General features: G+C 33.8%; 2 protein-coding genes and 1 long non-coding RNA gene across 3 annotated transcripts in view; 2 read left to right on the forward strand and 1 right to left on the reverse strand.

Annotated features, from left to right (window-relative positions):
- Positions 1-3,474: 3,474 nt before the first annotated feature.
- On the forward strand, positions 3,475-21,864 carry LOC133335014 (collagen alpha-1(XV) chain; the record flags this gene model as incomplete). The annotated part of the gene is made up of 3 exons (XM_061543310.1): positions 3,475-3,654; positions 18,705-18,932; positions 21,804-21,864. Coding segments are annotated over 3 exons (469 nt in total), but the record flags the coding sequence as incomplete, so codon positions are not given.
- LOC133335013 (uncharacterized) lies at positions 4,968-6,661 on the forward strand. Its single transcript, XR_009754508.1, has 2 exons — positions 4,968-5,048; positions 6,427-6,661. It is a non-coding gene; the product is annotated as an uncharacterized LOC133335013 (long non-coding RNA).
- Positions 21,865-69,598: 47,734 nt separating the features above from the next.
- Positions 69,599-72,089, reverse strand: part of LOC133335015 (GTP-binding protein Rhes) — a gene marked incomplete at its 5' end in the record, with an annotated part of 11,848 nt that continues 9,357 nt past the window's right edge. The window contains 2 exons of the mRNA XM_061543311.1: positions 69,599-69,995; positions 70,058-70,241. Of these exons, the coding sequence (XP_061399295.1) occupies positions 69,599-69,995; positions 70,058-70,241 (581 nt within the window). The remainder of the gene's footprint in view (positions 69,996-70,057; positions 70,242-72,089) is intronic.

Here is a 72,089-nt window from a genome sequence, read left to right on the forward strand (position 1 = left end):
TATCAAATCGATTTAGAATGGATAGTTTTACGATACTTTAAAGACGTGGGTAAATACTTGGGTAAATACCCGAGTTTTTACCCAAAAATTGGGTATAAACTCATTAACTGCCGAACCACTTGACATAGGCGGCCAAAATTTTGCACACATGTTTCTAATGACAAAGCAAATATAGAAATCCAACATGGGGACCCTGGGTCCAAGTTTTGATATAGCCCCCATATAACCGTATCTCCCGATTTAAGGTATTTTTTGCCTATTAGACACATTTTAAGGCCAATTGGCTGTAATTTGGCACAGAGTGTTCTTTTTGGGTACCCAATGTCCATGCAACATTTTATGTATGTAGGTCCACGTTTACTGGTAGCCCCCATACAAAGGTACCCCTATTTTGAGTATTTACCCAAAAATTGGGTATAAACTCATTAACTGCCGAACCACTTGACATAGGCGGCCAAAACTTTGCACACATGTTTCTAATGTCAAAGCAAATATAGAAATCCAACATGGGGACCCTGGGTCCAAGTTTTGATATAGCCCCCATATAACCGTATCTCCCGATTTAAGGTATTTTTTGCCTATTAGACACATTTTAAGGCCAAATTGGCTGTAATTTGGCACAGAGTGTTCTTTTTGGGTACCCAATGTCCATGCAACATTTTATGTATGTAGGTCCACGTTTACTGGTAGCCCCCATACAAAGGTACCCCTATTTTGAGTATTTACCCAAAAATTGGGTATAAACTCATTAACTGCCGAACCACTTGACATAGGCGGCCAAAATTTTGCACACATGTTTCTAATGACAAAGCAAATATAGAAATCCAACATGGGGTCCCTGGGTCCAAGTTTTGATATAGCCCCCATATAACCATATCTCCCGATTTTAGGACATTTTTATCTATTAGCCAATTTGATTGGCTGGAATTTGGCTTAGAGAAAATCGGTTCAGATTTATATATAGCTCCCATATAAATTTTCGTCCGATTAAAGTAAATGGTGCACCAAAGTCCCTATATATCTTTTGATTTGCACGAAATTTGGCACAGCGTACTTAATTAAGCCTAGAATGGTGTGTGCTAAGTTTCATAAAAATCGGTTCAGATTTATATATAGCTCCCATATAAATTTTCGTCCGATTTAAGGTAAATGGTGCACCAATGTCCCTAAATATCTTTCGATTTGCACGAAATTTGGCACAGAGTACTGAATTAAGCCTAGAATGATGTGTGCTAAGTTTCGTGAAAATCGGTTCAGATTTAGATATAACTCCCATATATATTTTCGTTCGATTTAAGGAAAATGGTATACCAAAGTCTCTGTATACCTTTAGATTTCCACGAAATTTGGTACAGCGTACGGAATAAAGTCTAGAATGATGTGTGTTAAGTTTCGTGAAAATCAAAAATGCGACGTCTGTTAACATTCATCTGTTGAATTTACCCAAAGTGGTGAAGGGTATCATATAGTCGGCCCCGTCCGACTTTACCACTTTCCTTACTGGTTGTTACATAGAAACGGCCGAAAATATATATATGGGAGCTATAACCAAACCTCAACCGATTTTAACAAAACTTTACACATTTCATTCTACATTGTAAGAAATTCTGTCTCAATTGGGTGAACTACTTGGGTGAATCGGTCAAGCCTAGCTATGGAAGCTATATCTAAACTCCACTTGGGCAAAAAAAAAACCAGTAAGGAAAGTTGTAAAGTCGGACGGGGCCGACTATATTATACCCTTCACCACTATGGGTATATTAAACAGGACTATTAGCATGAAATTAGATGAAATAAAATATGTGATATTTATCTAAATGTGAATCTACCTAGATCTACGATGTGCAAACTTTGATATAAATCTGACTAACATGAGGAGTTTGATGCCCAATTTACTTGAAATCGGGCGAAAATATATATGGTGCGTCAATTACTTAAAATCAATCTATAATAAAAGGGGCTACATCTATCTAAATCTGGACCGATTTTCACGAAACTTGGCAGACATCATTCTAGACCTAAATGATTAGGTTGTACCAAATTTCGTGCAAATCGAAAGATATATAGGGACTTTGGGGCACCATTTACATGAAATCGGACGAAACTATATATGGGAGATATATCTAAATCAGGGCCGATTTTCATGAAATTTGACAGACATCATTCAAGGCCCAATTAAATATGTTATGCCAAATTTCGTGCAAATCGAAGGATATATAACTATATATGGGAGCTATATCTAAATCTGGACTCGAAAGTTAGGACATCATTCTAGGCTCAATTCAGTACGTTATGCCAAATTTCGTGCAAATCGAAAGATATATAAGATATATAGGGACTATATATGGAGGAAACTTGGCAGACATCACTCTAGGCTTAATTCAGTACGTTATGCCAAATTTCGTGCAAATCAAAAGATATATATGGACTTTGGGGAACCATTTACACGAAATCGGACGAAACTATATTGTGGGGCTATATCTAAATCTAGACCGATTTTTACGAAACTTGGCAGACATCATTCTAGACCTAAATGATTAGGCTGTACCAAATTTCGTGCAAATCGAAAGATATATAGGTACCGTTTACATTAAATCGGTTAAATATATATATGGGAGCTATATCTAAATCTGAACCGATTTTCCCCAATTTCAATAGGGTTCGTCCTTGGGCCGAATAAGTGACCTATGCCAAATTTAATCCAATTCGGATCATAAATGCGACCTGTACTTTGTTTACAATTTAACATGGACAGACAGACGGACAGACGGACGGACGGACGGACATGCATAAATCGACTTAGAAAGTAATTCTATGTATATTCTCAAAAGGAACCATGGGTCTATCTCGATTATTTTTGCCTGTTACAAACATATGCACCAAGACATAATACCATGCACCACAGTGTGGTGAAGGGTATAACAAATGGGCTGAGCCAAATTTCAGCGAATATGTATAGAAATTGCGACCAATAAAGTGGACAGACAGGCATCGGACAAACTTTATTTAGTGCACAATATCAATATTAATCGATATTAGTAAATTTCATGAATATTTGAAATATGTTGCTCTGGCTCCGGATTATATCAGAATGTTAATGTTCAATGACAAAGAATACCTAATAAAATTATATTACCCATATTTCTTCTATCTATATTTTTTTTTGCAATTGTAGTTATGCAGTGATATAATGCGCAATTTAACATACAAACCCACACCATATTATTTCTATTCACACTTCGTTTTGTTTTTGGTTAAAAATATCTTATTATTTTTCAATTTGTAAAAAAATCATTTGTGTGGAAATTTATTTTTTCGCACAATAGATATCTTTTATTTTTAATTTTAGAATAACAATTATAATGCCTTCGAAATATGTGGCCACCATTCTTCTGAACTTTTATGCTAATTAAAAAATATTCTTTACGTTTTATTTTACTCACATTTTGTATGTATGTTTTGTTTCCATTTTAGGGTACAAAATCTGGATTCAATTGTACGTGTCGCAGACCGTGATCTGCCGGTTGTGAATACAAGAGGTGATGTCCTATTTAACTCGTGGAAGGGTATATTCAATGGTCAAGGTGGCTTCTTTTCACAAGCGCCACGTATCTACAGTTTCAGCGGCAAAAATGTTTTGACAGATCCTTTATGGTAAGTTGCAATGAAAATGTAAATTTTAAAGAAATATATATTTAATGGTTATTTATTTTTAATTAATATAATATGCACATTGCTAGGAGATATCACATTGAAAAATATAAAAAAAAAAACAAAACGTTGATTATACCTACACAAATTAAAAAAAAATCTACTGACAGGTTGGAGGAAAATGCAGGGGCCAATAGATTACTGAAGACCAACTCAATTCCATATTTTAAATATTAGCATTTATTTTTCATCATAAGAATTGTACATATACCGTTTGTGTTTTCTTAATGATTTTCGTGGGGATAATCTCGAACAATAACTTAACAGTCAGCTAATTATTATTTTTATTTATTTGTATTCTATTTGAATATTATGACTTTTGTTAAATGAAGACATTAAAAAAAACATTTTTTCACATTAACCAGTGCTCTGACAAAAAATATTGCCTAAATAGCCAAAGTCACAGAAATGCCAATTACAAACAAAACTCAACGAGCCTTAGCACAATGGAAAATACAACATTCGACAATTTGCATATGAAAATTTAATAACCATAACAACACTCTGCAGTATAACAAAAACTAAAAATAGCATGCATGTTCGTACATTACAAATGAAATGACATTAAAATGAAATACAAATCGAGGCAAGGAAGAACGAAGATGTGAGAATCTTCCAAACATTTGAATATGTCGAGACATTTAGACATTTAGTTGGTTGGTTGGTAGAGTCCTATCTAGGTAGAGACAGGACAGACACACGCAAATACGACACGACATGTATACCATAAACAAGTACACATATTCCATACGAATGATAGAATAACATAGATGTACATTCACACATCCTTACATACGTGTATGTGTGTATAAATATATGTGGAAATCCTCATGTGTTCGGGTAACTAGTTATGAACTAATTTACTTTTATTTTGTAATCATTACTAAATTTTGCATTGTTTTTATACCCTACACCAGCCGAGTGTTGTACGTAACAGGTTTTGAAGTAGTCGGTTCAGATTAATGAGCCTTTAATTAGTCATGTCCATCTGTCTGGTTGTTGAATTCACCATAGAGCTCATAATATTGAAGGTAGAGCTTTGAAAGTTTACACATGCATTACCACAACTCCTACGATGTTTGGAATAAAATATGGATACCCTCAATTCTATAGCTTTTGGTTACGGTTTTCAAACATAATTGGCCTTATTTATATACAGGCTGAGATAAAAAACAACTGCAACAAAGTCAAACACCCTAATGTTTACATTTTTTAAATTTTATTGAATGAAAGCAAAAACTTAATTCGATGAATCCGTCACACGCTGCCCGAATGTTGCTCTGCGGTATTTTCGCCCATTCGCGGCGAAGCGCTTGCTTGAGGTGATCGACACATTGGTATTTATACCCTTCACCACACTGTGGCACATGGTATTATGTCTTTGAGCATATGTTTGTAACAGGCAAAAGAAAACGAGATAGACACATGGTTTCTTTTGAGAATATGCATAGAATCACTTCTTAGTCGATTTATGCATGCATGACTGTCTGTCCATGTTAAATTGTAAACAAAGTACAGGTCGCATTTATGATCCGAATTGACTGAAATTTGGCCCAGGTCACTTATTTGGTCCAGGGACGAACCCTATTGAAATTGGGAAAAATCGGTTCAGATTTAGATATAGCTGCCATATATATTTTCGTCCGATTTAATGTATATGGTGTACCAAAGTCCCTATATATCTTTCGATTTGAACGAAATTTGGCACAGAATAATGAATAAGGTCTAGAATGATGTGTGTTAAGTGTCGTGAAAATCGGTTCAGATTTAGATATAGCTCCCATATATATTTTCGTCCGATTTAAGGTAAATGGTGTACCAAAGTCCCTATATATCTTTCGATTTGCACAAAATTTGGCACAGCATAATGAATTAGATCTAGAATGATGTGTGTTAAGTTTCCTGAATATCGGTTCAGATTTAGATATAGCTCCCATATGTAATATCGTCCCAACCTGCATCGATTTTATGGTAAATGGTGCATAAAAGTCTATACATATCTTTTGATTTGCACGAAATTTGGCACAGCGTAATGAATCAGGTCTAGAATGATGTGTGTTAAGTTTCCTGAAAATCGGTTCAGATTTAGATATAGCTTCCATATTTATTATCGTCCGATTTAAGGTAAATGGTGCACCAAGGTCCCTATATATCTTTCGATTTGCACAAAATTTGGCACAGAGTAATGAATTATGTCAAGAATGATGTGTGTTAAGTTTCCTGAAAATCGGTTCAGATTAGATATAGCTCCCATATATATTTTTGTCCGATTTTATGATAAATGGTGTACCAATGTCCCTGATATCCTTCGATTTTCACGAAATTTGGCATGGTGTACTGAATTGGGTCTAGAATGATGTGTGCTAAGTTTCGGAAAAATCGGTTCAGATTTAGATATAGCTTCCATATATATTTTTTATCCCAACCTGCATCGATTTTATCATAAATGGTGCACCAATGTCCCTATATATCTTTCGATTTGTACAATATTGGACATGGCGTGCTGAATTACGTCTAGAATGATGTTTTCTAAGTTGTGCACTAAAGACCCAAGGTTTGTCCGATTGTCACACAATTTTGTACAATGAACTGTAGTTAATATAAATTAATCTCTGGCAAGTCTCGTTGAAATCGGTTCAGTTTTAGTGAAGTGGTGAAGGGTATCATATAGTCGGCCCCGTCCGACTTTACTACTATCCTTACTGGTTTTTAGAGCCAACCTTGCTTTCCAAAATACTCCAGACACAATAGTCCAACGGATTGGTATTTGGAGATTTTGGTGGCCAATGTGCGTTGGAAATGAAGCGAAGAACTTTATTTTGTTAGTTCTTGGGTGGCGCGTGCTGAGTGCGATGGTGCTGAGTCCTGTTGGAATGTCCAAGGTCTGCGGCCAAAATGTTTGCGTTCCCAAGGCTTTAATACACCCTCCAGAATATTTTCCCTATAATATTCGGCATGGGCATCAGAATAGCCAGATGCCGATTAATACGAGCGGAGAGCGACCATCGGCTGTCGGCTGGCGGCCCACACCATTTCCATGGCCGACGCTTGAGTTCTGGTGGCGTACCATTTTTTTTTTTTTTTTGCTTAGAAACTGCTGGGCAACGAATGTTGTCTCATCGGAGAAAATCAAGGTCGGCAGTTCACCACTTTCGGCCAAGCGAAGCAACTCTTTACCTCTTTTGAGTCTATTTTCTTTCTGCGGCGGTGTAAGATCTTACACTTTTTGGAATTTCAATGGCTTTACCCCGAGCTCATGTTTCAATATTTGCCGAAAGGAATATTTCGGGTTTCGATCTAGTCGCTTCTTTACCTTTCGAACCATTTCTGCTGATGTTGCTGTTTTCTTTCGTCCATTTCCTTGACGTCGGGCTACGCTACCAGTATCACTGTAACGAGCGATGGTATGAGACACAAAAGATTTATTCACATTTAAATGCTGGAGTGCTCTTACGATAACCACTTGTAGTTTTCTCGCCAAATAAAAAGAAATCACACTATATCACACTTGAATTCCATTACGAATAATATTTTCTGGAAAATTCTCACCAAAATGCTTTTGTACGCTTGTAAATAATATAATGAACTGTAACTGGAATAAATTTAACAGCTGTCGGACGATTGGCTTAGAAATGACAGCAGTCTGAAGTTGGTTGCAGTTTTTTCATCTCACCCTGTAGATATAGCTCCCATATGTATTTTCGTCCTATTTCATGTAAATGGTGCATCTAAGTCCCTCTATATCTTTCGAATTACACGAAATTTGGCATAGCTTAAGAATTGACTCTAGAATGATTAGAACTAATTTTACTGAAAATCGGTTCAGATTTAGATTAGCTCCATATATAGCTTCGTCCGATTTTATGTAAATAGGGCACTTAATTCCCAATATATATTCGATTAAGATAAAGCCCCTACATTTGTTATCTATAGGAAATTGGGCGTAGCGTACTGAATTAAGTATGGAATGACATGTCTTAAGTTTAGTTGTTCGATTTCAACAACATCTCTGAGTCGGCCCAATTGACATGAAATTTTCAATTTTCCGATCTGAGTTTCCCTAAATATATACGACAAATATTTTTAAAAAAGATGTATGTTGTACGTGCTTTATATCGGTATATATCTGACTCTACCTTATAATAAAATCGTTGGAGTATACCCAAAGTGATGAAGGTTAAATATAGTCGGTCCCGTCCGACTTTTGATCTTTCCTTACCGTTTTTTTTTTTTTTTTTTTTTTTGTATTTTGGGTTCTCATTGTATAACACATGCTTGTACTTATAATTATTACGGTACCCCCAACATCACTGTACTAAAAATGATTGCACTACCCAATTATCAAAATGTATCTTTCTACTTATTAACATTCTATAGTAAATATGTACTAAGCGTCGTTTGCTAGTTATCGAACAAACGGGATGTTTATAATTTTTAACTTTTGAAATTTGTTTGTGTGTTCTCTACATTGCTCACATTAAAGAATTCTTGCGTGAACTATGGTGATTGTTGTTGTTGTATTTGTAGTGCAAGTTGGTGTGTTTCTCTACAATGCTCACTTTAAAGAATCCCTGTGTGAGCTATGTTTATTTTTGTTGTTGTATTTGTACAAGCTGATGACTTCTTGTCTTTTGCATTCAATTGCATTCAATTATGCAAATTCTTTCAAATGTTAAACCTGTATGTAGGTATTTATGTGTTGTCAGAAAAACGCATTTCATATAGTCTGAAGAGCTGTAAAATATCTATGTAAATATCTGCATAAATAAAAATAAATGCTAAAATATTTGTCTTTTGTTTATAAATGACTCACACCTTCAACAATACGTGTTCTAAACTGATCTACTTATCGGATTGTGGTTGCTCTTTTCCTTATACCACATGAACAGAAATATGTTGGGAACATAGCGGTTTGGTAACAATGGACTTCTTCGAATTCCTTGGTATTGTTTAATATTGTATCGATATCGTTTTAATATATCATGGATCGTTTTAATATTTGATCGATTTGAGATTTGTTAAGCTGTGATAGTAAATAGACCCACTGCGATACATATTATGCTTAATTGTTTCTAACAATACGCAAACATAATTATACCCTACACTACTATGTTCTCAGGGTATTATAGCTTTGTGCAGCCCCAAGAGTTTGTAACGCCGCGAAATATTGGTCCTAGACCCACCTTTATGTATACCGATAGTCATATCTCGACTAGATGAGTCGATCTAGACATGTGTGTCCGTCCGTCCGTTCATTATAATTTGTAAACACGATACAGGCCACAGTATTGGACCAATCATCACGAAATTTTGTATGTAGGTTGGGTTATGGCCAATGAAGACCCCTACTGTTTTTGGTGGAGATCGCTTTATATTTAGGGGATGAAATGGACCAAATACTAAATTTTTGTCGCTTTTTCTGGTCACTCCAGAGGCAGCAATTATAGCCCGAACATCGCGAAATTTTACATGGAGAAGGGGATCGGGCCAAAGAATAAGCATGCCCGTTTTGATAAAGATCGGTCAATATATAGCGGGTCAAATGGACCCTGACTTTTGTGTGAAAAATTACAAAATTTGTATTAAATAGCGTATATATTTACTCCTGAAGGACATAGACCCGAGAAGTTGATAATATATCCAAGAGGAGAGGTTGGCCTTTAAATTGATACCAATTATATTGTTGTATGTACTCGGATGGGGGAGTTACACGTACATATTCTCAGGTGCTTACGTATTCAGATATTATTTAGTAAACTCTTACCACACTGGAGTGCGAAAATATAGAGCTGATTGCTTTGATAGGTTCCATGAGGTTCCAGTTATGGTCAAGGACAACGCCTATAATTTTCGGCGATGATGAGATAATTATTTTGTGATGAAGTGGACCGAAAACTTAATTTTTTGTGTTTTTCGAGTCGATCTATAGTCCGCAATTAAAAGCCGAACATCACAACCAACCCACGGTGAAGGGAATCTGGGCAAGTAATTAGAATGGCTGTACTGAATATAAGTAATATTTGTTGACCTCTAGTCGATCAAGAGGGTGCAAATATCGCGAAATAGTGTCCCTGCTCAGAATATAGAACCAAAGAATGTTAGATTTTCGTCGAAGTTGTGTAGGGTATCATATGGTCGGCCCTGTCCTACTATACTGCTCCGCTCACTGGTTTTAATTAGGGTCTTGAAATAAACTGAAACAAATTTAATCGCAAACGGAATATAAATATAATACTTTATGTTTTTATACCCTTTACCACACTGTGGTACAGGGTTCTATGTCTTTGAGCATATGTGTGTAACAGGCAAAAGGAAACGAGATAGACCATGGTACCTTTTGAGAATATGCATAGAATCACTTTCTGAGTTGATTTATGCATGTCCGTCTGTCCATGGATTCTTGTGAACAAAGTACAGGTCTCATTTATTATCCGATTTGGATGCAATTTGGCCCAAGGACGAACTTTATTGAAATTAGCGATAATCGGTTCAGACTTAGATATACCTCTCATATATATTTTCGTCCGATTTTATGAAAATGGTGCACCAAACTCCCAATATTTGTCCGATTGTGACAAAAATGTGCCTACTGAATTATGTCCAGTTTGATATATGTTAAATTTTGTTGAGTTCAGCTCAGATTTAGATATAGCTCCCATATATATTTTCGCCCAGTGTTGTACAAAAGGTACAACAAAAAATGTGTGAAATCTTTGAATGTCAGAATTAAATGCAAAAGTAGTTAACGTACAAACTTTTTATGTCAACAGTTTTTCCGTTTCTCCATTTTATTCCTTTCACATTTTATGACCAGTAATAGTCATTGCCTTGTCCTTTGGAAAGCATGTGCTTCTAGACTGTGTGTTGGTTTCATAATAGACAATCCAAGAGTAATGTTGAGGTTCTTACCATAGGCATACGATTATATATATATATATAGGTGTATGTTCCCGAAAAGAAATAGTATGGGATTCTAGATATAAGATGGCTGCATTCAAATATAAAATTCGTATGTATGTGTGACAACATAATATGTATGAAAAGTCGAACAAACCCTTAACATATTTGCATGGGAAATAAAACAAAATGTTAACAACTACCTTCAAATTGTCGCTATACCAACATGCATTGATATGGAAAATTGTTGAAGTTTATTTGTGCACAAGTTTCTATTTCGAATAGATACAAAAACAAATTTAATATAACCACCATACGAACTTTTAGAGCGTTTTTAATTTTATTTTCTTTTATTTTTTGGGGTTTTATTGTCCATAGACTTACTATCAAAGCATGCTTTTTTATTTGTCCGGTTTTTTAAATCTCTTTTTACTTTTTGTTCTAACATTTTGTAGTACTTACCGTAGCCTCCTTCATTCCTTTTCGTTTCCCTTGTGCTGGATACAGGACAAGAGCACCATACAGTTCACGGTCATTTGTTAAATTAAATATTCGTTGTCCAACTAAATAGTGTTAGTGTCGTGAATTTTATTTAAATTCGTTTTTAATTTCTCTGGTAAATAATTTGCTAAGTACTTGTGCTATTGTTCGTGACGAATGCTTAGACCTTAGAGCTAACTTTTGAAAACTATGTTTTATTTATGAGAGCAGAAGACGAAAAAGTTGAAAAAAGTGTAAAAACGAAAGCACTGTTACCAATGACATTTTATACAATTTTTACATTCAGTTCAGAATTTGAGTATTTCAATTGAAATTCGAAAGTTTATTTTGTTTTAGAATTGAAATTTCTTTTAAAGGATTCCAACATAAAATTGTAATCCAAATTGCTTAAATTTCAATTTTGGATTGTGGTTTCAATCCCACTACACTGTAGCAAATTAGTTTTGTAAATATGTCAAAAATCTTCGATCAAAACTGGGCGGAAACTTTATATCGGACATTTCACAAACACATAGATTCGTTGGTGTACCATTTATATATATCCAACAAAATTTTGCTGATGTAAAACAAACTTGTAGCAGTTTTTGTTGACATGACAAACCTAAATTTTGCCCAATAGATGTGCATACGTAAATAGTCTCAGAAAATGTACATCCTTCCATTGCTTCCATCTGCATTCAAATTAACAAAGTCATAATTCCCTGGATCGAAATTTTTCAATACGGATTGTTTTTGTTTTTCTTTTCTCAATTGTTAATTGTTCTCCCATCTATCTGTCTATAATGAGGGTGTAGTTGTGCTCGGCCTATATGTGAATTTATTTCAATGAAATGGAAATTATTTGCATGTAATAATTCACTTGAATACCCAAAGGTGTGATAAATACACACACAAACACAAAGCTCCCTGTCAGACCAGTAGTAGATTCACACAATTTTGTCCCCATAAATCTTCTCAATCTATGAATAATGAAAATGTAACAAAACAAATACACAAAAGTAGTCATACATACATACATATATATTCGAATGAATGATGATGACAAGGTAAATCCCAGTCAAAAGAAGACAATAAATACTACTGTGCAGAAAATTAAAAATGAACGCATTTAAAATGTTTTTTTTCACATTTTTGGTTGTTTAAAATAGCTTATTGTTTTGAAAACTGTAAAAATTTCAAAAACAAATTAAATTGGGTTCATTGTATTAGAAATATAATAATAATTATTATTATACCCTACACAACTATGTTGTCGGGGTATTATAGCTTTTTGCAGCCCCAAGAGTTTGTAACGCCGCGAAATATTGGTCCTAGACCCACCTTTAAGTATACCGATCGTCATATCTCGACTAGCTGAGTCGATCTAGACATGTGTGTCCGTCCGTCCGTCCAATATAATTTGTAAGCACGATACAGGCCACAGTTATGGACCAATCTTCATGAAATTTTGCATATAGAAAGGGTTCAGCCCAATGAAGACCCCTATTGTTTTTGGTAAAGATCGGTTAATATTAAGGGGATGGAATGCACCAAATACTTAATTTTTGTCGGTTTTTCTGTTCGCTCTAGAGGCCGCAATTATGGCCCAAACATCTCGAATTTTTACATGGAGAAGGGGATTGAGCCAAAGAATAAGCATGCCTTTTTTGATAAAGATCGATCAATATTTTTCGGGTCAAATGGACCCTGACTTTTGTGTGAAAAATGACAAAATTTGTATTCTATGGCGTATATATTTGCCCCTGAAGGACCTAGATCCGAGAAGTTTATAGTATGTTCAAGAGGAGTGGTTGACCTTTAAATTGATACCAATTATATGGTCGTATGTACTCAGATGTGGGAGTTACACTTAAATATTCGCAGGTGCTTACGTATTCATATATTAGTTATTAACCCATTATTACACTAGAGGGCGAAAAGATAGCGCTGATCGCTTTGAAATTTTCCACGAGGTTCCAGTTATGGTCAAGGTCAACGCCTCTAATTTTCGGCGGTGATCAGAAAATAATTTTGGGATGAAGTGGGCCGAAAACTTAACTTTTTGTGTTGTTTTTAGTCGATATATAGGCCACAATTGAAAGACCAACATTACAACATAATCCAATAATAGTAATATTTGTTATTCGGGTAAGGTGGAAGTTGTGTGGGGTATCATATTTTAGGCTACGTCCGACTGCTCCGCTCACTGTCTTTTTTTTTTTTTTTTTTTTTTGATTTATAATAATCATTCAAATAATAATCATTATTTCTTTTAAAGCTCCATGTTAAATATTTCATAATTGGCAATTCAACGGACACAGTAAAATCTCTTAATTTAATGCTTATCTATATACATTGCGACATACATATATATCGGGATAATGGATTTTATGAATCGGATGAATATATTTTGGGTGCAATGGTGCAGAAACAATGTGAAATGAAAATTGTAGCCTAAAGCGTTGCGATGGTTACAACGTTCCGTAGAAGGATCTCCCCAGAAGTTACGGCTTGAGATTAGCATTCCTTATGCATCACTCTCACATTCCTTATGCATCACCTACTTCTTTTATGTTCTCTATCGATTTGTGATTAAGCCACTCATTTCAAGGTCTTCGTGTCAAAGTAAAACTAGAAGCCAACGAAATGGGGACTACGCCCCTTTTGTATCATATATTAAAAATTAAAAAATTGGCAATATTGCCCATATATTATCCGAATGAAACGAAATTTTGCATATTGTACTGTAATTTAAGTTATATATAGCGCCCATATATTCTTTCATCTTCGCAGCATATGAGCAATATTTTCATATATATTCTTCATATTAAATATCAAAACGTCAATGCTCATTAAATCTTCTTGTGATATACATATTCATGTTAATTACAAAAGTGTGTGTATATTTTAATATTGTTATGCATATATACATTATGGATAATTAAAAGTTAAGACAAAAAAAAATATTTTTACATGGAAAATCTTTGCCAACATCAACAGAACATGATTGTATTATATTCATTATGTCATTTAAATACATTGGAATTAACTCATATCTAACACTACAGCAACATACATAAATACATAGAACATGTACAAACATATTTGCCGGCTGTCGGTCCTGCATACATCTCCAACGAATGACCATTCATGTGAAGGAAATTGTTCTGATTCATCTAATAGTCCATCTCTCTCTAACGGTAGAATGGAGAAGAAATCATGAAAGTTGTTGCAATATTTCCACATACAAATGTTATAGTCAATAAATTACTAATGAGAACTATGACTTTTGAGCAGAGGAAAGTTAAAGCTAATTAACAAATCTACACATTGTATTATGTTCGGCAGTCTATTGCAAAGTCACATGAAGCACCACCGGGGGAAACAATGTTGTTAAAACTATGAATTTAAAACGAATGTAGATGGGTGTATATGTGTTCGAGTATTGAATAAATAATTTGTACGAGGTTTGTTGAAAAGTATGAGTCAATAATATTAGAATTTTTTTCATAAGGCTCCGCAAAAAAACCCTGCGACCTTAGTGTCACTATTTTCACTTTCTGAGTCGATTTATGCATATCCGCCCGTCTTTCTGTCCAAGTTAAATTGTAAACAAAGTACAGGTCGCATCTATTTGGCCCAAGGATAAACCCCATTGAAATTGGAAAAAATTGGTTCAGATTTAGATTTCCTATATACCTTTGGATTTGCACGAAATTTAGCATATCGTACTGAATAAAATCTATAATGATGTGGGTTAATCCTATATATATTCTATATATCTTTCGATTTGCACAAAATTTGGCGTAGCGTACTGAAATAAGTCTAGAATGATGTGTGTTAAGTTTTGTGAAAATTGTTTCACATTTAGATATAACTGAAAATTTATATATCGTCCGATTTTTGGTAAATAGTGCACAAAAGTCCCTATATATCCTTCGATTTGCAAGAAATTTGGCATACCGTACTGAATTGAGTCTAGAATGATGTGGGGCAAGTTTCTGAAAAATCGGTTCACATTTAGATATAACTCCCATATATATTTTCGTCCGATTTAAGGTAAATTGTGCACTAAAGACCTAAGTTTGCCCGATTGACAAACAATTTTGTACAATGTACCGATGTTGATATAAATTAATCTCTTCCAAATGTCGTTGAAATAGGTTCAGATTTATATATAGCTCCCACATATACATTCGTCCGATTTTAGGTAAATGCTGCACCAAACGCCTAATGTTCGTCCAATTCACAACGTATTAAATTGACACGAGAATGAAGTTATTGCGTTTGGTTGAAAGTGGTGCAGTTGCAAACATATCTACGATATATATTTCGAACGGGTGTTTGATATGAAATTGTGAGGATACCTATGTAGAATATCCCCAAGTGGTGAAAGGTATCAAATAGTCGGCCCAGCTCGGCTTTACTACTTTCCTTACTTTTTTTTATGATTTCTCAGACCCTTGGCCAAGTTTCTCTTCGATAGAAAAAAATTCTGGATTCTAGACTCAGTGTTTTTTTTTATAGAAAAATCAATGTTTTATATATATATATATATCACCGACGTAACCAGGAGGGCCAGGGGGCCCGGCTGGCTGATGTGCAAGATAACTCTCGAAGGGAGTAACCGATTTCCTTCAAACTTTGTACATCGTAAAATTTCTTCCAAACTTAAATCAAGCTACCCCACAAAATGGTCAACATTTTGATGAAAATTAATTTTATAATATAATGCGAACTGACTATCCGATTTCAACTAAACTCTGCAAACCTTTATATTTTATCGAATCCTGTATAATGTTGGAAGATGAGACTCATTAGTCCACTCATTCCAGTATCTCCCCTACATAGTGTCAATATTTCGAAAACTTGTAAATCTCATATGAAGCGAACGCAATAGCCAATTTCATCCAAGCTTTGCACAACACAATATTTTTACCAATCCTATCGGTCCTCTTCTTCTGGTACCTCTCACACAAAGTGTCAACATATTGAATATTCATAAATCTAATATAAAGCGAATGGAATGTCCGATTTGGTCCAAGCTGTGCACATCGTAATATTTCTTTCAAACTTAAATCTAGTTCGAATATGGGGAATATCGGTTCACTCCTTCTGGAACAGACCATCGGATTTGAACCAAACTTTGACACCCTAATATTTTAACTAAAGCTGTATAATGTTGCAAGATGGTCCACTCCTTCTAGCTCCTCCCCTACAAAGGGTGAATATTTTGAATGCTTTTAAATGTCATATGCTCATATCCATCAAGAACCGTGTGTATGCCTCCCCAATCTATTTTGGATAAAATTATTCATGTATCGCTATATTTTATGATGCATTTACTCAGGAATATGGCTTATAAATGTTTATATTTATATACAACATAAAGCGATTATACACGCGGAATTCTCATATTATGTATTTGCAGATGTTTCTATTTTCAAAGTACTTTTGACCGCAGTTTTATTGGACGGATTTGTTCTCAGTAGATTCAGCACGTAAAAAACTAAAATCACGCGGGGTTCAACCCAATAAATAGGTTTTTTATAAATATGTTCTTGAGATATACATCAATCGAAGTGAAATCACAAGTCCTACGATCCTATAATAAGTTTAGGGCTTCAACTAGCTCGTCCGAAAACAGGGAAATTTCGGCTTGAAAATGTCAGCATCCGGCTTAGTTGAATGCGGTGGAAATATCGAAAAATCATACATTAGAACTATATTGCCAATATGGTGTTCTTCAATTCAGTCGTTGAGCACAAGTCTGTAAATGGTGTATTTTAGTAATAATTTAGCAAAAGACAAAAACATTTTTGGCTTCAACATATTTTTACCCAATTTTACACCCTCCATCGTTGTATGTTTGTTTTCTTTTTTAAATAATCGTTTCTGACCCCATATAGTATATATATTCTTGATCAGTGTAAAATTATAAGACGATCTAGCCATGCCCATCAGTCTGTTGTTATCACTCTAGCATATGCAGAAACTGAGCTAGCTGTCCAAAAATTTGCACCGAAGTGCCAGAGCTATATCAGTTGACGTGTAGGCATATCCCCCATAAAAAAATAGTATGAAAACGGAAAAGCTCTCAATTTGTGAACGAATTTCCGTTATAAATCCTTAAAAGTCGTAGAACTATTCAATAGCTAACGATGGTGTAGGATAACGCGACAAAAATATTTTTTGGTTCTCAAAAAAATCTTGAGATCCTAGGCTCAGAGTTTTTGCTATAACAAAAATCTTGAGGGTCTAGGGTCATGTTTTATTCTATAGAAAAAATCCTGAGACCCTAGGATAAGGGATTTTCTATAGAAATAAAATCCTTAAATCGTAGGCTCAGTTTTTTTATAGCAAAAAATTCCTGATACGATAGGCTCAGTGAATAGTGTTCTAAACTCCGAAGGTATGTCCGATTACGACGAACTTTGGAATGCCCAATTAATTCTACGTATAATAACGTGTAAAATGTTTCGTTAAAATCGATTCAGATGTAGATATGGCTCCCATATATAATGTTTCAGTGAAATTGGTGCCGATTCATCTGAATGGTGCAACATATAGAAATAAAATCCTTAGATCCTAGGCTCAGTTTTTTTATAGCAAAAAATTCCTGATATTTTTGTGCATTAGTGCATTAGTGAGCCTACAATACAGGGCAATAAAATTCTTTTAAACAGAGTAATATTTAGATATATCTACTGTTAATAGTTTCGTCCGATTTCATAAAATACCTAATACTCAACGCTCCTTACAACTTAAATATTGCAATAAATTTTGCACATTATTGTATTTAAATGCTGCCAACATTATGACAATATAGTTCTTACAAAACCTATATGTTTTCTATGACTTTTTGCGCTTTGAACCACAAAATACATAAATTCTAGCTAAATGCAAACAAGACATATTCACCTTGTGTGTATATTGTGTGGTTGACTTAATTTAAGTAAAATAAATAATATATTCCAAAAGGCTTTCGAGATTTGTCAAATACATCAAAGGTCATTTGAATATAAACTAAATAAAGTACATATATATATATATATATACAGCAACGTACACAGGATTTCATTTCGGGGGGGGCCCGGTAGTACAAAATGAAAAAAATCGCTGTTGCAAACAAAATTTATAAATTTACGGGCCCCCCGGGCCGCCCCCCTGCGTACGTCCCTGTATATATATATATATATATATAATATATGTGACCACACAAATTCCAATAAACACAAACACCTTAAAATGTACTTGTACTAATAAATAACTTTTTGGTCAAACTTTTTTGTGGGTGCGAGTTTCCAAGTGTCCAGATGACTGTTCACATCATATACCTAAATTATTTAGAATCCATATATGTCATTTTATAAGTATATGTGTGATATACATAGACCAGTATAAATTTTGTATAAATTTAGTTTTTAAATGTTTTTAATTTTCATTACTTCTACCAAACGAAATATTAAAAAATAATTAAAACAGCAATGAAATTATTACCAAATAATGGCTGCAAAATTTATTTTCGTCCATCAAATGAAAATATTTACAAATTGTTTGCTACAATATCTATGTAACATGTTTCCACATTTCGTTTTATTTTTTTTTTTTTTTAGGCCCCAAAAACATGTCTGGCATGGTTCGTTACCCAATGGCGAACGTTCGATTGACACATATTGCGATGCCTGGCATAGTGGAGCAAGAGATAAAATTGGCTTTGCCAGCAATTTACTGGGCAACAAATTATTGGATCAGGAGCGACTAACGTGCGATAGTAAATTAATAGTACTTTGTGTAGAAGCACTATCACAGGACCGGCGGAAAAAACGAGATTTGAGTGACAGGTAAGTTAATGAAAATGTTAACAGATTGGTAGCTAAATCTAAGTACAATTCACACGATAGACCCAGTGTACAGTCTAGCAAATAATTTGTGTACAGATAAGTTTTTTAAACATCAAAACCATTTTAATGAACATATATTTTGCAAAGAAGTTTAGGTCTTTAATGTATTTCTGTTGATTTGGGAACGGTTTAAAAATTTCTGCTTGTTTACCTAAATTACGTATATGTACGATGTGTTCACTATGTGAGTTCACTAACCACAAAATCGATAACTTTTGTACATTGTAACCGACAGATGACCTATAGATACAGGTTAACATTTTGAAATTTTGATAAAAAGCGAAAAGCGCCAGCAAAACTAATTTAAATCAGAAGATGGTCAAGTGAAGATGCACCCGGCACAGGAAGGCTGGTCTTCAAAAATGTCGATAAAATCGGAGGAATAATCTAAAATTAACAAAATGGTGGACCTTTATAAAAATATTTTTGGAAAATCGCCGATTTTTTACCAAAAACCAAGTTAAAAAATAATGAAGATCTTCACCGATTGGCTTTATCCTAGTACATACGAGAACTATACACTCCCAGAGAAACGTTGCAAAATTTGGAACCGATTGGATTATTAGTTTTTGAGTTATCGTGTCCGCCATTCGCAAAAGAGAAAAAGGCGTTTAAATAAGCCCTTTAGCCGTCACTTGATGCTGACACAATAAATCGGCTATATCTTCAAGAGTTCTTGAGATTTACACTTGAAATTTTGTAGGGACATTCTTGAATTAGTGTAGATTCGAACTATTCGAAAAAAAAAAATTGACCCCGAGAATCCCCCTTAACTTGTTATTATTAATATGGTATTTTGAGAATTTTCGACACGTTTTTCAACCGAATTGGCTGTAATTTGGTATTTTCATTGGTCGTCAAATATCACAACCAAAAATTTTCAATATCGATTACCCTATGTAACGGGTTTCCTTTTAGTTGGTATTTTTATACCCTACACAACTATGTTGTCAGGGTATTATAGCTTTGTGCAGCCCCAAAAGTTTGTAACGCCGCGAAATATTGGTCATAGACCCACCTTTAAGTATACCGATCATAGCTAGTCATATCTCGACTAGCTGAGTCGATCTAGACATGTGTGTCCGTCCGTCCGTCCGTCTGTCCATTATAATTTGTAAACACGATACAGGCCACAGTTATGGACCAATCTTCACGAAATTTTGCATGTAGGATGGGTTCTGGCCAATGAAGACCCCTATTGTTTTTGGGAAAGATCGGTTAATATTTAGGGGATGAAATGGACCAAATACTAAATTTTTGTCGGTTTTTCTGGTCGCTCCACAGGCCGCAATAATGACCCGAACATCGTGAAATTTTGCATGGAGAAGGGGGTCGGGCCAAAGAATAAGCATGCCTGTTTTGATAAAGATCGGTCAATATTTAGCGGGTCAAATGGACCCTGACTTTTGTGTGAAAAATGACAAAAGTTGTATTCTATAGCGTATATATTTACCCCTGAAGGACATAGACCCGAAAAATTGATATTATATCCAAGAGGAGTGGTTGGCCTTTAAATTAAGACCAATTATATTGTCGCATGTGCTCTGATGTGGGAGTTACACCTAAATATTTACAGGTATCTCCGTATTTGTATGTTATTTAGTAACCCATTATCACTCTAGAGAGCCGAACATAGCGCTGATCGCTTTGAAATGTTTCATGAGGTTCCAGTTATGGTCAAGGACAACGCCTTTAATTTTCGGTGATGATCAGATAATAATTTTGGAATGAAGTGGAACGAAAACATAACCCACGGTGAAGGGAATCTGGACAATAGCTGTACTGAATACTCGTAATATTCGGAAAATATGTCAGTGTGAGGAAGAGGTGCTGTTTACCTCTGATCGGGCAAGAGTGTGCAAATATCACGAAATATTGCCCAGGCTCGGAATACACATCCGTAGAAAATTTGAGTTCAGTGGTAGTTGTGTAGGGTATCGTATGGTCGGCCCGTCCGACTATACTGCTCCGCTCACTGGTTAGAGTATAGATCATTTTTTTCTTATAAGAGTTTTCATCTTGAACACACCATTAATTTTAATTATTTAAAATATCATCCGTATGGTGGAGGCTATAACAAGTTTTGTCGGACGGAACATGTCTAATTATACCCTTCATCACACTGTGGTACAGGGTATTATGTCTTTGTGCATATGTTTGTAACAGGCAAAAGGAAACGAGATAGAGGCAAACGGAAACGAGATAGACACATTGTTCCTTTTGAGAATATGCATAGAATCACTTTCTGAGTCCAGTTATGCATGTTCGTCCGTCCGTCTGTCTGTCCATGTAAAATTGTAAACAAAGTACAGGTCGCATTTATGATACGATTTGGATGAAATTTGGCACAGCTCACTTATTTGGCGCAAGGACGAAGCCTATTGAAATTTGGAAAAATCGGTTCAGATTTAGATATAGCTCTCATATATATGTTTGTCCGATTGTATGTAAATAGTGTACGAAAGCCCATAGATTTCCCTGGATTTGCACGAAATTTGGCGTAGCATACTGAATTGAGTCTAGAGTGATGTGTGTTAATTTTCGTAAAATCGGTTCAGATTTAGATATAGCTCCTGTTTATTTCCTTAAAATAAATTCAAAATCTTATGAAAACTACCGACAGAAATTAAAGTATTAAAATATATTTGAATATGCATAATAAATTTGAATATGCATAATAAATGATATGTAATAAATGATATGTAATATTTATAGGTGTGTCTACATAATATGCGCTATATATGCAATATAATAATTTAGTTGTATATATGTAATTTCTAATATATCTTTATTGTTTTTTTATATTTCCAGTGATCAAGATTTTCATACGGCCGAGGAATATGAAGAACATCTACGAAATGTACTAACTTGAAATTAAAACCAAAACCAAAAAATATCAAATTTCAAATACTCTCATCATAAGTGAACTTCCAGAGGATACCAGTCAGAAGCATATTCATCAACATTCAACCAAATCATCAAACATCAGCGACGAATTCTTCTTCTAAATCAAGAGCTAACTAGAGCGAAACTAATCAGTAATTACTAATATTTTCAATGATTTTCGTAAAATAAACCGAATTCTGTTTTGCCACACCACATAAAAAGTATATTTTAAGTTTATATTTGTCTAAGGCATTGTTTATACCATTTGAGACCTCTCTACTCTATTTAAGAAAGTAACAATTTCAACAATAAACAACAAATATGATTTATTATTATTATTATTTTTTAATACATAATTTTGTTTATTTTTTTCTGCAACAACAAAATGTCTGCTCTAACGAAAAAAAACCAAACAGATGGAAAAAAATAACAATAATTAACAAAAAAAATGTTAGAAATAAACATAAGAAAACAACAATATTTTTTAACTAACAAAAATACATAAATTAATAAAAATAAAAAAAAAATACAAAAAAAAAACGAATATATTTCAAATTTGTAAGAAAATCACAAGTTTTTTTGTATATATTGTAATATTATAAGAAATGAACTGGCCGTATTGAAACGGTTATAAACTAAAAAACATACTTAACAACCAACAATCTCTTATTATGTGTAAATCAACCAAAAAAATATCAATAAATTAAAAACATAACATCACTAAAAATTGGCAACTCATCTACACAACACATTCAAAAATATCTACATCAAATATTTTCTTTTCTCTCAATAAAAAATAAGATATAAAGGAATTTGTTATTATCGGGTTCCATAGCTCAATGCTATTCAAATATGTATACAGTTTAAGTGGGTATGAACTGTGTGTGATCCTCGGAAAGAAAAATAATTCACATTAGGTATTCTACGAAATGTTGCTTTCTATAAAAGAATATTAAAAACCAGTGAGCGGAGCAGTATAGTCGGACGGGGCCGACCATACGATACCCTACACAACTTTCATGAAAATCTAACTATCTGTGGTTCTATATTCTGAGATTGGGCAATATTTCGCGATAGTTGCACACTTTTGACTGGCTAGAGGCCAGCAAATGTTACTAACAATCAGTACAGCACCTCTAACTTGTCCAGATTCCCTTCACCGTGGGTTGTGTTGTGATGTTCGGCTTTCGACTCGAATAGTACTAATAATTAAGTTTTCGGTCCACTTCATCCGAAAAATATTATCTGATCATCACCTAACATTTTAGGCGTTGTCCTTGACCATAACTGGAACCTCATGGAACATTTCAAAGCGATCAGCGCTGCAGTATAGTAATAGGTTACTAAATAACATATGAATACGGAAGCACCTGTAAATATTTAAGTGTAACTCGCGCATCCGAGTACCTACGACAATATAATTGGTATCAATTTAAAGGTCAACCACTCCTCTTGAATATACTATCAACTTCTCGGGTCTATGTCCTTCAGTCGTAAATATATAGACTATAGAATACAAATTTTGTCATTTTTCACACAAAAGTTAGGGTCCATTGGACCCGCTAAATATTGACCGATCTTTATCAAAACAGGCATGCTTATTCTTTGGCCCGATCCCCTTTTCCATGCGACCGGAAAAACCGACAAAAATAAAGTTTTTGGTCCATTTCATCCCTTAAATATTAACAGATCTTTTCCAAAAACAATAGGGGTCTTCATTGGCCAGAACCCATCCTACATGCAAAATTTCGTGAAGATTGGTCCATAACTGTGGCCTGTATCGTGTTTACAAATTATAATGGACAGACGGACGGACGGACACACATGTCTAGATCGACTCAGCTAGTCGAGATATGATGATCGGTATACTTAAAGGTGGGTCTAGGACCAATATTTCGCGGCGTTACAAACTTTTGGGGCTGCACAAAGCTATAATACCCTGGCAACATAGTTGTGTAGGGTATAAAAATTCCAACGATCAGATGCAAAGTTATAACATATAATTTTTTATATCTGAAATGTAATATAATATGATTGCTTTTGGATTGCATATGACACAGGGATTTGCTTCAATTGCTTTTAAGCATATGTAACATAAATGTAAATATATATGTATATATATATACAACATCATTTTGATTCAAAATTCGGGTTTTTATAAATTTAAATTAACAAATTTTCAATTTTGACCCTTTTGATTTTTTGATAGGTAGCTTGGGTAAAATATTAGTTTGGGCAAAGTTTTGAGCAAATCGGATAGTCCATTCGCATGATATTATAAAATTAAATATTAGCACAAGACTGACATACACTTCAAATTGTCTGAAAGAAACATGGGGTGTAAAACCAATTTTTATGGCCAAAATTGGACGATGTCACGGATTTGTATAACCTCAGTCATTTGGCTAATGACGGTATATACATTTTGCTACGGCAAAAATGTGCCTTATCGAAATATTGCTTTTAGACCCCATATTTCTTTGGACCAAATCCGTTTCAGACAATTTGGAGCTGATTTAAAAATTGCCATCTGTATGTCTGTCTTGTGCTAAAATTTAATATTTTTAATATCATGCGAATGGACAATCCGATTTGCTCCAAACTTTGCCCAAACAAATATTTTATCCAAGCTAGTACCTGCCCTCAAAGGGTCAATATTGAAAACTTGTTAATCTCATATGAAGCGAACGGAATATCCAATTTGATCGACATTGTGCACTTAATAATATGTTTACCTTAAATAGATCAAGTTCGAAGGTGGGATCCGTCGGTCGTCTCCTTCTTTTACCTCTCCCATAAAGGGTAAACTTTTTATAAACCAACAGCATTGTATTAGGTTGGGGAAGAAGAGATCCATTATTTTTTCGACAGATGATCATACTGATAGAATGTATCGATCAAACAATTTCAGATTTTTTTTTTGTGCATTCAGTTGTAGTTTACAGAGTGTTAAAAATTGAAGTGAACAAAGAGAAAATTCGGTACATTTTACAGTTTTTCTTTGATAAAGACGAAAATGCAAGCCAAGCGGTGAATGGTGTTTATGGTTCCGTTACTGTAACTGCCAATTATGTGCAATTTTGGTTTCGTAGATTCCGTTCAGGAATTTTGATGTTAAAGATGCACCTCGCACAGGTAGGCCGGTCGTCGAAAATGTCGATAAAATCGGAGAAATAATCGAAGTTAACTGGCATGTCAGCAGTCGTAATATCGCTATTACTATTTACAACAAAATATGTGGATTTCTTTTACCCCAAACAATATTTTTTTCACTTATCTCTTCATTATTTGGAAGAAAATGTTGCATTTTGAGTTGATTTTTCTTCAACCAAAAACAAACAATAAATTTGATAGAGGTCCTTAATTGAAATGGAGGAGTATCTCATTTTGGGATGATTCTATATACATATATTGCCAAATTTTATACCCTCCACCTTTGCAACACCTCCAAATATTCACCAGAGGCCCCATAAAGTACAAATTCTTGATCGGAATAAAATTCTATGTCTATTTATGCTTATCCGTCTGTATGTCCATCGATTTATGCGTGTTCGATGGAGATCGAAATATTTAAGATACAGCTCAGAAATTTTATACATACATTGCTAATACTCTGCACTTTGGGGATTAATACAAGAATTTTCAGAAAAAAAACATTGAAGTTATTTCTCAATTTCAGCCGAATTCCAACGAACAATTTACACATATAAAAACATATAAAAATTATGATATACTTTGCAGTTTATAGCAAGACCCTTCAACTAAATCGTAGGGTTCTATAAAAAGGAAATAATCTTTAACGAAAACCCAAAATGTTCAACGTAGTCACAAATCGTGAAAAAACACACAAAAAACTGGGTTGCAACACCCCGTTTTCAACCAGTTTTTACATTAAAGTAGACGCATCTTCCAATTATTCCAAAAATATTCAGTTTTTCTCACATACTTTTATATTTCCTCATATACTTTAACCCTTTGTGGGCCAATGTTGCCCATAGGCAACAAAAAATTTTGAGCTTGTATTTAATATGTAGCTAGTAGATAAATATACTTTGGATTTCATACGTCTAGACCTAATTATGGACAACACATATCAAACGAAAAATCTTAAAAATTTAAATTTTTGTTAAAGTTATGAGCTTTTCAATATAGAGAAGATGGCAAAAATGTGTACAGTACTAATTTGTATATACAGTCCAAAATATTTAAATCGCTTCGTATTCGAATTTTACGAATTCTGTCTTCAGAATTATTTTTGATTCTTGTAAAAACGAATATAGAGAATAATTTAAAATGGGGTTTCCCCCGATTTAGCATTTGTTTTTCTTGATATTGGTCTTTTACTTTTCAGAAAGAATGTACTGTATCTCCCGAATGTAGCGATGTCAAACTTTGTTCATATCCTACTTAGGATATTTGCATTAAATCTGTGAACAGAAAATTGTTCTATAATTACGGAAAAAAATCGGGGCACAAAGATTAATATACTTTAATATTTCGCGCTGAAGCTGAGGGTTCGCAATATGTTTAGGGTCCTTTAATTTGCGGTCAAAGGCAACATAACTCAAAATGTTGATCTACGACGATTTTGCTAATGTGTCCAAATGTGTTAAGCACAAATCCTTTATAAAGATAACAAAATAAATAGAAATGTATTTTTATTTAATTTAACGAGGATTACAAATATGCCATGCAAATGAATTAAACTGTATACAAAAGGATAAATCGCCATCAGTAGTGTTTCTATTAGACTTTGTATCATTTAGAGACAAAGGAAGGATGTTATGTTTTACCATGTCATATCATACATACATATTTCTAAAAAAAATTGTGTAATTATGAAATAAAACATATCTAAAATAAAAACAAAATTCATCAAACTATCCTACCCCGGTGTACCACATATCTTAAACATACTTTTCCACTGTGTAATCATTTGAAATACAAACACACTTACACGTACACATTAATTAATAATTAAGTGTAATAACTATACAGTTCTTTTTTATACGTGAATAAATAATAAAATAAAAACATTTATATTAGTATTAGCTATACATGGAAGCGGAATATGTAAAAACATATAATTAGTAAAATGCAAAATTTAAAAAAAAACGTGTTGAAGAAAAACTTAACAAATAAAGCATACTGAATTATTTCTAAAATTTTTGGAAATATAAAGAAAGAAAATTTGAAAACTTCCATTACCATTATATGGTAATATAAAAGGTGATCCCTCTAAAAATTCTAAAGTTTTTAAGATATTCAAATGCCTAAAGTACGTTAAACTAGTAAATTTAAAAAAAATATATATATAATATTCTTTGTGTGCCGTCAGCTGACTCCGGAATTGATCTGTTTATTTTGAAAGTAGTTTAAGTCCATTTATTCTTTTATTAAGATTTTTAAAGGTTTGGGATTGATTTGTTTCAAAAATATGATAGAATATATAACGTAATATGTTTTATAAACTTTGCTAGACAACCAAGATTTGTATCAGAACCTAACATGGTCTTAAACCACTTTCGAAATAAACGACTCAATGACTCAATTTCATACATATTAAAAAGGATTTGAAAAGTATTGATTTTGACTTAGATTATTTAAAATTTGTATACCCTCCACCATAAGATGGAGGGTGTATAAAATTGGACATTCTGTTTGCAACACCTCGAAACAGATATTGCTAGTCGTTCTAGAATGTTTGGTATTGCAAATTAGATATACCGGTCTAAGTTTTGGTACAGTACCCATATAACGGTAACCCCAAAAGTTCGGTTCTAGGAATATGGTGGACACGTTAATTTGGTATTTTGGGTTCTCATTTGGTATGGATTTACCGAAAATTATTAATATTGACCCAAGTTTCAGGGTAGCACTCACATAACGGTAACCCCAGTATTCAGTAATTATTTTGGACACGTTTTTCCACCGAATTTGCTGGAATTTCGTATTTTGGGTTAGCATTGTAAAACTCATCTCTTTACTAAAAATCCCCCATACAACGGTACTACCCAATTTTCGGTATATTGGAGATTTTGGACAGGTTTTCTAACCGAATGGGATGTAAATCGTCAGTTTAAGTTCTCATTGTATAGCATATATCCATTCCAAAAATTATTAATATTGACCCAATTTTCAAGGTAGCCCCCACATAACGGCACCCACTAATTTTCCAACTAATTTTACTCTAATTTTCCGTATTAAAGATATTTAATATTGGCCCACGTTTAAGGGTAGCCCCCATAATATGCTACCGCCCATACGGCAATTTTTGACACATTTTTCAATCGAATTGGCTATAATTTAGTGTTTTGAATTCTCATAACGGTATCTCATATAACGGAGGATGATGGGCACGTTATCAATTGAATTGGCTGTAATTAGATATTTTGTGTTCTCAAAATCTCCCTACCAAAAATTATTAATATTAGGTTCGAGAAAAATAAATCCATTTTTTTTTCGGTAGATGGCTGTACTGATAGATTTCTCGTAAAAATCGATCAATCAGATCCAATTTCTGATTTATGCTCGTTGCAAGGATTGGCACTTCACAGTAAAAAAATATTTTGCTATTTTTGTTTGTTGCATTCAGTTGTGTGTTACTTGGTGTTAAAAATGGAAGAGAACCAAGAGAAAAAGGCGAAATATGCGAGCCAGGCTAAAATTATGGTTTACTGTAACTGCCAATTATGCCAATTTTGGTTTCGTAGATTCCGTTCAGGAATTTTTGATGTTAAAGATGCACCTCACACAGATAGGCCGGTCGTCGAAAATGTCTATAAAATCGGAGAAATGATCGAAGTTGACCGACATGTTCGCAGTCGTAACATCTTTAACCATTTACACAAGAAAAAATAATAATGGATTTCTTTCTCCCAAACTAATTTTTGCTTTCTAAAGTAGCCACCATATAGCGGTACCTTCCAAAATTCTGTAGTTTTGGGAGTTAGGGCATGATTTTCAACCAAATTGGATGTAATAGATTTTGGTGTCTCATTGGATGTATAATTTCATTACCAAAAACTAGCAGTGGCGGTTCCCATTCCAGTATAAGGAAACACCACTATTTGGTATTTTTATGATGTCCGATACGCGTCATTTTCGGTATATTCAAGGTCTTAACCGAACATGAGTGTCTGTAGTTCCGTATTTCGTTTTCTACTTTTTCTCCTTTAAAAAATTGCGGCTTTAAATTGTTTCAAATTTCGATAAACTTGCCATATTTATTTGACACTGATTTCGTGTAAATGGTGCACATAAAACGTCTTTCCGATTTAAATTCTAAAATGAAATGCATAAGGTTTGCTTTAAATCGGTACAGATTTATACATATAGCTTCCCCAAATAAATGTTTTCATCCTACAAGAATGATAATCACCAGGGATGGTCCGTGCGACGAATTTTTAGGTTTTCGACTGTCAAAAAGGTGTAAACGTCAAAAACGACATATACCTGTATAAAATGTAATAAATGTAGTAAACTTCATTTATTTGAATATCATTACCATATATAGGTATTTTGTAGAATATATATCATGTTTATATATATCTGACTATTCCTTACTGGAACTGATAAACAATTCCAAAGTTTTTGGAGAAGAAAATTTTGAAATTTTATATGGATTTGAGTAAAGCATACGTAATTTCATAATTGATTAATGGAAATAGTTATTTTGTCAAAAACGTAATGGTTTTGGGTAGGTTTCTGACGTATGTATTATACGTCGGAAATGTATGTCATTTACGTCACTGTTTCTGACGGACCATCTCTGATAATCACAAATCGTTGAGAAAATTCTACTAAAACCTTCCATGTCACAACATGGAATGATATCGAACACTTTCGGCAAAGATATTGCATAATGCGAAATTACAGATATTAAAGTGACAATAAATGAATAAATATTTTAATATACCGAGGATAGGTGAAAAATTTATTAGGAACCTAAGGCAAAACATAAACCTATTTCGCAAATTTCTTGGAAAGACGTTTATCATCCTCCAAAAGTTCCAGAGTGCCAAATTATAGTCGCATCGTGGGAAAATTTCGGCTAAATCATTCAATCAACTGAAAATTGGAGGGATTACCAAAACATGGACCGTAGAGTCCAATTTGCAATACCATACATCTTGCAAATAGTGGTATGTGTAAAATTTTCAATTTCTGTCTTTAAATTTGTTATCTATATCGAATTATACAGGAAAAGATGGACGGACGTCTCTAAATCGAGAATTTTTGCTTGGTGGTGAAAACGGAAACACAAATAAAATATACCTTATTATGAAGGGTATAAAAAATAATTTCCCTTAAAAATGTCGTTACCATGGTTGCCCGTATGACGTCATATCACTGAAACACCTTTTTCTCATACAAATATGTGTACCATTTGATTCTAGTTTTCGTATTACTTCGTTAAAATTTGGGATATGTGTATTTCCTCATATGTTGATATGACATTTTAGAAATAATTCAAAATAACAACAAACCCAAAAATACGAAACAAAACAGAACAACCTATTACCATTAATTATAATTCATTATGAAATAAGCTGCACAGTTTCATTAATAATATACAAAAGAAGGGGAATACAAACAATCATATATTCTCTTTGCGAAATAGAATCCCTACGTAATAAAAAAAAACTGAAAGCAACAAAATGATAAATATTTGAAGATAAATTACTGCATTTATACCTAAAAAGTATTGACAAAACGACAATTATTTTAGTTTTTTGTAATTTGTTTACATGGATGTAATTTAAAACAAGATGAAATGAAACAACAACAAAAACTATGTGAAATGAAATAAAAAAACAATTATATAAGTATTAATGTAGCTGTAATACTTATAAATATTACAATAATAAATAATTGTTAAGTTAATACAGTAAATTGAGTCTAGTCATAAGGCAATAAAAATAATAATAATGGTAAAAAATAAATTTGAATAGGAATCTAAAAACATAATGAACAAAAGAAAAAAAAAACACAGACACAATTTTAAAATTACTGATGCATTAAATAGACAGATATATAAATAAATGCAACAATTAAGACAAAACGAACTTAAATTTAAATGTAAACAATAATTGGAAACATAAATAAAAGAAAATTGCAAAAAAAACATAAATGTCAATGAAATTTTAGCATTTTTTGGGGAACAATACTAATCGACTGTACTATTTTCACAATTATAATCATTTGTGAAATATTTCAATTTGGGAATATTATAACAATATCGATTTGAATTATTCTGTTTATACAAACATGTCACAGGAACGAATTTCGAACGAAATTGGAATCAATTCAGAAAAAGAAAAAACTTTTTTTTGCAATGAAACCACTTTTGATTTAGAAATTGGAATCGTATTTTTTCCGTACATCCCACTTTCGTTATAATAATAAAATGTATGTCTTTATTTAAAAAATCGCATTTATATTAGTATATAAATGTTCTTATTATTATTTAATTATACCCTTCACCACACTGTGGTACAGGGTATTATGTCTTTGTGCATATGTTTGTAACTGGCAAAAGTAATCGAGATAGACCCATGGTTCCTTTTGAGAATATGCATAGAATCACTTTCTGAGTCGATTTACGCATGTCCGTCCGTCCGTCTGTCCACGTATTTTTGTTAACAAAGTACAGGTCGCATTTATGATCCGATTTGGATGAAATTTGGCACAGTTCACTTATTTGGCCCAAGGACGAACCCTATTGAAATTGGAAAAAATCGGTTCAGATTTAGATATAGCTCCCACATAAAGTTTCGCCCGATTTAATGTAAATGGTGTACCAAAGTCCCTATATGTCCTTCGATTTGCACGAAATTTGGCATTGCGTACTGGAATGAGTCTAGAATTTTGTGTGTAAAATTTCATGAAAATCGGTTCAGATTTAGATATAGCTCCCATATATAGTTTCGCCCGATTTTAGGTGCACCAAAGTCCCTGAAAATCATTGGATTTGCACGAAATTTGGCATAGCGTACTGAATTGAGTCTAGAATGACTTGTGCTAAGTTTCGTGAAAATCGGTTCAGATTTAGATATAGCTCCCATATATAGTTTCGCCCGATTTCAGGTAAATGGGGCACCAAAGCCCCTCTATATCTTTCGAGTTGCATTAAATTTGGCATAGAATACATACTGAATTAGGTGTAGAATGATGTGTGCTGAGTTTTGAGAAAATCGGTTCAGATTTAGATATAGTTCCCATATATAGTTTCGTCCGATTTAAAGAAAATGGTACACCTAAGTCCCTATATGTCATTCGATTTGCACGAAATTTGGCATAGCGTACTGAATTATATCTAGAATGGTGTCTGCTAAATTTCGCGAAAATCGGTTCAGATTTAGATATAGCTCCCATATATAGTTTCGCCCGATTTTAGGTAAATGGTGCATTAACTCTAGAATGATGTCTGCAAATATTTGTGAAAATAGGTTTGGATTTAGATATAGCTCCCATTTATATTTTCGCACCAAATTCCCTGAAAATAATTCGATTTGCACGAATTTTGCATAGCGTACTGAATTAAGTCTAGAATGATGTCTACGAAGTTTCGTGAAAATCAGTTCAGATTTAGACATAGCTCCCACATGTATTTTAAGCAGTACATCAGACCAAATAGCGTGTGTCAAGTTTGCTTTAAATTTATTTACAAAATTTAACATAGGTTTACATATATATAAAGATCATATTTTAAAGATAACATATTCATGTCAACGTTTCTTCAAAAAGGCGACGTCGGTTAGGATACATATGTTGAATATACCCAAAGTGGTGAAGGGTATCTTATAGTCGACCCAGTCCGACTTCACTACTTTCCTTACTGGTTGAAAATTTGAGTTATTTCTCAATCAGGCATTTTAAGAATGCCAGCCACAAAATGGTGAAAATTTTGAAAAAAATTAATTCAATAAATATTTTAGTTCAATAAATATTTTAATTCAATAAATATTTGATACAAAATACGCATATCACATATCTCTTTCAAACTTAAATCAAGTTCGAAGATGGGTCCAACACTTCTGATGCCACCCACACTATGTAATATTCTATAATTTATAAATCTAATTTCCTTCTCATTACAATCATTATTATCATTAAGCTTGACTCGAAAGTTTATAAATAACTCACTTAAAAATACATTCAAATGATCACTCAATCAAACACCCGTTTGAAACATATATGGAAGCTATTTCTGCATCCGCACCATTGTCATCCAACCTAAAATGGGAACCGATTAATCGGAACCCCTAGCACACATTATTCTAGACTCAAATCAGGACGCTATGCCAAATTTCATGGAAATCGAAGGATATATAGGTACACCATTTATATTAAATCGGACGAAAATATATATGGGAGCTATATCTAAATCAGAATTAATTTTCACGAAACTTATCGCACATCATTCTAGACCCAATTAAGTACGTTATGCCACATTTCGAGCAAATCGGACGAATATATATATGTATAAATCTGAACCGATTTTCACGAAACTTATCACACATCATTCTAGACTTAATTCAGTACGCTATGCCGAATCTTGAGCAAATCGAAATATAAATAGGAACTTTGGTGCACCATTTACTCTAAATCGGACGAATATACAGGGTGAGATAAAAAAATGCTGTGACAAAGTCAAGCACCATAATTTTTACAATTTTTTTTAGTTTTGTTGATTGAAAGCAAAAAATGTCGGAATATGTTAAGATTTGTTCGAATTGGCCACCATTGGCGCGAATTATGGCCTTTAAACGACCAATGAAACCATCACACGCTGCCCGATTGCTGCTCTGCGGTATTTTGGCCCATTCCCGGCGAAGCGCTTGCTTGAGATGACCGACACTTTGGTATTTTTAGTTTCAACCTTGCTTTTCAAAATACTCCAGACACAATAGTCCAATGGATTGGTATCAGGAGGTGTTGGTGGGCATTGTGCTCTGGAAATAAAGCGAAGAACCTCATTTTGTAACCATTATTGGGTGGCGCGTCCACCATCGTACTCAGGATGGTCCTGTTGGAATGTCCAAGGTCTGCGGCCATAATGTTTGCGTGCCCAAGGCTTAAATACACCCTCCAGAATATTTTCGCGATAATATTCAGCATTTATTCTGATGATATTCGATTAATACGAGCGAAGAGCTACCATCGGCTCTTATGGCGGCCCACACCATCACCATGACCTGCGCTTGAGTTTTGTTGGCCAACCGAAGTTTCACATTTTCAGCTGACCTCTTTGGCAAGTCAACACGATCATTCGGCAGTTCACCATTTTGGGCCATGCTTTATTTAGCTCTTTTCAATCTATTTTCTTTCTGTTCCATCACGAATAACTTTTTTCTACAAAATTCTTACGCTTGTAAACAATATAATGAGTTGCCACTGGAAACATTTTAACAGCTTTCGGACGAGTGGCTTGGAAATGACAGCAGTCTGAAGTTGGTTGCAGTTTTTTCATCTCACCCTGTATATATGAGGATTTATATCTAAATCTGAAACGATTTCAAGAAACTTAACACTTACAGTTCTAGACTAAATTCATTACGCTTAGCTGAACAATTTTTATTAAATCGGACAAAAATATATATGGGATCTATATCTAAATCTGAACCGATTTTTACGAAACTTATCACACATCATTCTAGATTGATTTGATTACGCTATGCCGAATTTTGTGCAAATCGAAATATAAAACTGGACTTTGGTGCACCATTTAACTTAAATCGGACGAATATATATATATATATATATATAGGGGGCTATATCTAAATCTGAACCGATTTTCATTAAACACTTATCGTTCTAGACTAAATTCATTACGCTATGCAAAATTTCGTGTAAATTGAAAAATATATTGGGACTTGACTGCACCATTTACTATAAATCGGACGAAAATATATATGGGAGCTATATCCAAATCTGAACCGATTTTTGCGACATTTAACACAGACTCAATTCAGTACGTTTAGCAAAATTTCGTGCAAATCGATGGATATATAGGGTCTTTGGACCACCATTTACATTAAATCGGACGAAAATATATATGATAGCTATATCTAAATCGGAACCTATTTTTACCAATTTCAGTACGGTTCTTCCTTCGGCCAAATAATGTCCATCCAATTCGAATCACAAATGTGACTTGTACTTTGTTTACAATTTAACATATCGTGCATATCCTGAAAAGAAATCATGTGTCTATCTCGTTTCCTTTTGTCTGTCATAAACATATGCCCTTCACAGTGTGGTGAAGGGAAACTCCAATTCCATATTAGTATTAAACCAGTAGTATTAACATTCCAAATGTACAACTCGTAAACGGATAATAGCATTTTAACAAAAAATGGTATTATATGAATATGTAGTAAACAATCTTCTTAAAAAATAATCTACTACAATTTTTTTTTCTGTAAACACAATTATTACCGAGGGAAATTATAGAAAAAATTAATAATACATTTTATATTCCAAAATTTTAAAATTAAAATTGCCATTATTATATAAGGAAGACTGAAATTGTACCTTTCACATGACACAAATTTTATTTAAATATCAGCAATAGGTCGAAAGTTATAGGTAGACAATTAAAGTTTGAATTCTGCACAAACAATAGATGGCGCTGACTGTAAAATGTGCTTCATCGAAATATTGGTTTTCGGACGCCATGTTTCGCACGATAACCCTCAAAAGGAGATTTCATCAAAATTTTTGCAAAACAAAAACAATTAAAATTCTTGTTTTCCAAGATTGTAAAGAAAAACAAAATAACTCATTTTTGAGGTTTCAACAAAGCAATGGAAACATAAATTGAAACATATGTGGTTCACATATCTTAAAAAATCAATATTTTTACCTTTTGCTATCAGATGTCATTGTAAATAAACGATTGCATAATTTAAAGACTAAACCAAATATATATTTTCTGAACATCATGACAAATTGTTTTCTTTCAGCCCATACAATTGAAATTGTTTTTCTTTGGTGCCTTGCCAATTTTCTTAGCTTCTTCTTTGTCATGTACAAAGCAATAATATTGAACCGTTAAATCGTAAACAGCCAACAATTTTGAATTATGCTCTACGCGCCTGCTATAAAAACGTGCGAAAGAAACAAACATAAATCTTTACAAAAGGTGTTTCTAACACTTGCACCGTCAATCGTACATATTTCATTAAAAATAAGAACAAGGTTGGCCGCACAGACAAAGGATGACAAGGACATAGCATAAAGTTGTACAAAAATGAAATGAAAACACAAATGAATATTTAATGTTATAACATCGCGGATGAAAAACTAGCAAATTGACCCCACTGCAGCAGTGAGTGATGGATGGAATGAAGCCAGTTTTGAGTACGGAGAGCTTTGTAAGATATTAATAACACACATTTACAAATTATTTTTTTCTCTATATAAAAATTTCTGCAAATTACCGCTTCTTCGTGTGAAAATTCAATTCAATTCAAAGCACACTGGCTAAATTGAGATGGATTTTTATTCGGATTAAGAAAATATACGGTTTAATGCAATCTCCTTCAAAAAAGTCGATATGAAACAAAGGTAATTAACAAATGTACTCCACCTTATTGTAAATGGTATCAAAACTCTGGAATGATATTGCAAAATACTAAAACAATTAAGAGAATGTGTCCTTGAATTCCTCTGCCACATGGAACCTCTAAATGGGGACGTTTATATAGGGACTCAAATTAGAAATCTGGGGTTGGAACTTCAACATACCATAAATTAAACTGGACATTTTAAAACATTAACGTAATATGGAACATTACTGGACATTTTTTTTTATTCCCCGAGAAACAGAAAAATCAAATGAGAGCCAATTCTTTTGAAAAGCATGTCCAAACACCCCAAAATAAAGACCAGTTAACGGAGCAGCATAGTCGGACGGGGCCGACCATACGATACCCTACACAACTACCACGAAACTCAAATTTTCTGCGGATGTTTATTCCGAGCCTGGGCAATATTTCGTGATATTTGCACCCTCTTGCCCGATTAGAGGTAAACAGCTCCTCTTCCTCACACTGACATATTTTCCGAATATTACGAATATTCAGTACAGCTATTGTCCAGATTCCCTTCACCGTGGGTTGTGTTGTGATGTTCGGCTTTCATTTGTGCTCTATAGATCGACTCGAAAATAACACAAAAAATTAAGTTTAAGTTACTAAATAATATACGAATACGGAGATGCCTATAAATATTTAGGTGTAACTCCCACATCCGAGCACATAATTGGTATTAATGCTCTTGAATATAATATCAACTTCTCGGGTCTATGTCCTTCAGGGGTAAATATATACGCTGTAGAATACACATTTTGTCATTTTTCATACAAAAGTCAGAGTTCATTTGACCCGCTAAATCTTTATCAAAACAGGTATGCTTATTCTTTGTCCCGAACCCCCTCTCCATGCAAAATTTCACGATGTTCGGGCCAGTATTTGGTCCATTTCATCCCCTAAATATTAGCCGATCTTTCCAAAAACAATAGGGGTCTTCATTGGCCAGAATGCATTCTACATGCAAAATCGTGAAGACTAGTCCATAACAAATTACAATGGACAGACGGACGGAAGTACACACATGTCTAGATCGAGTCAGCTAGTCGAGATATGACGATCGGTATACTTAAAGGTGCGTCTAGGACCAATATTTCCCGGCGTTACAAACTTTTGGGGCTGCACAAAGCTATAATACCCTGACAACATAATTGTGTAAGGCGATGCTCGTACATTCCCCAATATAGATAATTTTTAGTAGGGAGATTTTCTGTTCAATGTCAATTTCAGATTTAATATTACAGCCATAAGCCGAAACTCCATAAGATACCGAAATTTTGGATGTTGTGTTATATATGGGGATACTCTAAAAAGTGGACCGATATATTCCAATACAAAACATCGGAGACGTATTGATAATGTGTCTGCAACAGCTCTATCTTTAATATTGGCATGTAGTTGGAACAGACAGTTGGAATGCACACTTAACATAGATCGTGGTTTCAACAGACAAACATGGTTAAGTGTTGTCCCAATATAACGGTAATATTGGGACAAAAAAATAAATATTTGCAAATATTCATCCCCCGATCTCTATTCCATTGAATGATATCGTGATAACAACAAACGAACGGACATGGCTAGATCGTCTAATCAAGAATATTTATAACACGAGGGCAGTTCGGAAACTTCTTAGCCTAGCACAAATAGTTAAGTGTTTTGGAAACTTCCATTTCTGCTATGAACACATGTTAAATTTTGTTTCGATCTTGTAAATCCTTCATATAGAAACAGGTGTTCAAAAAAGACGCATCCGCAATGTTTTACAATGGAATGGAGTGCGTGCTGTCATTAAATACTACAGACGAAAAAGCTTTCTGCAAAATGGGTGCCGCATTTGCTAACAGTCTATCAGAAACGCATAAGAATGAACATTTCTCAAGCTTGTTTGGATAGGTTTAAGCGAAATAAAATGGATTTTAAGCATCGTTTCATAACAGTTGATGAGGCATGCACCCACAACTATACTCCAGAGACAAAACAACAATCCAAACAATGGACTGAAGCTGGAGGAAGTGTTCCAAGAAAAGGCAAAAATAAAGCAATCTGATGGTAGGGTTACGGCAACGGTTTATTGGGACTTCAATGGTTTTTTATTGATTGACTATCTGCAAAAGGGTAAACAATACATTCAGAGAACTATTCCCACCTTTTGAATCAATTAAATGTACAAATTCGAGAAGATGCAAGTGTTTTAATCAAGAAATAGAATTGCTAGAAAAACATTGGTATTGAAGTGTATTGAAGTTTCAGGAGATTATATTGAAAAATAAAAATATTTTTCAAAAACTAACTATTCTCTTTGATTGATAGGCTAAGTAGTTTCCGAAACGCCCACGTATGTGGACAATATTGCTAATTTTTTAATATTCCATTTTCAAAAAATCGGCTTTATTTCATAGTACCTACATCAATGATTTTTGGTACACATATAGAGAAAAATGTCCTGACTCCGAATCTGTTCGCGATCAAATTTTTGGTTGATGCGCGCAAAAGTTCTTTTGGGGATAAGAAAAAAATCTTAAAATTACGCCCATAAATAGGAATAAATCTCAAAAATAAAACTGTATTGTACATATTAAATTGCGTCTAAAATCATCTCAAATTCATTTGATGCGCATGCGATTTCCAGGAAGTTGCTAAGTTTCATTTAACGGCTAGTCCATCTTAGCCGTTAAATGAAACACGTTGCATTGAAGTACCCAAAAACTCGTAAAACGCGAATAAATTCCGAAAAGTCCATATGCCATTAACGCACTTCCCATTTCGGTGTGCACCATAAAGAAATATATCGAACTATACCTATTTCAATGATGTCCAGTAAAAGCCATGGATGACACAGCTCACACTATTCTGGAGATAAATTGGGTACATCTCTCTTTCGGCTGATGGCTTTTAAAGTTCTGTTTTCGCAAAAGTTCAAAATCGGTATCTGGTCATTTATTGAAACGGAAATGATTCACAGAAAATGCAATTTTCAAAAATATTTTTAGCCAAGTTTCGTGGTTTTGGAAGACCAGTTCCAGACGTTCTAGTAGTTAAATTTTCACGAAGAAGATTTTATTTCATCCGAAACGTAAAAAAACTTACTGATAGCGTGTACCCATATCATTCAATTGACAGATCTAAAAAATTTGCCCGAAAAATAGTTTTTTTAGAAATTTCATCGCACAAAATTTTTTACTTTGGATGAGTATTACTTTGAAGCTGTGCATACTACATAAATTATATATTTCGTGTATAACTCAGATTCGCGACTCAGATTCGCGCATTGAAACTAGAAGTAAAATTAAAAAAACACTCAAAATCGAGCTTGAAAATGTCAACTACATTCAAAGGTAAATGCAAATAAATTTTCGAAAAACGATACATAAGGGACGTACCATTTTGTAGGCTTCTACTTTTACTTTAGCACGAAGACCGTGAAATGAGTGGCTTAGTCACAAATCGATAGAGAACATAAAACAACTGGTTCGACTCAACCTGTTTTTACACATTTTTTCACATTAAAGTAGACACCCAAATAAAGTTTGGGGGTGAATATCATGAAAAGTTTGCAATGACAGATCAATTAACCCAAAACTATTCACTTTTTTCATATACTTAAGTAATTCCCGAGTTTTAAAGGGGCGAACCTCCGCTTAAGCTATGTTAAGGAAAGTAGTAAAGTCGGACGGGGCCGACTATATGATACCCTTCACCACTTTGGGTATATTCAACAGATGAATCTTAACAGACGTCGCATTTTTTAAAGGACCAATAAAATGAAATTGGACCCATAAAATGTCTTTCTGCAACCTATACTATTTTTTTTTCATTTGGTCAGATATACAGTTGATTCTTTTCAATGGAACAAAAGTATGTAAATCAATTTAAAGCATATATCAATCGGATACCCGTTGATTATTTGGATACATATCTTATAAACATGAGTTTGGTGCGCCATTCACTTCAAATCGGACGAAAATATGTATAAAAGCTATATCGAAATCTAAGCCGATTTCATCGAAACTTGTCACAGAATATCGGCCATATTTTGAGTTCTCGGTGCATCATTTAGCTAAAATCGGGAGAAAATATGTATGGAATATAAACTATATAAATTTGGGCATTTGGTGCACATTTTACTTAAAATCTGACGAAATTGTATATAGGAACTATATCTAAATCTGAACAAATTTCAACAAAACTTGCCACACGTTATCTCATAATAACTTCAACAAGTTGTGCATAATTTTGTGCCAATCGGAGCCACTTAGGGAATTCGGTGCAGCAGTTATGTGTAACTTATTGGTTATACTTAGTTCATTACGAAAGATATAAGTGGACGAAAATATATATGGGAGCTATATCTAAATCTTAACCGATCTTCAGGAAACTTAACACACATCATTCTAGACCCAATTCATTATGCTGTGCCAATTTCATGAAATTCGAAAGATATTTAGGGACTTTGGTACACCATTTTCCTTAAATCGGACGAAAATATATATGGGAGCTATATCTAAATCTTAACCGATTTTCAGGAAACTTAAAACACATCATTCTAGACCCAATTCATTATGCTGTGCCAAATTTCGTGCAAATCGAAAGATATATAGGGACTCTGATGCAATATTTATCTAAAATAGGACGAAAATATATATGGAGCTATATCTAAATCTGAACCGATTTTTACGAATTTTAACACACATCATTCTAGACTTAATTCAGTACGCTATGCCAAATTTAGTGCAAATCGAAGCATATTTAGGGACTTTGGTGCACCATATACCTAAAATCGGGCGAAACTATATATGGGAGCTATATCTAAATCTGAACCGATTTTTACGAATTTTAACACACATCATTCTAGACTTAATTCAGTACGCCATGCCAAATTTAGAGCAAATCGACGCATACTTAGGGACTTTGATGCACCATATACCTAAAATCGGGCGAAACTATATATGGGAGCTATATCTAAATCTGAACCGATTTTTACGAAATTTTACACACATCTTTCTAGACTTAGTTCAGTACGCTATGCCAAATTTCGTGCAAATCGAAGCAGTTTTAGGGACTTTGGTGCACTATTTACCTAAAATCGGACAAAAATATATATGGGAGCTATATCTAAATCTGAACCGATTTTTCCCAATTTCAAACAAATGAGCTGTGCCAAATTTCATCCAATTCGAATCAAGAATGCGACCTGTACTTTGTTTACAATTTAACATAAACAGGCAGACGGACGGACGGACATGCATAAATCGATCTAAAAAGTTATTCTGTGCATATTATCAAAAGGAACCATGTGTCTATCTCGTTTCCTTTTGCCTGTTACAAACATATGCACAAAAACATAATACCATGTACCACAGTGTGGTGAAGGGTATAATAAAATCGGCCTATCCGCTATTGGACCAAACAAAACAATTCTCATTTCATAATTTCAATAATGTCACCAACAATGTCACCATAGAAAAAATATTAAATATTAAATATTGTTGGCAATTTATTTTTATATTAAAAACTTTGGCATGGCAAACAATATGAATTTTTAAAGTGAAATGTTGCCCCATAAAATCCGTTATATAGATAATATTTTTCGCCATAAAACAAATGACAAAAACCAGTGAGCGGAGCAGTATAGTCGGACGGGGCCGACCATGCGATACCCTACACAACTACCACGAACTCTAACTTTCTGAGGATGTTTATTCCGAGTCTGAGTAATATTTCGTGATATTTGCCCCCTCTTGTCCGATTAGAGGTTAACAACACCTCTTCCTTACTTTTTTCGAATATTCAGTACAGCCCTTCTAATTACTTGTCCAGATTACCTTCACGGTGGGTTGTGTTGTGATTTTCGGATTATACTCTACTCGAAAACACACAAAAAATTATGTTTTCGGTCCATTTCATCCCAAAATTTTAATCTGATCATCACCGAAAATTGTAGGCGTTGTTCTTGACCATAACTGGAACTTCATGAAAAATGTCAAAGCCATCAGCGCGATATTTCTCCCTCTAATGTGGTAATGGGTTACTGAATAATATCTGAATACGTAAGCACCTGTAAATATTTGACTGTAACTCCCACATCTGAGTAGATACATCACTATATTTGGTATCAATTTAAAGGCCAACCACTCCTCTTGGATATGCTATCAACTCCTGGGGTCTACATCCTCTAGGAGTAAATATGTATGCCATAGAATACAAATTTTGTCATTTTTCACACAAAAGTCAGGGTCCATTTGACCCACTAAATATTGATCTATCTTTATCAAAACATGCATGCTTATTCTCTGGCCCGATCCCCTTCTCCATGCAAAAATTCGCGGTGTTTGGGCCATAATTGCGGCCTCTGGAGCGACCAGAAAAACCGACAAAAATTTAGTATTTGGTCCATTTCATCCCCTAAATATTAACCGATCTTTTCCAAAAACAATAGGGGTCTTCATTGGCCAGAACCCATCCTACATGCAAAATTTCGTGAAGATTGGTCCATAACTGTGGCCTGTATCGTGTTTACAAATTATAATGGACAGACGGACGGACGGACACACATGTCTAGATCGACTCAGCTAGTCGAGATATGACGATCGGTATACTTAAAGGTGGGTCTAGGACCAATATTTCGCGGCGTTACAAACATTTGGGGCTGCACAAAGCTATAATACCCTGACAACATAGTTGTGTAGGGTATAAAAATTAAGTTTTCGGTCCACTTCATTCCAAAATTATTATGTGATCATCACCGAAAATTATAGGCGTTGTCCTTGACCATAACTGGAACCTCATGGAACATTTCAAAGCGATCAGCGCTATAGTTCCGCTCTCCAGAGTGATTATGGGTTACTAAATAATATACGAATACGGAGATACCTGTAAATATTTAGGTGCAACTCCCACATCCGAGCACATACAACAATATAATTGGTCTTAATTTAAAGGTCAACCACTCCTCTTGGATATAATATCAACTTCTCGGGCATATGTCCTTCAGGGGCATATGGCCATAGAATACAAATTTTGTCATTTTTCACACAAAAGTCAGGGTCCATTTGACCCGCTAAATATTGACCGATCTTTCTCCAAACAGGCATGCTTATTCTTTGGCCCGATCTGCTTCTCCACGCAAAATTTCACGATGTTCGGACCATTGTTGCGGCCTCTGGAGCGAGCAGAAAAACCGACAAAAATTTAGTATTTGGTCCATTTCATCCCCTAAATATTAACCGATCTTTCCCAAAAACAATAGGGGTCTTCATTGGCCAGAACCCATCCTACATGCAAAATTTCGTGAAGATTGGTCCATAACTGTGGCCTGTATCGTGTTTACAAATTATAATGGACAGACGGACGGACGGACACACATGTCTAGATCGACTCAGCTAGTCGAGATATGACGATCGGTATACTTAAAGGTGGGTCTAGGACCAATATTTCGCGGCGTTACAAACATTTGGGGCTGCACAAAGCTATAATACCCTGACAACATAGTTGTGTAGGGTATAATAATAATTGAATATAAAAAATAAATATTTACCTAGCACGAAAACGCCGGTAACAGTATCAGCTCTCAAAGGAATTCACGTAACCCAAACGAAATATTGGAGCGCTGCAGAAGGTACATGTACAAGAAAGATGTTTATTTTTTGTTTTCCTTAAAATATTCGATATCGTATTCGATTTATCCTTGGCAATTTCGAATAAATTCAGTGAAAAGCCCACTCTCTTGCCTGCACGGAAAACAGGCACAACATTAAATAAACTTTCAAAAGATTGAAGCTAAACACAAGAATTTAAAACAATTTCAAACTTGTATTTATTTTTACCACCCACACAACCACCTATTAAAATAATAGCCAATTTTAAACGTGTTCAAAATCCACAAGAAATTTAGCTTTGTAGAGTATGCGAATGAAAGATAATAAGTAGCAGGGGATGGTGTTGCCTGCGGACAGAGTTTAAAAAATTGCTAGATTAATCTGGTAAACCTCTTTCACGGGAAAAGTATTTCGTGGCGGTAATAGCTAATAATAAAGTTAATAATGACACCTATTTATCAGAAGATTTTGGTCGCCCATATTTGAGTTAACCGCATTTTTGGAGATAATAACCAAATCTTAACGACCAATTAAAATGACTTATTAATTTTGTATATATAAACAACAAAAAGAGTTGCTTAATATGTGACGGATTGATGCACAAACGAAACAAAATATAATTCCAATTGATATTTACGAACCGATCATTAATATTAAGCCACAGAAGATACATTTCAGTATTTTTGGAAATAGCATGACTTTTGTTAGAATCACCAATGAAAAAAGATCTAAGAGGAAAACAAAGACCAATTATACAAAAAAAATACGAAATTCAACCAGCCTTAGACAAATACGAGTAGACATAAAACATTTAGCAATTTGCATATCAAAATTTAATAACCATAATAACAACAACAAGAAGAAATGTACAAGAAATGAATGCATGTACATCACAGAGGAAATTACATTAAAACGGAACTCGAGACGAGATGAAGAGAAACAGGAGAAAAAATTGGCACAAGCAAAAGACAGATGAAGTGTATACCATAAACATGTGCATAAACATTATACGAATGATAGACCACATGAACTACGTTCACACAAACGTACAGAGGATTATACGCATATCTGAACAACGTCTATGTCGTTTCACCTTTGAAATGTGTTTGCTTGTATTGTTAGAATTTGCTCACTTTGCAAGGATCTTTTTTTGTTTTGTTGTTTTCAACAGTTATGCTTACCAGTCTGATGACTTGTTGTCGTTTTCATTCAATTGCATTTAATTATTCAAATTCTTGAACATGTCAATGTAAGCACGTACAGTGCTGATCAAAAATGAACATTAAATTGACATCTTTGAGCGTGTATTATTCTATTTTTATACCCTAAGCCTTATGGCTAATAAGGGTATATACCAGTGTGCGGAAAATGATTAAAATACGCTCTTTCTCGCGAATACTCTGGGCGAGAATTCGAAAGTTTTCAATTTATAGCGAATGATAAAGTTACCACGAATGAAGAAGAATTTGCAATCTCTCGCGAATGTTCACATTGTACGAAAAATTCACGAACGATAAAATTTCGCAAGCGTCGTCGATTCATCCTTTCGCGAGCATTTGTTGTTGAAGAGCATCATTGTGAAAAACTCAAAATGTTTGCGAAGGCTCGCGAGCGATGTTAAAAAAAAAACAAACAAAAATATCATAAAGAAGTAAACACACACACACCGAATGAAACACATAACAAAACAAAACACATGCCCAACAACTATTGAATTCGCGAAGGTTTGTTGTTGTTTTTGTTGAAGCAACTATCTACATGTTTGTTGTATTAAATTAATCTGGTTCTGACTCCTCTGTTTCCAGGTTCAGGAAGGTTGCAATCTGTAACGGCTGCGTCCAAAGAGATTCCGGAGACAGATGAGTGGGTTTAGCAGGGCAGTTAAAGAGATGCAGCGTATCGTGAGGTCCAAATCCACATGCAGGGCATGTGTTTGGAACCGCGCTGTCAATTCGGGCCCAATACGAATTGAGGCGGCTGCACCATCCTGATCTTAGTTGGGCTAAAACCACTCTCGTTTGTCTAGGCAGCTCACGTTCTTCTGCTGCTATAGGTGGTGGGTGGACTCCAAGTACAGCATTCACACGGTATTGGTCCATTGCCTGGGTCAGTGCTTCCGTGTGAATGTTGGTAATTCCTGCTCGATAAGCCTCACGATCTAGGGGTTCTCTTTTATACCGTTGGACCTCTCTCTCTAGATCATGTAGGTCTCTCCTTACGTGCCTGGGTGGGGGAATTCTATCCATAAGATTATGGCATGGATGATTCCTGCGATAACACCCAAATTTACCCAAAAATTTTGGGAGTAACGTTCGATAGCTTATTTAAGTCGTCCGCGCAAGCCACCGCTATTTGCGATAAGATGAGAAGTAGGAACAAGGTCCTCAAGTCGCTTGCCGGCAGCTCTTGGAGTGCTGATAAAGAGACCTTGTTGACCTCTTACAAAGCAATAGCTCGTACATCGGCACAACAGGATGTTGTCGATGCAGTACCTACTACGAAGGTTTGTTGTTATTCTTGTTGTTTTGAAAATCCCCGAGCATTCCCGAATGTTTGTTTGAATATTAAACGAACGATCGTCAAAGACATAGAAAACGTAAAGACTCGACAAAATGCATTTTGAAAAATAGTTTATAAAAAATATCAAGGGGGAATCAGGTATAACAGAGACATGTTAACAATAAAAACGCCAATACGCAATAATGTGTTTATAAAATGTAAATAAAATCAGAGATCTGCACTCAAAATATATTTTTTTTATTTAATAAGCTTAAGATATAGCATTAAAAACGTTTAATATTGTTCTCTCTGTTGTTATGATATCGTAACAACAGAGGAAAAGCCATTTGTTGGAAATTGTTTACGTATCAAATTTCCTATCTTTATACTTTTATGGCTTTGCGATCGTTGTCGCTCTTACTCGTTTGTTTTGTGTGTGCGAATATTCGTTTGGCGAATGCTCGTTTGGTAATTTATTATGACAAAAATATCGTATACTATCAGGCAAACTGACTACCCTATTTAACCACACTTTGCACAACCTAATATCGTTATTAAGCCTAGATTAAGTAGGAAGACGGAACCCATTGGCCCACTGGTTCAGGTACCTCCCCCACAAAGGATCAACATTTTAGATCAAGTTGGAAGATGGACCCATTAGTTCACTCCTTCAGGTATCTACCAGACAAAGGGTCAAAATTTTCAATATTTATGAATCCAATATCAATTGGATTTGAAACGTCCGATTTGAACAAAACTTTGCAAAACCTAATATCATTATAACAAATTGCCAAATACGACGGAATGTGTATATAGTTTGAACCCTTTTTGTGAAGCCATCTATAGTACTCTTTCCATAGATACCAATACTGTGTTGACGAAATTGTGAAAGAAGGCACATCGCCTACTGGAAATATCGTTTTCAAAGGATTATTCCAGGAATAGACAAATACGCCGTAAATGGTCCAAACATAGTATCCTTTTTGTGATGCTAATGACTAGTACTCTGCATAAGCTTTCCATAAGTATTATTATTGAACGTGTGAAATTAATTAGGATGAAACATTTTCCACTGGAAATATTCTCTTTAAAGAGAATATTATTATTCCAGAAATTGCCACAGACGTCGGATTTAGCATCACAAAAAAATGAAAATATGCTTTTGGCTAATGTACAGTAATGTTCATAAGCATTCCATGCATACCAATACTCGTATTGACGGACAGAGTTGAGTTGGCACATCGACCTCTTCAAATATCCTTTTCAAAGGATTATAAGATATTGCAAATACGGCGTAAATGGTCCAAACATTGTATCCTGTTTGTGATGCCAATGACTAGTAACGCTCATAATTGATCGAAGGAAACTATACAGGAAAGCACATCGGCCATTGAAAATATCCTTTTCAAAATAATACTCCAGGAATTGCCACATACACGTGGAATTTACCCAAATATGATGACCTTGAATTGATGTTTATAAATATTTCCTTGCATAAGCTCTTATAAGCATTTGTGCCATAAGTTTCATTATGTTACATTACTGGCACCAAGTAGGATATTATTGTTATTATTTCCACCCTGCATATTGCACATTTTTTCAATAAAGTTTTGTACATATGACAATGACAAAACCTTATATGGGGCGAGATTTGTATATGTCAAAACATGAAGATATATTGAAAATTTGCTACAAAGCAATTCTCACTTCGGTGTTCTTCTTCTCGATCGGGCAAACTGTTGGTGTTAGTGGCAAATCGACGGATTCATTATTGAGCCAATATAATAAGTTATATAAAATTCCTTTACAATTGTTTAATAAATGTCACTAGTAGTTAGATTACAAAAATAGTTCAGTTACTGGTGTATAACAAGTTGTTGAGTACCTCTGACCTAAAAAAATTAAAGTTTAAATATGACTTGGATATACACATGTTGTATATCAGTATTGCCATCATGTTTGATGGTTGATATCCCGAGATTCATAGTCACAAATTTAGCATCGACTATTTCTGGCCCCAAAAACATACAAAGAAACACACTCACAACTATCTACATACATAGTCATAACTAAAAAGTCTGGAAATATGACCATTGTTCAGAAAAACAACCATACCTTTTTTGTATGCATACCATTACCATTAGCAAAACGAAATACCAAAATGTTGAATGTTGAAACAGGAACAAAAACGTCTAACGTTTGCCACTGCCGTTGCCCATCTAACAACAACAAAAATCTATGAAAATGTTCCTAAAACTTTAAATGTCAAAATTAATTTCGAAAGTAATTAACGTACAAACTTTTTATGTCAACATTTTTTAGTTTCTACTTTTTGTTCCCTTCATTTTTATCGCCAGTCCGTTGTCTCAAAAATTACACTCTATCACCTCGGGCGGATAAAATGTCACTTTTGTAGTTTGTGTGTGGTTTTCATTAAATAAGGACATAGCATGCCCCGATTCGGTAAGAATAGGCAGAAATTATAAATAAGTGAAAATGTAATTTTTCCTAAAAATTCCAAACCCTAAAACGTGGATTGATTATAATAGTGCATGGTATGGTGGAACATGTGTCTAAAATCCTCAAACTACCGCAAATTAGAATGCAAAGTTATATGAGACTATACTTAAGGGGGACTAATACTTATTACCACTGTCAGAAAATACCGAAAATCGGGAGGTATCATTATATGTAGGGCGATATATAAATTTGGGCCGATATAGCCTATTTTCGAACCAAAATACCATATGTGGACCGGTATAGCTCATCTTCGAACTTGACATGCCCGCACACAAAAAACAACAATGCAAAATTTCAGCACTCTATCTTAATTTCTTTGTGATATAGCGTGATTACAACAAACGTACATTACTTCATAGTCGGATAGGGTCAGAAATAACTATTTCGATGAGCATTTTAAAGATTACAAAAACTTGCGAACGAATTGTCATTTTTCATTTTATTTGTCCATCCTGAATCCAGATATTTGACCAACATTTACATATTTACGTTTAGTTTGCTATGCAGGGTATACAAGATTCAACCTGACCTGACTGATTTAACTCGTTTATTTCACTATTCGTCATACTGACATAACCGTAATTAATTTTACATCTTCATTTATCTACGACAAAAGTTAACTCCCGTTCACGGTCATTTGTTAAACTACACACTATTCGAAATAGTTATAGTTTTAACGTCTTATATTTCATTTAACTTTTTGTTTTAAGTTCTCTTGAATTCTTCTTTGTACTCTTCTGTGAGCATTCGTAAAGTAACTAAATGACATTTAAAATTAAACCACATCGATAGAAATGCAAGTATATTTTTCTGCTTATACGGAATTTTCAATAAAAAATTACCCTGAATAAGTGAAATTCTTTTGAAATTATATTCTCTCAAATGAAGTATTGGCGCAGCGCCCTTCATATAAATGTGGTCCTAATATTAGCTACTTTCTAATTTTATATTTTGGGTACTAAATTTGGTACAGTTTAGATTAGAGTGAATGGATAGAGATGGAAAACTTAAATTTAGAATGCAAATCACAGAATTAAGGTAGTATTGGAATTTCGTACTCTTGGATACGATAAGCTCTAAATGGTACTAAATAGGGTACAATTCGTTTTGTGTGAGCGGGAACCCTAAAATTTGGAATCAAAATTAAGGGTGGAGTGTAGGATTGAGATATGGAGGTAGTTTTGAAAATGCTTGATTATGTGTACTAAATGGTACTAAGTTTATTTAGATTGAGATAAAAAACTTATATTTGAAAATAAAATTACTGTTAGAGTACAGGATTGATACAGTGTTGAAAATTCAAACTTAAAGTACGAAAAGTACTAAATGGTACTAAATATGCTACAAATTGGATTTATGTGAGCGGATAGGGCTGGGATCCTGAAATTTATGATTAAAATTACTGTTGGAGTGTGGTGAACGGATAGAGCTGGAATCCTTAAATGTGGACTAAAGGTTATTATTGGAGAACATTACTGGGGTAGTTTTGGAAATTCGTACTTATGGGTACGAAAAGCACAAAATTTGGTACAAATTGGACATTGGTGAACGGGTAGAATCCCGAAAGTTGCAACTTAGATTACTGTGGGAGTGTAGATTTGACAAAGTTTGGAATATGGGTACGAAAAGTACAGAATGGTACCAAATCTGTTACAATTCGGTTTTGATGAACAGACAGAGCTGGAATTCTACTGAAATTGGGAAAAATGTGTTCAAATTTAGATATAATTCCCATATATATTTTATTTATATTTTAGTCCGATTTTAGGTAAATAGTGCACCAAACTCACTATAAATCCTTCGATTTACACGAAATTAGGCACAGCGGTCTGAATTAGGTCTAGAACGATGTGTTTAAAACATCGTGAAAATCGCTTCCGATTTAGATATAGCTCCCATATAACTTCGTCCGATTTAATGTAAATGGTGTACCAAAGTCCCTATATATCTTTCGACTTGCAGGAAATTTTACATGAGGTACTTTACTTCTTTCCTTACTGGTTTTAATCTGTTTAATGGAAGTAAGAGAGATTTCGGAAAATAGTGCTTATGTGTATGAAGATTACTAAATCGCAAACTATAGTACAACATTTTAAAAGCATTTACGATACCATATGAAATATTTTTTGTATTCCTTTTCCGCATACGAAGTAGCGGGCCCTTTGCTAGTTTATTTATAAATATAATTCTCCATAAATAAATAAAACTAGAAGCCTACAAAATGGGGACTACGTCTCTAATGTAGAATTTTTCAAAATTTTATCTGCATCAACCTTTAAACGATTCTGATATTTTGAAGCTCGATTTTGAGTGTTTTTTTTTTAATTTTATTATTAGCTTTAATTCGCAAACAAGAGTTTCTAAAAATCGATTATAAGATTATTGTAATCGGGAATCTGAGTAATTTGATATATATTTGGTGTAGGTAGCATTCACAGCTTCAGAATATTACTCATCAAAATGTGAACATTTTATCCGATCAAATTTCTAAAAATCCTATTTAGGGGCCAAATTTTTAGATCTGTCAATTGAATGATATGGGTACCCGCGATCAGTAAGGTTTTTTACGTTTCGGATGTAATAAAATCTTCTTCGTGAAAATCCATCTAATAGAACGTCGGCAACTGGCCTTCCAACAACACGAAATTTGGCAAAAAAAATGTTTTTTTTTAAATATGGCAGATTTATTTGCATTTTCTGTGGATCATTTCCGTTTCAATAAATTATTTGATAAGGATTTTGAACTTTTGCGAAAGCAGAACTTTAAAAACTTCAGCTGAAAGAGAGATGTACCCAATTTATCTCAAAAATAGAGTGAGCTGGGTCATCCATGGTTCGAAATGGGCCACATTGAAATAGGTATAGATCGATGCATTTTTTAGGATGAACACCGAAATCGGATGCGCGTTAAAGGCATTTGGATTTTTCGGAAATTATTTGCGTTTTACGAGTTGTTGGGTACTTCAATGCAACGTATGGTACATCTTAGCCGTCAAATAAAATTTCCCAAAACATACATGGATTGGAAGATAATCTTTAGTATTTCATAGAAACCGCATGCGCATCAAATGATTTTGAGGATTACGCGATTTAGACGCAATTTAAAATGTATATTTCATAATATAGTTTCATTTTAAGTTTTATTCGTATTTATAGAACTCCAAGATTTATCCGAAGTTCTATACTTATACACAAGAAGTGACTATTTTTATATATGTCAATTTGTAGGCGAAATTCGGGAAAAAAGAATAATAACCCCAACATTTCTTCTGAAATTTCTTGTATAAAATTAAAATATAAAAATGATGACATTATTTTTTAGATCCAAAAACAAAAATTTTTCCTCTATATCTTGTTTTGTTGTCGCTGTAATTTACAAACCGCTACACAGACTTGTGTGATTTTGATATCATTTGATTTATCGTGGTGTTTAGATTATGAAGATATTTTTAAATTATTTTTTTAGGCGGATATATGTCTTTCATATAATTACAATAATAATGTAGCCTCCTATATTTTTATTACTTTCCCATATTTTGCGAAAATGTGCAACTTTTCACGATTTTTGTAATATATTCATATTTTACGAAGGAAGTCATATATCAAAGTTTTTGGTCAAAGCAATAAACGGCGTAAATTTAAGATTTTTTCTTATGCCCAAAATTAAAACCTCCATTACTTTTGCGAGCATCAACCAAAAATTTAATCGCGGACAGATTTGGAATCAGGACATTTTTCTCTGTATATCTACAAGAACTCATTGATGTACTACGAAAACAAAAAAGCATTTTTTTTTTTTTTTTTTTTTGAAAATGGAATATTACAAAATAGTTTGGCTATTATTATAACAAATGTTATTATAACAAAATTTTGAATGGAAATTGTTTTACATTTTAATTGTCCCACAACACCGACAATGTCATCTTAAAAATCTCAAGAGAACATATATAAGTACATGCAAAATAATCCCAAAGTTCAATGTGTTTCTTTTTTGTCATTCCAAACATTGAAATATTTTTGCTTAATTGTTTTTTATTTACATATGCTTATAAAACTACTAGTATGTGTGTGGAGTTGTGCAAATACGTATATTTCTGTGTTCAATGAAATGGAAGTTATTTGAATGCAATAATGTGCACGAATGCCCATATGTGTGATAAACACATACAGTAAAACTTTACTAGCCCGACAGTAGAATCACATAAATTTGCATATACATATATATCTTCTAAATATATGTAATACGAAAATGTACGAAAATGCAACAAAACACATATACATACATCCATAAATATATATTTCAAAGAGTGATGATGACATGTAAAATCCCAGTCATGACAAAACAATTCATAAACACAAAATAATGGAAAGAATAGTGAAAAGGTGCGGTGAAGCCAAAACATGCGTTTTCCCTTGGTAATTAACATGAAGCATTCATTAGAAAAATGTTAATGGTCGAAATCAAATATTATAGCCAATGGTATTCATTGGAATTCGATTTTGCCATTGCAGACTTTTCGTAAATCGTTCAGTGGTTGATGGTTCCGATTCGATTCAAATTTGTATTGGATATGTTTATTGAATTAAGGAAAGGACTTTAAGTATATACATGAGATGCTCCTAAGATTGCTATTATAAGGTACCCTTCTCTAATGATATTGATGTATGCACTATAACCATTTGATGCACGTAGAATAATTGGAAGAAAACTGACATAAAAGAAAGAAATATGGAGTCTAAATTTAATATTTAGACCATATTGACCATGTTTATGCAGAAAAGCCTTCTTCTTCAACATTTTAATATCAACATTCGTCAAGTTATGGCTGAAATACTACCCAATATGTGTCAGGAAATGGTCGAAAGTTACCTGAAATGAATCAATGCGAAGCAGTGTTGCCAAAACTTTGTCAATAAAAAATGCTAGATTTTGTTTAAAAAAATGCTAGAAAGTGCTAAAAAATTTTAAAAAGTGCCAAATAAAAGTGCTAAAAAGTTTATAAAATTAATTTCGCTTATAGCTAATAATGAAATATATATAGCTATAATTTCATATTTTGGATTTTCATTGGAAACAAGTAAAAAAGTGTCAGTTGGTGTTGCCGACAGATATATAGCCCCAACCTATGGCTTGCGGAGGTCTTCGGAATTACACATAGATTTTATTATTAGATTTATATAAGAAATATGTTTTATCAAAGAGGTTTTGGATTTAATGTTGATAAAATTTTATAAACAAATGGGTCCAACCTTCGGAATTGATATAGGGTTCGTATAGATAATATACCAATGCAATAATAATTCGCCGGAAGCCGTGGACCAATGGGTCTCGTCTTCGAAATTGAACTAGACTTCGTAAGGAAAATAGGTTGTGCAAAGTTTGTTTCAAATGGGACATTCCATTCGCCTGATATTGAATTTATAAATATTGAAAATGTGGACCCTTTGTGGGGGAGGTACCAGAAGGAGTGGACCAATGGGAACCATCTTATTTCTTGACCTTGACTTGATGAATATAATAGGTTGTACAAAGTTTGTTTCAAATCGGACATTCCATTAGCCTGATATTGGATTTACTAATATAGAAAATTTGGGGAAATTTGTGGGGGAGGAACCAGAAGGAGTGGACCCATCTTCATACTTAATCTGGGCGTGGTAAAGATAATAGGTTGTACAAAGTCTCGTTAAAATCGGTCAGTTTCCATATTATTATGAAATTAATTTTTAGCAAATTTTGACCATTTTGTGGTTGAGGTACCAGAAGGAGTGGACCGATACTCACCATCTTCGAACTTAAACTAAGTTTGGAAGAAATATTAAGATGTGCAAAGTTTAGATGAAATCGATTATTCCCTTCGAGAGTTATCGTGCGCACCAACCAGACAGACAGACGGACTATGGACGGACGGACATGCGTAAATAGACTCCAAATTTTCTGAAATCAATATTTCGATGAGGCACATATTCACTGTATCACAGTATCAGTTTTTATATACCCTCAGCCTTATGGCAGTTATATAAAAACTGTCTACCAAACATTATCAATGTGGATCCACGTTTTGGTATAGAGCGGTACCTCAATTATTCGGTGGTTTGGTGACTTTAGGCATGTTATTCAACTGAAGTGGTTTCAATTTGATATTATTGATTCTCATTAGGAAGGAAATCTCCATACCAAGAATTATCAATATTGGGCCGTGTTAGATAGATAGCCTCCAGGGAGCGACCGGGGACGTTTTTTAATAGAATATATTATAATATCAAATTGCGCGTTTTTGGAGGCTGACTTAAAGTATCGACCTATTTTCGGTATTTTGATGGGTTTAGCTCTGTTAGGTTAGAAAATATTTATGCGGACAATTTCTATATTTGATTATATACTCCATATAAAATTTCCGCCCTCATGATTTTTTTTTTTTCAAATAAGCAACCTAATACCAGACAATGTCACAATCACCATATGGGGTACCGAACCATGTTTTAAGAAAATTTTAATAAACACCACGTGGTGCAGGGTGGTGTTTAACATGGTGTTTATAACAAGTTCGGCCGGGTCGGGTTTTTTACTTGTTAACAGATTTACTGACACTTCTTTAACATTTAAATAAAACTCATATCGTGAAACATAAAAAAATCGAAAAACGGCAAAATTTTTGGTATAAAACCAAATAGACGGACAATTTTGAAAATATCCAGAAAAAAAATGCTAAAAAAGATGCTAGGTGCTAGATCAATTTTTTTGGTGCTAAACGAGTTTAAAAAGTGCTAAATCTAGCATTAAAAGTGCTAAATTGGCAACACTGATGCGAAGCAAAGTATTGATTACACAGTTTGCTAGGAGGTCCTTTAAATAATTTAGTGTTTCACATATAATAAACCACTTTGGGTACATTCTACATATTTATCCTAACAGACGTCGCCTTTTCGAAGGAACATTTCATGTCATGTCGAACGAACTTAAATATGTGATATTTATCTATATGCGATCCCCCCATGCAGGGTTTCAAAAAATTTAATTTTGTATTTCGATTTAATTCGAACCTACACTAATTCAAGAATGTTCCGATAAATTTTCAAGTGAAAATCTCAACAATTTTTGATGATATAGCCGATTTATTGTGTTAGCATCAAGTGACAGCAAGAGGGCTTTTCAAACTTTAAACGCGTTTTTCTCCAAACAGTTTTTTTGAGAATGGCTGGCATGATAACTCAAAAACTAATAACCCAATCGATTTCAAATTTTGGGGCGTTTCTCTGTGAGTGTATAGCTACCGTATGAACTAGGATAAAGCCAATCCGTGAAGATCTTCCTTATAATACCCTACACAACTATGTTGTCAGGCTATTATAGCTTTGTGCAGCCCCAAGAGTTTGTAACGCAGCGAAATATTGGTCCTAGACCCACCTTTAAGTATACCATCGTCATATCTCGACTAGCTGAGTCGATCTAAACATGTGTGTCCGTCTGTCCATTATAATTTGTAAACACGATACAGGCCCCAGTTATGGACCAATCTTCACGAAATTTTGCAACGCCTACAATTTTCGGTGATGATCACATAATAATTTTGGGATGTTATTTTTTTAGGCCACAATTGAAAGCCCAACTTCACAACATAATCCACGGTAAAGAGAATCTGGACAAGTACAGCCCTCGTCTAATGAATATTGCTAATATTTGTTGACCTTTAGTCGGGTGTCAAGAGGGTGCACATAACGCAAAGTTAGATTTTCGTGGAATTTGTGTGGGGTATTATATGGTCAGCCCCGTCCGACTATACTGCCCCGCTCACTGGTTTTTTAACTAAGTTTGTGGCCAAAAAAAGGCGATAGGCGAAAAACAACAACAAACATTTTTTGTAAATTATTTATCTCCCTTTTTAAATCTTCTAGTATATATGTTCAAAGTTACAAATTTTAACAACCATTGGTATATTCAAAGGCGAATATATATGTGAGCTATATCTAAATCTGAACTGATTTTTGCGAAACTTAGCACACATTATTCTAGACCTCATTCAGTATGTTATGCTAAATTTTGTTCAAATCGAAAGATATGTATGGACTGTGGTGCACCATTTACATTAAAGAGGACGAAAATATATATGTGGGAGCTATATCTAAATCTGAACTGATTTCTTCCAATTTCAATAATGTTCGTCCTTCGGCCAAATAAATGAGCTGTGCCAAATTTCATTCAATTAGAATTATAAATGCGACCTGTACTTTGTTTACAATTTAACATGGACAGACAAACAAACAGACGAACATGTATAAATTGACTCAGAAAGTGATTCTATGCATATTTTGAAAAGGAACCACGTGTCTATGTCGTTTCCTTTTGCCTGTTACAAACATGTGCATAAAGACACAGGCTATAAAAATATATGGGAATTATTTTTTTTCTTCACTCTATAATCAGTCCGTTTTCAAAACAGATTTTAGTTGTAGCGATGGACAAAGGTTTTTTTAAAGGTTTTGCCAGATCAAAACAAAATTTAACATGTGTTCATAACAGAGATGGAAATTTCCAAAACACTTAACCTAAAAACACTTAAGGCTAAGAACTTTCCGAACTGCCCTCCTACAATACGTGTAAACCATTGCTCTTCCAAATGATAAGTAATTGAAAATATATACCTAATTGGACAAGCAAAAATATCGTTAGGATCGGACAAGCCGAACTTTTCGTACCCTATGCCAGCAGCTGGACATTCAAACTATGCACCAAACATCGTGGTAAATTTTTGGTAAGAAGTTTTAGCACAAAATTGGTTTATTTTGTTTGTTTTTATGGAAAACTAGCTGACCCGACAAACGTTGTTTTGCCTTATCAATATTACATCAATATAAGGTTGGTAAAAATACATTTGCCACTAAGTTTAAGTCAATAAAAAGGTACCCCAAATGCAGACCCAAGCACATAACAGTTTATAATTTGGTAGAAATTATTCCACCAAATGGTTTTTCAATAGAAGATCATGTTTTGTTATTGCTCCAAAGTTTTTACATTATCATTTACAATATCATTTTGTTCATGTCCAACTGTCCGATTTGATTTTTATATTGAAATCAGTATATATCTCGAAAAATAGTTTTGGCATAGAAATTTAGTGTTTTCCTCCCAGTTGAAGGTATATTTCATGTATAAAAAATTGTTAATTAGTTTTCAGATTGCCGTCATAGATTTGTATATGTTTTTGTATATTCTATAGTTTTTGAGAGTTATGGAGGAAGATTTTGGCCAATGTTGATGCCGTATACCTTATTTTAATTGTAAATGCCTGTTTTATATCATAACTCTACATCGTGAAATGTTGTAATCGGATTTATTATATCCTAACATTTTTTAACAACTTGATTCGAATTTAACATTTGAGTAAGTTGTTGTTTAAGGTTACATAGGTCCACATCCAAATTTCAAGTTGTCGTTCAAAAAAGAAACATTGTCAAAAAATAATACACTTTTTTGACAAATATGAATATGAAATTTCAAGTCCAACAGCTTGGGCTATATAGAAAATAAGATAAAACTTCAAATATCTGACGGGAATCTTACAATTAGTTTGCACTTTTTCCTATTCTGATCACATACGATTTATTACTTAAAGATATACGCTGCACATTCTCGCCCAAAATATGTCCAAAAAGAACTACGAAGAGATGAAACCATAAAGGTTCGATATAAAATGTGTGAAAAAGCTAATATCTTTCAAAATTTATTTTGCAACATTTTCGCGGATTTTTCTCAAAATGTTCTTTCATTAAAACATTTTCACTTCAATTACAGACTACTAACAGCCGTTTCTTTAAAATAATTTTGGGAAGATTTTCGCGGATTTTTCTCAAAATGTTCTTTCATAAAAACCTTCCTACTGTAATTACCGACAACCGAAAGAAATTTTGAGTCAACGTTTTCAATTGATGTGTTAGTATACATTTTTCTTGCTCCATTTATATATATATAGATTCCTTGCGAACATCAACCTAATTTACTTCCAATTAAATCTATGTAGATTGATTTATTTCAGACCAATAGTCAACAACAACATTATGCGTAGTAGCCTGAACCAACAACTACTAGTTTAACTATAAAATCATCGAATAACATATCTGTCATGTGCAGAATGTCTGTTTTAATTCAGTTGAATGTCCATTTGCCATGAGATATGGTCCATGAGATATGGTTCTGTTGGTGTATCTTCTGCTTCTGAATTTAATAACGATTATGATGCTGGTGAAATTAGTTGGAATATCATTTGAAGTGGTACAGTAAATAAAGTGTTTAGACTTTAGATTGCAGAAAAGTCAAAGCAAATTAACAAATCGGTTTATTGTAAAGTCAAGCTGACTGTCAATTGTACATAGTTGATAAAACTATGAACTTAAAGTTGAATGCATGAATGCGACTTGTGTGTGTTGTTGAATCGACAACTGAATAACGAACGATTCGATTATGCATACAACTTGCCATTGGCCAAAACTCGATGAAGCAATAACAAGATTCTGTTCACACACATATAGTCTATAAATTATATTGTGTAGTTAGAAGATTTGTAGACATTAGCACAAACATTTCCAATTATTTAGAATTGCCAGTGAAGGTATATTTAGGTATCTCTATTTAAATAAATTTAATAAAACATTTTTATATCCTCCACCATAGTATGGAGTGTATATTAATTTTGTTTTTCCGTTTGTAACTCATCGAAATAATCATATCCGATATCGGTCTACGTTTAGGCATAACGGTACCGCCCAATTTTTGGTATTTTGGGGTTCTTGAACGCGTTTTTCAACCGAATTCGCTGAAATTTTCTAGATTGGGTTCTTATTGGGTACCAAATATCTCCACTAAAAATTATAAATATCGGTCCACTGTTTCTGGTACAACCCATATAACGGTACCTACTAATTTTCAGTGTTTTGATCGTATTTTTTTTTTTTTTGCCGAATTGGCTGTAATTTAGTATTTTGTTCTTATTTTATTCTTAATATGTAGCAAATCCCTCCGCAAAAAAGTATGAATATACGTCCATTTCTTCCGATATCCACCATATAAGGGTACCCCCCATTTTCGTTATTTTGGGGTTTATGGGGTAGTCCCCATATAACCCCCTTTTTATACCCTCCACCATAGTATGGAGGGTATATTAGTTTTGTTTTTCCGTTTGTAACGCATCGAAATAATCATTTCCGACCCTATAAAGTATATATATTCTTGATCAGCGTAAAATTCTATGACGATCTAAGCATGTCCGTCTGTCTGCTGTAATTACTCTAGCGTCTAAACGAATTGAGATAGAACGCCAAAATTTTGCATAGAGTCGTCTTTTGTCTGCAGGCAGGTCAAGTTCGATGATGGGCTATATCGATCCACGTTTAGGCATAGCTCCCATATAAAGGTACCCCCAAATATTCAGTATTTCGGGGTTCTTGAGCTCGTTTTTCAACCGAATTCGCTGAAATTTGGTAAACTGGGTTCTTGTTGGATACCAAATTTCTCCACTAAATATAGGTATAGGTATATAAATATAGGTCCACTTTTTCTGGTAGCCCCCATAGGACGGTACCTCTCAATTTTCAGTTTTTGTGGGGTTTTGACCGGATTTTTTCACCGAATTGGCTGTAATTTAGTACTTTGAGTTATTACTGGTTGACACTCTCCACAAAAAATTATAAATATAGGTCCATTTTTTCAGGTAGCCCTCATATAAGGGTACCCACAATTTTCGGTATTTTGGGGTTCTTGAGCGCGTTTTTCAACCGAATCCTGAAATTTGGTAGTCGTATATGGTAACAAATCTTCCGACAGGTCAAGTTCGATGATGGGCTATATCGGTCCACGTTTAGGAATAGCTCCCATATAAGGGTACCCCCAAATTTTCGGGATTTTGGGGTTCTTGAGCGCGTTTTTCAACCAAATTCGTTGAAATTTAGTATCGAGATAAAAAACTGGAAGGTTAGGTTCGAGAACGACTATATCGGCCCGCTTTTGGGCATAGTTCCAATCGGCTTAAATTTCGGTCTTTGCGACCTGTACTTTGGTTAAAATTTAACATGGGCAGACAGACGGGCGGACATGCAAAAAATCGACTCAGAAAGTGATTATATGGATACTCTCAAGAGGAAACATGTGTCTATCTCGCTTCCGTTTGTCTGTATCATACATATGCACAAAGACGTAGCACCCTGTATTACAGTGTGGTGAAGAAGTATTAATATTAACTTCGAAATTGAGCTATATCGATCCTTAATTAGGCATAACCCTTCATATTATAAAACTCCAAATATTTGCTAATTCCTACACAATGTTGTCAATATTGGTCCCGCTTTAGGTATGCCTCATATAATTGTGTCCTCTAAATTGCAGTATTTTGAGGATTTTATACAAATGTTTCACCCTACTATGCGTTCATAATATAGGTCAATATTTTTGGGTTTAGAGTTTTTAGGAAAAACTTGCTGAAATTTGTATTTGGTCTACATTATGGTTTGCAACAATCGATTGGTAGAATTGTCGTTGTAGGTCCACTTTTTGGTATGTTCCCCATATTTTCATTACACGTAAACCGGCCGAACTTCACGCTTTTTTCACTTGTTTATATTAAAATAGTTATGTGATTTGTTCCGCGTTTTGAGTTTGATTCTAAGGCGCTGATGTTATCATTTCACCTGCGAAGGATATCGATAGAAAAAAGTAGAACGTAAGGTTTGATAATGAACTTATAGCCCGCATTTAGACCTAGCCCCTGTATGGTGGTTCCAGAAGGTGTGGACCGACATTCCCCATCTTCGAAATTGAACTAAGATTGGAAGAAATAATAAGATGGGCAATGTTTGGATGAAATCTAATTTTTTAAACGGATTTGGTCCAAAGAAACATGGAGTCTAGAATCAATATTTCGATGAGCCACATTTTCACCGTGATAAAGTGTATACACCCTCATTAGACATAAGGAAATTTGTATTATGGTTTACATAATCCCTTTTTAGAAATGTCGGTATAGGTCCACTTTTTGGTATGTTCCCTATATTTTCATTTCTAGTACCTGTCAATATATCCATGGTGGAGGGTATCCAAAGTTCGGCCCGGCCGAACTTAACGCTTTTTCACTTTTTTGAATTATTTGGTTTTATATTTGGAGTAAATTTCTAATACTGGACGCGGAATGCCGATCGAGCTTAAGCAGACAGGGCGGGACCGTTACCGTTATTAAGTCAGTTTTTTCCTCTTTCGAGTCGGACTTAATAATCGAAGGATTGCAATGAAAAGTATCAAAATAAAATTCTATGGAATATTGAGATAGAACTTTGAAAATTTACACTGGCATTGATATTAATCCTAGGATGGTTGGTATTGGAAATGGGGTATATCGGGTGTATCCCCCATATAACGGTTCTTCCAATATTTGGTATTATGGGGATATTTGAAACGTTTTTCAACCAAATGGGATAAATTGCTATTCATTTTATAATGTTATGATATCATCACAACAGAGGAAACTCCATCTATTGGAAATTGTCGTATCTTTATACTTTTACAAAGACGTAGAAACCGCAAAGACTCGACAAAATGCATTTTGACAAAATAGTTTATGAAAAAATATCCAGGGGGAATCAGATATATATATTTTCATTTTATAAGCTTAGGATATAGCACTAAAAACGTTTAATATTGTTCTCTCTGTTGTTATGATATCGTAACAACAGAGGACAACCATCTATTGGAAATTGTTGACGTATCGATTGTCCTATCTTTATACTTTTTTGTCTTAGACTGTTACGCCTTAGCTTTGTTTACGGTTTCTCTGTTTTTGTTATATGTCTTTGCTTGTCTCTGCCAAAAAGCTTTTCATTAAAAGCTTTTAACGTTTTCTAGTGGCATAAATGACATAAAATCAGATAGACAGGTCATTACAGAGTCAAACTTTTCCAATAGATGGCCTTTGATCTGTTATTATGATATCGTAACAACAGAGCAAGTGAAACCACAACACAACAGATTTAGAAACCATAATAACTAGACAGGCGACAATAAGCGACAATTTTGAAAAAATGTAAATGAAATAAAATCTTTGGATACTAAATCATATACCATATTTGTTTCAAAATTAAATAATTGATTGCTCTGTTGTTACGATATCAAAACAATAAAGCAAAAACCATCAATTGGAATTTGTCGACATTTGAATTGTCGTATTTGTATACTTTTGTGTATTCGAATCCTTATTGTTTCTATTTGGCACATAGCGACATCTCTTGCGTAATGGTCATACCATTACATCCTATTATATTTTTTGATTTCCATTAAAGCTTCACTCACATTAAAGCTTTAAGGAGTGTGCGTAAAACTTTGCTGTGCTGTGTATTATAGACATACTAACGAAAGCTTTGAATTTCTGTTCATAACATAAGCATATACAACATGTATCTGTAAAATTCACACGACATTTGCAAATTGCTGCAAGACGGCATAAATAAAAAAAATCGATTTTACAGAAAATGCGTTTTAAGTTGTCAATTTACTCACACTTCTACAGCTTCTCAATTAGAGTGTGTGTGTGATATAATCATATTAATTTTTTACACAATATGAAGTCGGATTTTGGGAACCATTCTGCATTATTAGCTCAAAAATCACGATTTTTGATTTATGCCGGTCTTGCAGCAAATGTGCGATATGTTCCGCACTTACATCCCAACCAAATCAAAAATTATTATTTCTGGTTATTTGTTTTTGAATGAAACAACACATTATTTCCATATTTATTAAGTCAAGTATGTTGTGGGTATGAAGTTAATTTAAATGTAACAAAAATTAATAAACATATTAGAACAATATTTTTTGAAAATGTTAACAATATCATTATTTTTTTATTTTTTTGTTTTTTCTTCAATAATATATTGTGTTATAAACATTATTTACTATATTTAATATATTTGTATAGCTAGATATTTACAAAACAAAAAATAAATGGTGTTTATAAAAATACATAATTCTTTCAATTATTCAAAATGTCAGTCAAAATTACTGTTAATTTATTTGATTTTTATTATAATTGTCTGTTTGTGTTTTTTTTTCTTATTTTTGCTTTGTTATTGGCCCATCACTATTGGCTAGGCCAAACTTCTTATAAATATATAAATATGTGTATATACTATGTCATATCGTCATTTAGCAAGCAAGCTTTTCATATTATTATTTTTTTTTATTTTTATTTGTTTATTTTTGAATAGTTGGAAATATTGTATTTAATTTTATATAGGGAAACCTTACTTCTCTTATTTTGATTTGATAATAAAAATGTCTTTTATAAAATACATTGGAGTTTTTTTTTGTTTTCAATAGATTAGTTTTTATTGTGTAAGTAATGTAACAAATGCTTAATATTGGTCCAAAATATGTAGGTCAAAAAAAAATTTTGTATTTATATATACTAATAATAATTATACTAATATATAGACATCGAAATGTAGATTTTGTAGCATTTCTTAGCAACTGCGCCCCAAACGCTAAATCAGGGATTTCTGTATTGAAAATAGCACGACAAGATCATTCCAAAGAGAATATGGGAAAGGTATAATGGGGTTTCCAGAATATTGAATACATTTGGAATCTGTGAAAATTTTATATATTCGCCCATGTGACATGTTCCGAGAGTTTTTGAATTCCCATACTTTTTTAAATTCCCATGTTGTACAAAATGGTGTGTTCAATTTCGAGCGAAAGTGCGCTCGAAAGCATAGCTGTTTTCAATATGTTAGGAAATGTGTTCAATAAAAAAACATATGCAGCGTGTATAAACATTAATTTGAGTAAAGATAAAATGAGGTTATCCAAATTGCATTTTTATTAACATTTCTGATTTCCAGTAGTTATAGGCTGTGTAGATGGAACACACATGTGGTTGAACTAACCACATGAAAACTCATCTTTATACTACAATAGAAAAGGATAGTTCAGTATAAATGCAATGATTGTAGGGAAAAAATTAGATAGTCCTAAAACTAATTTTTCTTTTTCTGTTAGGCGTATGAGAATTCGAGATGTGGACAGCTGCAGACCAGGATTCAGCCATGATGATTTTATTTGCAGCTAGGCAGCATTAACAAAAGAGCCAATGTTATGCAAAATAGTTGGCTTCTAAGAGACACTGGTTACGCTTTAGAAACACGATACAGGCCACAGTTATGGACCAATCTTCACGAAATTTTGCATGTAGGATGGGTTCTGGCCAATGAAGACCCCTATTGTTTTTGGAAAAGATCGGTTAATATTTAGGGGATGAAATGGACCAAAAACTTTATTTTTGTCGGTTTTTCTGGTCGCTCCAGAGGCCGCAATTATGGCCCAAACACCTCGAATAATAAAGATCGGTCAATATTTAGCGGGTCAAATGGACCCTGACTTTCACACAAAAGTAAAATACAAAATTTGTATTCTACAGCGTATATATTTACCCCTGAAGGACCTGGACCCGAAAAGTTTATATTATATCCAAGAGGAGTAGTTGACCTTTAAATTGATACCAATTATATTGTGGTATGTACTCGGATGTGAAAGTTACACTTAAATATGAACAGGTGCTTACGTATTAATATCTTATTTAGTAACCCATAACCACACTAGAGGGCTGAAATATGGCGCTGATCGCTTTAAAATTTTCCATGAGAATCCAGGTATGGTCAAGGACAACGCCTATAATTTTCGGTGATGATCTGATAATAATATTGGGATGGAGTGGACCGAAAACTTAATTTTTTGTGTTTTTTCGATTCGATCTACAGACCACATGCCGAACGTCAGAACAGAACCCACAGTGAATGGAATCTGGATAAGTGTTTAGAAGGGCTGTACTGAATATTGGGAATATCCCGTAAATATGTCAGTGCAAGTAAGAGGTGCTTTTGACCTCTAATCGGGCAAGAGTGTGCAACTATTACGAAATATTGCCCATTTTCGGAATAAAAATCCGCAGAAAGTGAGATTTCCGTGGTAGTTGTGTAGGGTATCGTATGGTCGGCCCCGTCTGACTATACTGCTCCGCTCACTGGTTTAAATACTGTATAAATAAATAAATTTTGTAAAAACACGTTAAATATTACTTCAGCGTGCTTTTTCAACTTGTACGTGCTCAGAAAAATACGTACGATCTCAATTCGTTTTCAATCCACAAGGCTATACGTGCTCGAATTATATTCCCAATATTTTTTTGGGAATTCGGAATGGAGCACACCAAATTTGGGAAAATGTTTCACATTCGAGCAAACTCGAAATGCAGCACATGGGCGATTGTATTATATATCCATCTCAAGTTGCACTGTATAATAAAATTGTCATTCCGTTAAGTTTTTAACCGAATTTTCTCATCGAAGTGCACATCATAATGTGGCATATCAGATCCATATTGAATGAAAAATGAATGTGAAAAAATTAATCAATGCAACGTAGCCCCCATATAATAAAAGTCCCGATGAATTTTAGGCATTTTGAATTTCTATCTCATTGTGGAGGTTCGGTCTGGCCGAACTTAAAGTCATTAAAGATTTGATACTTTCATCCAGCACTATGTTATTTTATATTTCTGAACCGGAGTCTATATATCAATATATGTTAACATTAATAGGCATTTTTTGTACAAATATAAAATAAATTGTAATACTCAACAAATTATTGTCTTTATATAAATATTTTATCTATTAGGAAAAATATAATTAAATGCAAATATTTCTATATAACAAAACTGAACAATTTAATAGGAATTTTGTAATAAATAGCTTAGCTGGTAAAAGTGTTTCTTAGTATTTAATGTTGGTCGGGTTAGTTTCATAGTAAGTTTCTATTTTGTTGCAGAAATCGGTGAGATATTGTTGAAAAGTACGAATATGTAAATAGATGTTAATTTATATATGTATTGAATAGAATTTAATTTATTAATATTATTTTTTTATATATTGCATAAGATATGTTGTATTTGTTACATTTAAACGATAATCGAATACTGGCTCTAGAAAGTGAAAACTATATGAAAAAAATTACAGTTCATAATTATTAAGATAAAGAAAATCATTTTTCTTACATTAAGAAATTTTTTTGAGATTAAAAAATAATAATTAGTTTCATATTTTCTAGAATCAATATCAATTATCTACTTTGGCTATACTTTTGTACGTAGTATTTGAGAGATAAGATTTTGCATAATCAAATATAGTTTTCGAAAAGTGTTTTTTTTTTCTTATATTTCTAAAATTTATTCAACAAATAATGTTTAAAAAATATATCAACGAATATAAAATGTCCATAAAGTGCATACACAAAACGGAAAGAAAATATACAGTGGCGGCGCGGAGCAAAAGGTACATAAGGTTTCCAATAATCATTTTTTTTATTTCACAGATCATATATCTTGGGTTGGGAAAAAGAAAATCCATTATGAAAATTTTGATAAAATCGGAGAAATGATCCCATATAAGGATACCCCCAAATCTCGGTATTTTGGGGTTCTTGAGCGCGTTTTTCAACCGAATTCGCTGAAATTTGGTATATTGGGTTCTTATTGGGTACCAAATATCTCCACTAAAAATTATAAATATAAGTCCATTTTTTCTGGTAGCCCCCATATGAAGGTACCCCCAAATTTCGGCATTTGGAGGTTGTTGAGCGCGTTTTTCAACCGAAATCACTGAAATTTGATATCTTGTAGCCGAATATGGAAACAAATCTCCCTACCAAAAATTATTAATAGTCAACCCCTTTTAGGCGTAGTCCCCATATAACCCCATTTTTAATATTAATATAATTATCTGATTTTTCCGCGTTTTGGGTTTGGTTCTAACACTCTGTTGTAATCATTTCACCTGCGAAGGATGTCGAGATAATAAAACTAGTACGTACGGTTCGATAATGAACTATATGTAAACTATAGCCCGCATTTAGGCTTAGCCGTAGCCCCTGTGTGGGAGGTACCAGAAGGCATGGGCCGATATTCCCCAAATTGGGACTTGAACTAAGTTTGGAAGACTTAATAAGATGGGATGAAATCAAATTTTTCTGAAACGGATTTGGTCTCATGGGGTCTAGAACCAATATTTCGATTAGGCACATTTTCACCGTGTGAAAGTGTATACACACTAATTAGCTATAAGGCTGAGGGTATAATTATTTCAGTAGTGTTGGCGGTTTATTTGGGATACCATTTGTATTTTGTTTTTGCAAAATAGTCAGGCTGAATCCCAGTTTGTTGTTTTTATAAAAAACAACTATTTATTAGTGGGGAATGTATGGCATTGTTTGCCATGGTATTGTTTGTAAATGCCTTGTTAACCTCGAAGTGAGGCTCCAGCGAAATTCTCATGCAGTTTATGCCGTTGGTCAGCTAAGTACTTCGCTTTGTTACAAGAGACATTTGGGTATGAAAGGTTTTTTGTACAGAAGCAATAGCTTCTGGGGAGAATATCCCAACAAAAAAACTAAGGGAACTGATGAGGATCAGTGGCGTGATCCGAAACTATAGTCTTCCCTGCCTTACCCCTCGGCAAACAATGCCATACATTTTTTATAAAAACAACAAACTGGGATTCAGCCTGATTATTTTGCAAAAACGTTAAAAATTATTGTTTACATAATCGGATTTTAGAAATGTCGGTATAGGTCCAGTTTTTGGTATGTTCCCTATATTTTCATTTAAGTACCTGTCAGTATATCACTTGTTCAAGTTAAGTACACGACTTAAAAAAAACAAACAAAATGCGACAGTTATTTACCTTGCAATTTTAGTTGCTTTAGTATTGGCGATTGTGCATATTTTTAACTGAATTCGATTCAATTTGATATTTTGAGACCTCATTTTCAGTTAAATTTTACATCACCACTTTTTGTTGAATTTATTGCATACAAGAACACTTAAATGTTTTTGAATATTTCCTTCTCCTTTTCGGGCTTAATTTTATTTACTTGATTTTTACAATAAAATTGAAAAAATATATATTTTTCAAATTTTGTAATTATTTGATTCAAAGTAGCCACATGCACTTTATGGGCAAATTGTAAACGCTAATTGTTTACATGTGTGTATGTTATTAATTTGATAATATAATCAAAAAATATTTAATGTTATAAATATGAATTGTTTATGAATTATGCAATCCAAAGGGAAAACAATATATATATATATACATTTATATATACATTATAACAAACTTAAAATAATATTTTGATTGTTTTTTGTTCATCATTTCTTTAATTTATTAATATGTAGGTATGTTAATTTGAGAATAGTTCATAGTTGCATAGAAAAATAACAATTTTTTCAAAATATGTAATATGTATAATATATGAAATCATCCGTTTTTATTATATATAATTTATGTTGGTGTAACTGTCTGTTTTTTTTTTCAATCAACTACTATCACAATATGAAATGTTTTTTATTTTATTTTTTTTTTTTTTGTTAAATATATTTTTGATGGATGAGCTTTGAGGCGACACACCCACACACCCACCTTACATAATTACGCATTTTTTCCGTGCCACCGAGCCTTCGCCCTCGTTCATGGCCATTGTTTTTGAGCGCATTAAATTCAAATCCGTTCGTATGCTCGGCCTTCGGGCATTTGGCGTAACCACACCGCAGGCATCGCTAAAACGTCGCTTTATGGAAAGGGCATTCTTCTTTGTACCACCAACGGATGAGTGCGGTGGCAATGTTGATGGTGCTCCAAATACAGTAACCACACGTCGATGGTGATTAGGTGCCATTTCCAAAGGTAAATTTGCAGCAGTAAATAGTTCGTAGAACAATTCATCAATGTGGTAATTTTGTTTTGCCGAACATTCCACAAACACACAACAGTTGTCTTGACCCGCAATATAACCCATAACTTCATCTAGTTGCACAGTCCTGTAAATTGATTATGACAAATTGTATATTTTTGCTATGTATAACACGATGGCTAATATTACCTTTGTTCCTTGTCAGATTTATTACCCGCCAACACCATGGGTATTTTTGGCAAAGCTTTCTTTTTAAAACCGCTGCCAGGATTCAGTGCTGCCCATTTCGTTTCCAGAATGTTTTCTCTTAGGCGTACAACTTCTTCGAATGACTCTCTTGAATCCATGCTAAATACCAATATAAAAAGATCACCTGCAGAAGGAAGAATGGAATTTTATTTGGAATTTAGTAGTAGCTTCAATTGTATGTATAGAGAGGTGTCCACATTATTATTGTTAATATTACATTAATATTGCATCTTATTATTACATTGGCTTAATTTTCTACAGAACATTTAAAATAGGTTATAATTGCAGACCATGTTTTTAATACCATGAAATTTTTTATATAAATCATTCTAGAACCAATTCAGAATTATATGCTCAATGAGTCAATCGGAAGGAAGCAGCATATAAAGTGAAACAAGGTAGGCCGATAGGAAAAATTGGTACAGCTTATCTATTAGACGCAATGACAAACCCTAATGAGATAGGTTCAAATCGTTTCAGAATTAGATAGATCTCTCATGTATATTTTTTTGCGATGTGTTGTAAATGGTGCACCAAATGTATAACGTTTATCCGATTGCAATGATTGGTTTAAGTTTCGTTCAAATCGGTATAGATATAGATTTACTTGTCCGATTTCCAACAAATCCGAAACAAACATTTTTATGCGAAAATATCGATTTTATTATCTGAAAATCGTCCTTAAATATTTTCAGATCCGAATCTGTCTCCGATAAATAATGACTTTTACAATTTCAAAATTATCAGTATTCGTAAATATAGGGTTTCTGTGCAAGAATCTGGTTGTTCACCTTTGCTAGATTCTTGCATGAAATGAAATAAGATGCAATTTAATGGATATGGAGTTAAAAGGAGTATATGTTTTACAAAAATATTTCACATTCCATTTGACGGAATACATGTGAACTCAAAAATGAAAAATGAAGGTATTATCAAAGTCCCGAATGTGTCGATTCCTCGCAGTTCTCAGGACAAGGACTGTCGTACGGCACATTATGACATATTTTGCATTTAGATCTAAACCTGCATCCATATCCAGCGCATGTACTTGGAAAGGGTGCGGTGGACAGCAATTTTTGGCTGACTAAATTTATTATACCCTACACAACTATGTTGTCAGGGTATTATAGCTTTGTGCAGCCCCAAAAGTTTGTAACGCCGCGAAATATTGGTCCTAGACCCACCTTTAAGTATATCGATCGTCATATCTAGACTAGCTGAGTCGATCTAGACATGTGTGTCTGTCTGATTTTTTGGTCGCTCCAGAAGCCGCAATTATGGCTCAAACACCGCGAATTTTTGCATGGAGAAGGGCATCTGGTCAAAGAATAAGCATGCCTGTTTTGATAAAGATCGGTCAATATTTAGCGGGTCAAATAGACCCTGACTTTTGTGTGAAAAATTACAAAATTTGTATATATTTGCCCCTGAAGGACCTAGACCCAAAAAGTTGATAGTATGTTCAAGAGGAGTGGTTGACCTTTAAATTGATACCAATTATATGGTCGTATGTACTCAAATGTGGCTACACTTAAATATTTACAGGTTCTTAAATATTTACAGGTGACATTATTTAGTAACCCAAAACCACACTAGACGGCGGAAATATAGCGCTGATCGCTTTGAAAATTTCCATGAGATTCCAGTTATGGTCAAGGACAACGCCTATAACTTTCGGTGATGATCAGATAATAATTTTGGGATGAAGTGGACCGAAAACTTAACATTTTGTGTTGTTGTTTTTAGTCGGTCTATAGGCCACAGTTGAAAGCCCAACATCGCAATATAACCCACGCTATAGAGAATCTGGACAAGTACAGCCCTCGTCTACTGAATATTAGTAATATATGTTGACCTTTAGTCAGGTTCAACGAAGGTGCAAATAACGCAAAGTTAGATTTTCGTGGAAGTATACTGCTCCGCTCACTTGTTACTAGGTGAATATGTTATTAAAAAAATTGTCATCGAGAAA

The sequence above is a fragment of the Musca vetustissima genome, unplaced genomic scaffold (genome assembly GCF_032173495.1).
Source record: "Musca vetustissima isolate MV318-11 ecotype Yass unplaced genomic scaffold, APGP_CSIRO_Mvet_v1 utg120180, whole genome shotgun sequence".
NCBI classification, from domain to species: Eukaryota; Metazoa; Arthropoda; class Insecta; order Diptera; family Muscidae; genus Musca; species Musca vetustissima.